A 72,089-nucleotide genomic window follows, 5' to 3' on the forward strand; every position below is an offset into this window, starting at 1 on the left:
ACATGGAGAACTCTGGAGCAGTGGTAGGATAGGAGGAGAGGAACATGGGGATTACTGTAGGATAGGAGGGAGGAGAGGAACATGGAGAACACTGGAGGAGAGGTAGGATAGGAGGGATGAGAGGAACATAGGGAACACTGGAGGAGAGGTATGATAGGAGGGAGGAGAGGAACATGGGGAACACTGGATGAGAGGTAGGATAGGATGGAGGAGAGGGACATGGGAATCGCTGGAGGAGAGGTAGGATAGGATGGAGGAGAGGAACATGGAGAACACTGAAGGAGAGATAGAATAGGAAGAAGGAGAGGAACATGGGGATCACTGGAGGAGAGGTAGGATAGGAGGGAGGAGAGGAACATGGGGAACACTGGAGAGGTAGGATAGGAGGGAGGAGAGGAACATAGGGATCACTGGAGGAGAGGAAGGATAGGAGGGAGGAGAGGAACACTGGAGGGCAGGTAGGATAGGATGGAGGAGAGGGACATGGGAATCACTGGAGGAGAGGTAGGATAGGAGGGAGGAGAGGAACATGGGGCTCACTGGAGGAGAGGTAGGATAGGAGGGAGGAGAGAAACATGGAGAACACTGCAGGAGTGGTAGGATAGTAAGGAGGGACGAGAGGAACATAGGGAACACTGTAGGAGAGGTAGATTAGGAGGGAGGAGAGGTACATAGGGATCCCTGGAAGAGAGGTAGGATAGGAGGGAGGAGAGGAACATGGGGAACACTGGAGAGGTAGGATAGGAGGGAAGAGAGGAACATAGGGATCACTGGAGGAGAGGTAGGATAGGAGGGAGGAGAGGTACATAGGGATCACTGGAGGAGAGGTAGGATAGGAGGGAGGAGAGGAACATGGGGAACACTGGAGGAGAGGTAGGATAGGATGGAGGAGAGGGACATGGGAATCGCTGGAGGAGAGGTAGGATAGGAGGGAGGAGAGGAACATGGGGCTCACTGGAGGAGAGGTAGGATAGGAGGGAGGAGAGAAACATGGAGAACACTGCAGGAGTGGTAGGATAGTAAGGAGGGACGAGAGGAACATAGGGAACATTGGAGGAGAGGTAGATTAGGAGGGAGGAGAGGAACATAGGGTTCCCTGGAAGAGAGGTAGGATAGGAGGGAGGAGAGGAACATGGGGAACACTGGAGAGGTAGGATAGGAGGGAGGAGAGGAACATAGGGATCACTGGAGAGGTAGGATAGAAAGAAGGAGAGGAACATGGGGATCACTGGAGGAGAGGTAGGATAGGAGGGACGAGAGAAACATGGAGAACACTGGAGGAGTGGTAGGATAGTAAGGAGGAGAGGAATATAGGGATCACTGGAGGAGAGGTAGAATAGGAGGGAGGAGAGGAACATAGGGATCCCTGGAAGAGAGGTAGGATAGGAGGGCAGAGATGAACATGGGGAACACTGGAGGAGAGATAGGATAGGAGGGAGGAGAGGAACATGGGGATCACTGGAGGAGAGGTAGGATAGGAAGGAGGAGCAGAACATGGGGATCACTGGAGGAGAGGTAGAATAGGAGGGAGGAGAGAAACATAGGGATCCCTGGAAGAGAGGTAGGATAGGAGGGAGGATATGAACATGGGGAACACTGCAGGAGAGATAGGATAGGAGGGAGGAGAGGAACATGGAGATCACTGGAGGAGAGGTAGGATAGGAGGGAGGAGAAATACATTGGGAACACTGGAGGAGAGGAACATGGGGATCACTGGAGGAGAGGTAGGATAAAAGGGAGGAGAGCAACATTGGGATCACTGGAGGAGAGTTAGGATAGGAGGGAGGAGAGGAACATTGGGATCACTGGAGGATAGGAGAGAGGAGAGGAACATGGAGAACACTGGAGGTAGGATAGGAGGAAAGAGAGGAACATGGGGCAATGTGGAGAGACATAGAAATCAGTTGGTGTAGTGCAGGTAGAAGTATGTGGAAATACAGATGAATAACAGTGGACATACTGCAAGATGATATAGGACTGTGTTCTAGGTTTCCAGGGCTATTTGGATCTGCGATGATTGGCTCTAGAAGTCCCCCTCCCCCAAACTCCACTGGTTTGAGGCAATCACGGTGGCTCTACAGGGGCCCCTAAGAGAACCGCTGTGCAAAGGCTGTGAATCAGTGCTGCGTCAGCTGACAGCACAAATTTATAGGAGGTCATGTAAAAGCCAACACGATAAAGTAATCTGAAGGTGGAAAGTCTCTTGAAGCCAGTTTAAACACCAGCATTTACCAGTAACTATACATTTGGTAGCACCTATTTATTTCAGGACAGAAAAAAGGAAGTTTCCCCATGGATTAGGCAAAGAACATCATGGCAATTGAAGGATTTTGGTTTGTTTATTTTTATACTGTTAGGCATTGTTGTGGAACTACATGTTCTATAAGCTCCTGCATGCTCTGGATCTGCTGGTGTTTGTAGTTCCACAAAAGTACTAGTGTTAGGATGAGCCGCAGCGCTATTCAGCATTAGGCTGCTTTTCCCCAGGGGGAGGGGAGGGTGTGCACATCATTGCATACCTGATCCGCCATCTACTAGCTGGGATAGGGCTTGTTTCACATTATGACATGGGGGCTCGTTAGTCTACTGTCCCACCGCCTTACCCCAGGGTATAGAACTAGTGTCTACTGTTCCACCGTTTAGACCAGGCTATAGAACTAGTGTCTACTGTCCCACCGCTTTAGCCCAGGCTATAGAACTAGTGTCTACTGTCCCACCGCTTTACCCCAGGCTATAGAACTAGTGTCTACTGTTCCACCGTTTAGCCCAGGCTATAGAACTAGTGTCTACTGTCCCACCGCTTTAGCCCAGGCTATAGAACTAGTGTCTACTGTCCCACCGCTTTAGCCCAGGCTATAGAACTAGTGTCTACTGTCCCACCGCTTTAGCCCAAGCTATAGAACTAGTGTCTACTGTCCCACTGCTTTAGCCCATGCTATAGAACTAGTGTCTACTGTTCCACCGTTTAGCCCAGGCTATAGAACTAGTGTCTACTGTCCCACCGCTTTAGCCCAGGCTATAGAACTAGTGTCTACTGTCCCACCGCTTTAGCCCAGGCTATAGAACTAGTGTCTACTGTCCCACCGCTTTAGCCCAAGCTATAGAACTAGTGTCTACTGTCCCACTGCTTTAGCCCATGCTATAGAACTAGTGTCTACTGTCCCACCGCTTTAGCCCAGGCTATAGAACTAGTGTCTACTGTCCCACCGCTTTAGCCCAGGCTATAGAACTAGTGTCTACTGTCCCACCGCTTCACCCCAGGCTATAGAACTAGTGTCTACTGTCCCACCGCTTTAGCCCATGCTTTAGAACTAGTGTCTACTGTCCCACCGCTTTAGCCCATGCTATAGAACTAGTGTCTACTGTCCCACCGCTTTACCCCAGGCTATAGAACTAGTGTCTACTGTTCCACCGCTTTACCCCAGGCTATAAAACTAGTGTCTACTGTCCCATCGCTTTAGCCCATGCTTTAGAACTAGTGTCTACTGTCCCACCGCTTTAGCCCATGCTATAGAACTAGTGTCTACTGTCCCATCGCTTTACCCCAGGCTATAGAACGAGTGTCTACTGCTCCACCGCTTTACCCCAGGCTATAGAACTAGTGTCTACTGTCCCACTGCTTTACCCCAGGCTATAGAACTAGTGTCTACTGTCCCACCGCTTTACCCCAGGCTATAGAACTAGTGTCTACTGTCCCACCGCTTTAGCCCAGGCTATAGAACTAGTGTCTACTGTCCCACCGCTTTAGCCCAGGCTATAGAACTAGTGTCTACTGTCCCACCGCTTTAGCCCAAGCTATAGAACTAGTGTCTACTGTCCCATCGCTTTACCCCAGGCTATAGAACGAGTGTCTACTGCTCCACCGCTTTACCCCAGGCTATAGAACTAGTGTCTACTGTCCCACTGCTTTACCCCAGGCTATAGAACTAGTGTCTACTGTCCCACCGCTTTACCCCAGGCTATAGAACTAGTGTCTACTGTCCCACCGCTTTACCCCAGGCTATAGAACTAGTGTCTACTGTCCCACCGCTTTACCCCAGGCTATAGAACTAGTGTCTACTGTCCCACCGCTTTACCCCAGGCTATAGAACTAGTGCTAGTTATTAATTTTAGACAATTTTATTGTTTTTTTTAAGTATTTATTATTTTCACCCACAAAAATAATATATTTTATGCTCCTTTATTGTCAACAAAACTGAAAACCAAACACATTTCCGAAAGACTCTCTATGGGTGGTTATAATGACAAGAAAATATACTTCTAAGAAATATTGTCTAATAAACAGCTGAAGGCAGAAAGCCGTCACAGTAGATTTTTCCGCAAACAACACATCCAGCAAATGTAGTTCTTACTGTCGTCGTGTCTCAGAAATGACACTGCGAGGACCTTTCTCAGAATCCAGAATTTTAAGTAAAAAGGAAAACTGTCACTTTTTATGTACAGAATTACAGACCAAGGAAGATTGTCTGCGGATACATCACACTCACCAGTTTGGAGTTTCCAAGGTCGACCACAAGAAACAAAAGCTTGGTCTGTGTTATGAATGCATATAGTCTACTGTAATAGCCGAAGATACTTCTGAGTGACGGAAGCTACACCTGGGGGTATATGTATCAAGCAGCGATTTCTTTTCAGCTTCCCCTTGAGATCGCTGCCGATTTTATGTGCAAAGTCGCCTTATGTATTAACCTGCGATTTTGACATTCCAAAATCCAATCTCCGGCGATGTGTGTCGATTTTAAAACACCCGTCCCATCGGCGGTTTAGTCAAACTCTGCCGCAGATTCAACAGGGACTTTCTAGCATGCTGCTAGAGCTATCTGGTCACACTTAACAAAACAGGAGACACAATACAAGTTTTAATTATGAGGGTAATAATGATTTCTTGTTTAGAGGGGCAAAAATTATTATTACTTCTGCCAGCGTGCATCTGGCAATATTAAGTGTTGCCACATCAGAAAAAAATAATTATTGCTCCATTGGCAATGAAATAGTATGCCGTTATAGTAAATAAAATAAAATAAAAACCCTTTATTCAAAAAATAATATGGCCCCCATAAGATAATTAATAATATTTTTTGCCCCTCTAAACTAGAAGTCCTTACTACCCTCATAATTAGAACTTGTATCGTGTCTCCTGTTATATTATCATTGGCCAGCAGAGGAAATCTGATGTGTTTGCTAATCTCGCCTATCCAAAGCAGCCTGTTGATCCTGGCGATTTTCACAGTAATCTCGGGTGAGTTTGCCAAATCTCAGCTTCATCCCTTAGGGGAAATAGTCAAAAAAGACACTCCAAACAGAGAGAGATTTCTGGGTAATGCTATTTACAGTCATGGCCAAAAGTTTTGAGAATGACACAAGTATTGGTTTTCACAAAGTTTGCTGCGTCAGTGTTTTTTACACCTTTTTGTCAGATGTTGCTATGGTATACTGAAGTAACTTTACAAGCATTTCATAAGTGTCAAAGGCTTTTATTGACAATTACATTACGTTTATGGAAAGAGTCAATATTTGCAGTGATGACCCTTCTTTTGAAGATCTCTACAATTCGCCCTGGCATGCTGTCAATCAAGTTCTGGGCCACATACTGACTGATGGCCGCTCATTCTTGCCTAATAAATGCTTGGAGTGTGTCAGAATTTGTGGGTTTTTGTTTGTCCACCCGCCTCTTGTAGATTGACCACAAGTTCTCAATGGGATTCAACTTTAGGAGACAGTCCTGGCACTTGCTGGACTTCTTGGGCGCCCTGAAGCCTTCTTCACAACTATTGAACCTCTCCAAGTTCTTGATGATCTGATAAATGGTTGATTTATGTGCAATCTCACTATCAGCAATATCCTTGCCTGTGAAGCCCTTTTTGTGCAAAGCCATGATGACTGCACGTGTTTCCTTGCATCTAACCAAGGTTAACAGTGGAAGAACAATGATTTTAAGCACCACCCTCCTTTTGAAGCTTCCAGTCTGTTATTCTAACTCAATCAGCATGACAGAGTGATCTCCAGCCTTGTCCTCGCCAACACTCTCATCTGTGTTAACGAGAGAATCATTGACCTGATGTCAGTTGGTCCTTTTGTGGCAGGGCTGAAATGCAATGGAAATGTTGTTTTTGGGTTAAAGTTCATTGTCATAGCAAAGAGGGACTTTGAAATGAATTGCAATTCATCTGATCACTCTTCATGGCATTCTGGAGTATATGCAAATTGCCATCATAAAAACTGAGGCTGCAGACTTTAATATTTGTGTCATTCTCAAAACTTTTGACCATGACTGTAAATCAAACTTGCTTACTCTTTATCAATATCTGGGTAGGTCTCCCGGATAAGCAGGAGAGCAGCCATTCTCCCACAACCTGTACCCTAGTGATAATAGCCTTCGAGCTGTAAGTGTTAACTAACCCCTTTGCCACACTCTGCAGCTGTGCGCTTGCACAGTGGAACTGAGAGCTCACATTTGAAAAAAAGCTTAAAAAAAAAAAAAAAAGAATGCTAAAAAGTAGACAAAAAAAATATTAATGACAATAATAGGTAAAAAAAACAAAACATTTGAAAATGCTTAAATGATTTTCAAACAAATTCAGGGGCGGGGGGACAAGATTGCAGGGTACATTCCCACGTACCCCACATTTCTTAGAGAACATTCAGGGCCTGACTCAAGTTTGAACACAACCAGCACAAACGTTGCCTTTTAATAAAAGAGCGCGGACCTTGCGCGTATTTACGACGATATTGAAATCCAAGCAGATCTCAAGACACTTTTCACTTTGAATCTGGGTATAAGTACAAGCTGCCTAAACGTTACAGACAGACAGAACAGACTGCGGAATACGCACAAACGTCTGTTCAATTCAAGGTTATGTCTTCAATTTAGAACACATAACAAAAAGAAATTAAATAAAGGAACTATTCTTAACAGAATAACCATTTACAGAAATATTTATTTAAGAAAAAAAAACGTTTTACATTTTTTTTTACCTTACATAAATAAAGAAGATTTCAATGCGTACTGTACATACAATGTTTTATAATATAATATCTTGGTTACATACTGTTCTGTGCTATCTAGTAGCACGCGGACGTGTACTTCAAATCGAAGACTATGCACTGTTAGTCATCACTATCAGTTGGCACTTACACTTGCCCTGTAGCAGATGCAAAGGCTATGGCTGAAAACACAGGGGCAAACACAGGATTTGCAGAGGGGGGATCCCACACCACTCCGCCAGTGGGCGTGACCAACATGCATGGGGGCGTGGCTATAATTTTAGACAGTGCTTGGCTGCTCTGCCACTCTCCCTATCCCCATAATATACATGGGCAATGCTGTGTGCACTACTGTTAGGTGCATGCATCTCTCTCTCTTTTCCAGCAGAGCCGTGTGAAGTGGGGGCAGTGTCCAGCCACTTCAATTATACAGTGCCCCAGGCTTGGCGGAGGGTTTCCAGGCACTGGGAAACCCCCCTCTCGGTTTGTCTATGAAACAAGCATACTTACGAGAAACCCAAGACTTGAATTGGCCGCATCTGGGTCGGATAGTCCATACTGTACATAGACTACGTTAGTCTGCCCATCCCCTCCCCTGTTCCACGACTCAAGTCGAAAACATTCATAAGTGTCATTTGTGTTCCGACACGTACTGCATGGAATTGCCTTCGCCGGCGTAAGGGCCAATCGATTTCTCGCAAGATATATACGCAAACGGGCTTACGTCCGAACCCTGAGCATGTGACCCGGTCTTCCGGCACGGCAGCGGAGAACAGCGTACAGAAAGTATCCCGAGAACGACAATCTCAGGGGCAGTTTGACAGATTAGGAAGAGAGGCTTCCTCTTAAATCATTAATCTTTCTAGAATTCTGCTGTAAAGTGCTCGTTCTCCATTCTTAGTTGTTAAAAAGTCATTTAGAAGTCGATAGTCCATAAAAACGGTTACTGCTAATGTCAGGTTAACCTAAATTTCACCAGAGCGCAAGAGCAATGTCTTCTCCTTTTTCCAGATGAAATTTCCTCTTATTGACGATAAGATGATTTGCAGAGATAGTTATTAATTTTCTGCTGGTTTACGGCTGTAAACAAGATCTGTTACTACACGGAATTGTACGTGGAAACTGAAACCTCCGCAAGCAGATAGGAGTCAGGGAAAAAAGACTTTAATATGTGCTGATTTTTCTACAAGTTGGCAACAAATAAGTTACTAGACTATAATTTAAGAATCATGGGCCTGATTCATTAAGGATCTTAACTTAAGAAACTTCTTATTTCAGTCTCCTGGACAAAACCATGTTACAATGCAAGGGGTGCAAATTAGTTTTCTGTTTTGCACATAAGTTAAATACTGACTGTTTTTTCATGTAGCACGCAAATACTTGATAGGTTATTTGTACACTGAAATGTAAAGTTGATATTTGTGTGCTACATGAAAAAACAGTCAGTATTTAACTTATGTGCAAAACAGAAAACTAATTTGCAGCCCTTGCATTGTAACATGGTTTTGTCCAGGAGACTGAAATAAGAAGTTTCTTAAGTTAAGATCCTTAATGAATCAGGCCCCATCTTTTCAAACGGGCTTCTGATTTAAAATAACCGAAAGGTATGGAATATATAATTTTGTGCTTTTATTCTCCCCATAAAGAAACCCATTGAGTGAACATACGAGTTGAATTGGTCACCATACTACATCTTCTCAAATAAACAATATATAATTAGCGTTTTTGGACGTCAGTCGTTCCTCTGGAGTCTAATCTTGAAGAAATGCCGTAGATAATACTTATTTTTACACTTTGTTAGATGAACTGCTGCACTACGGAACAATCTCACAGGGTTTCACTGGCGCGATTTCTAATGTGAATTTCTCTGAGTAACCATATGTTCGAGGCTCCCAGAATCCAGATGAGGCATAGACAAGTGTGAACACGACCACAATGTGCTTCCTGTGTACCACAAAAGCTGTGAAATCACACCGCAGAGTAGCAGAATCACTTTCAGATATGCAAATTCTTTGTTGGACATTAATTAATTAATTTATATTTCTGTGAATCTATAGGTACCCTTTGCTGATAGCTGCCGTGTTTTAAATAGCTACTTGGAAAACAGGGGGCTTCTCATTCTTGCATCACTCTGGTAAAGGGAGAGTGGTTTTGGCTAGAGTGATTGGTATGAAGTATGACATATGCAGAGTCATATCTGGTGTAAGGACTAATATACAGAGTCATATCTGGTGTAAGGACTAATATGCAGAGTCATATCTGGTGTAAGGACTAATATGCAGAGTCATATCTGGTGTAAGGACTAATATACAGTCATATCTGGTGTAAGGACTTATATACAGAGTCATATCTGGTGTAAGGACTAATATGCAGAGCCATATCTGGTGTAAAGACTAATATGCAGAGTCATATCTGGTGTAAGGACTAATATACAGAGTCATATCTGGTGTAAGGACTAATATGCAGAGTCATATGTGGTGTAAGGACTAATATGCAGAGTCATATCTGGTGTAAGGACTAATAAGCAGAGCCATATCTGGTGTAAAGACTAATATGCAGAGTCATATCTGGTGTAAGGACTAATATACAGAGTCATATCTGGTGTAAGGACTAATATACAGAGTCATATCTGGTGTAAAGACTAATATACAGAGTCATATCTGGTGTATGGACTAATATACAGAGTCATATCTGGTGTAAGGACTAATATACAGAGTCATATCTGGTGTAAAGACTAATATGCAGAGTCATATCTGGTGTAAGGACTAATATACAGAGTCATATCTGGTGTATGGACTAATATACAGAGTCATATCTGGTGTAAGGACTAATATACAGAGTCATATCTGGTGTATGGACTAATATACAGAGTCATATCTGGTGTAAGGACTAATATACAGAGTCATATCTGGTGTAAGGACTAATATACAGAGTCATATCTGGTGTAAAGACTAATATACAGAGTCATATCTGGTGTAAGGACTAATATACAGAGTCATATCTGGTGTATGGACTAATATGCAGAGTCATATCTGGTGTAAGGACTAATATACAGAGTCATATCTGGTGTAAAGACTAATATACAGAGTCATATCTGGTGTAAGGACTAATATACAGAGTCATATCTGGTGTATGGACTAATATACAGAGTCATATCTGGTGTAAGGACTAATATACAGAGTCATATCTGGTGTAAGGACTAATATGCAGAGTCATATCTGGTGTATGGACTAATATACAGAGTCATATCTGGTGTAAGGACTAATATGCAGAGTCATATCTGGTGTATGGACTAATATACAGAGTCATATCTGGTGTAAAGACTAATATGCAGAGTCATATCTGGTGTAAGGACTAATATACAGTCATATCTGGTGTAAGGACTAATATACAGAGTCATATCTGGTGTAAAGACTAATATGCAGAGTCATATCTGGTGTAAGGACTAATATACAGAGTCATATCTGGTATAAAGACTAATATACAGAGTCATATCTGGTGTAAAGACTAATATGCAGAGTCATATCTGGAGTAAAGACTAATATGCAGAGTCATATCTGGAGTAAAGACTAATATACAGAGCCATATCTGGAGTAAAGACTAATATACAGAGCCATATCTGGTGTAAAGACTAATATACAGAGTCATATCTGATGTAAAGACTAATATGCAGAGTCATATCTGGTGTAAAGACTAATATACAGAGTCATATCTGATGTAAAGACTAATATACAGAGTCATATCTGATGTAAAGACTAATATGCAGAGTCATATCTGGAGTAAAGACTAATATACAGAATTGTATCTGGTGTAAGGACTAATATACAGAGTCATATCTGGAGTAAAGAATAATATACAGAGTCATATCTGATGTAAAGACTAATATGCAGAGTCATATCTGGAGTAAAGACTAATATACAGAGCCATATCTGGAGTAAAGACTAATATACAGAGCCATATCTGGTGTAAAGACTAATATGCAGAGTCATATCTGAAGTAAAGACTAATATACAGAGCCATATCTGATGTAAAGACTAATATGCAGAGTCATATCTGGAGTAAAGACTAATATACAGAGCCATATCTGGAGTAAAGACTAATATACTGAGCCATATCTGGAGTAAAGACTAATATACAGAGCCATATCTGATGTAAAGACTAATATGCAGAGTCATATCTGGAGTAAAGACTAATATGCAGAGTCATATCTGGAGTAAAGACTAATATACAGAGCCATATCTGATGTAAAGACTAATATGCAGAGTCATATCTGGAGTAAAGACTAATATACAGAGTCATATCTGGAGTAAAGACTAATATACAGAGTCATATCTGGAGTAAAGACTAATATACAGAATTGTATCTGGTGCAGTCTCAGATTTGCAGAACTGTCACCACAGCAGCATTTTGAAGACAAAAAAAATATCTTGTGGTTGATCGGAAGGAAAAACATCTTCGGTCTCCTGTTTGTGGCGCTTTGCGTCGCTCATGGAATTCGTCATATTTGCATCAAGATGTAGATGTAGTAGCCAATGAATTAAAGTTGCCTGGAGGTGGAATTGATGGTCCTGTTGCTTAAGTTTTTGACAGATGATAAATGCAGACTTTACCCCAAAAACCACTCATTGGAATCTCCCAGACTGTGGCTTGATGGACACCTCCCATGACACGTTTGATAGCATTAGTTATAAATATGCAATGTTATCAGCTACTCACGCTTGTAATGTCTTATGGTGAAATATTCAATATTGAGTGGGATCAGACAGCGCCACATTGCAAAATCTATTTTTCTTGTCTCGCAGCCCCACGTCTGGGCCGTCAGAATGTGTAAGGAACACAGTGACAGCTGCGATCCCATCAGGCAGCCGAAATCAAATCAAGATCAGCAAAAATAGATTTTACACTCAAAACAAAAGTTAGCAAATGCCATGTAGGAAGGTGTTTCATACCGGAATTGTCTGTTTCTGTTCAGCATCAGAGCTAGATCTGGATTCAGTGACTGATTCTTATACTCAGTTACTTAGAAGGGACAGACACAGTGGGAGGCAGTTTAGCTGGGTTGCCAAGCATAATAAAACTACCACTACACACAGCGGGCATCACACCCTCACAATCCAGGGACAATCCCAGGTTTGAAAGATTTCTCCCAGCAAATGTCCCTGTTTTTCAAAATTGATCAATTGTAGAATCTAATCCTTATTTTTCTGCATGTTAGATACGATATTACCATCTATTCTTACACTCTCTTTGGTGGGGGCCAGGGCCGAACTCTCCGTTCCTGAGTTCCGTGCTTTCCCTTGTTGACAACAGGTGTATAAAACATACTAGCTGCTTAATTGGTTTATGAGCCTGTAGCAGGGACATTAGATTGCAAGCTCCACTGGGACAGTCGATAATGTGCATGAATAACCATTCTCTATACAGCACAGATAAATGGTGCTTTATAAATAAAGAATAATAATAATAATAATAATAATAAGTTGAAGTCCCTACCACTGGAGGCTACTATCTGCTTAAAAGGGACATTGGGAATGGAGAAAGTTGAAGCAGTCCAGCTAGGGGTTGAACGTGGCATTGCTGGGCACCATAGTAAAATTTTGGAGAGGGTCTGGGATGCTGCTCCACAATTCGAGGCTTCGACTCTGCTCTTCAGGGGCCCCGGGCGTTGCAGAGTTCCCCTCAACTCTAGGCCCCATAGTGACCACAGGGGGTGGGCTCTAAAAGTGAGAAGTCAAAGGGTAACATGAAAAACGATCAGTCGACCTACATGATGTCTGTATAACAGGTGCTGGTCCATTACAGGTGCACCAGGTAATGGACCACATGAAGGGTAGGCCTTATGCGTTGCTTATCTCATTCCAGTAACACATGGAAACCCTTCTGGAGACACAGCAAGAGTCCAATAAGGACCCGCTGTCACCACAACCCCACCCTTAACACACAACATAGTCACAACATTGGTCATCGTACTCCGAGTGAGGTGGTATAGACACAACGTTGGTCATTGTACTATCGGTGAGGCGGTATAGACACAATGTTGTTCATCATAGTTCCGATGAGGTGGTATAGATACATCATTGGTCATCGTACTCCCAGTGAGGTGGTATAGACACAGTGTTGGTCACCGTAATACGCGTGAGGAGGTATAGACACAACGTTGGTCATCGTACTCCCGGAGAGGTGGTATAGACACAGTGTTGGTCACTGTAATCCGTGTGAGGGGGTATAGACACAACGTTGGTCATTGTACTCCCGGTGAGGGGTTATAGACACAACGTTGGTCATCATACTCCCGGTGAGTTGGTATAGACACAACATTGGTCATCGTACTCTGAGTGAGGTGGTATAGACACAACGTTGGTCATCATACTCCCGGTGAGTTGGTATAGACACAACGTTGGTCATCGTACTCCGAGTGAGGTGGTATAAACACAGTGTTGGTCATCATACCCCCGGTGAGGTGCTATAGACACAACGTTGGTCATTGTACTCCCGGGGGGTTGATTAGACACAACGTTGGTCATCGTACTCTGAGTGAGGTGGTATAGACACAACTTTGGTCATTGTACTCCCGGTGAGGGGGTATAGACACAACGTTGGTCATTGTACTCTGAGTGAGGTGGTATAGACACAACATTGGTCATTGTACTCCGAGTGAGGTGGTATAGACACGTTAGTCATTGTACTCCGAGTGAGGTTTTATAGACACAAGGTTGGTCATTGTACTCCCGGTGAGGTGGTATAGACACAACGTTGGTCATTGTACTCCCGGTGAGGTCGCCAAGTGTACATTACCTACTATACCTGACCCCATTCAGGACTGTGAGCCTCTCTTACTATCTCTCACTGCCGGGCATGGATTTGAGTGTACTGGAGACAAAATAAAGGTCAGCCTTGCCAGGGACAGCCTCACAGGCGGGGAACCACCAATGTAAATCATAATAGGTCTTATCTAGATTTATAAGGAAATCCAACTAGAAGGTGCAATTTTGAACCACCCAGTCGGCTCCTGTGTTAGGAGATGACGCAATGCTAACTGGCCAATTCATTCCTGTGTTAGGAAATAAGGCAATGCTGACCGCCCAATCAGCTCCTGTGTTAGGAAATAAGGCAACACTGACCGCCCAATCTGCTCCAGTATTTGGAAATAACACAATGCTGACTCCCTAATCTGCTCCTGTGTTAGGAAATGATGCAATGCTGACCGCCCAATCGGCTCCTGTGTTAGGAAATGACGCATTGCTGACCGCCCAATCGGCTCCTGTACTAGGAAATGACGCAATGCTGACTGCCCAATCGGCTCCTGTGTTAGTAAATGACGCAATGCTGACCACCCAATCGGCTCCTGTGTTAGGAAATGACGCATTGCTGACCGCCTAATCGGCTCCTGTGTTAAGAAATGCCACAATGCTGACCGCCCAATCGGCTCCTGTGTTAGGAAATGTTGCAATGCTGACTGCCCAATCGGCTCCTGTGTTAAGAAATGCCGCAATGCTGACCGCCCAATCGGCTCCTGTGTTAGGAAATGACGGATTGCTGACCGCCCAATCGGCTCCTGTGTTAGGAAATGACGCAATGCTGACCGCCAAATTGGCTCCTGTGTTAAGAAATGACGCAATGCTGACCATACAATTGGCTCCTGTGTTAAGAAATGACGCAATGCTGACCATACAATTGGCTCCTGTGTTAAGAAATGACGCAATGCTGACCATACAATTGGCTCCTGTGTTAAGAAATGACGCAATACTGCTTCAGGTTTGAACTGCTCCCAGCTGTCAACCTGATACCAAGGGGTATATTTACTAAACTGCGGGTTTGAAAAAGTATAGATATTGCCTATAACAACCAATCAGATTCTAGCTGTCAGTTATTTAGTGCATTCTACAAAAAGACAGCTAGAATCTGTTTGGTTGCTATAGGCAACATCTCCACGTTTTCAAACCCAGAGTTTAGTAAAGATACCCCTAGGTGTTTTCGGCAGGGGCGAGTTCTGTAGACCTGTTGTTTGGGTAAAAATCAGATTTTAGCTGTCACCACTGAAGGTGACAATACAACACTGTTGATGTCAATTTTGAGAAAAATTATTCCACCATTAAATGTATGTAGAGTAATTTGCATCGTCCCATTGTCAATATTGTAACATTCCATATTGAAGTGAACATATCGCTCATACTACAGAATGCTAATTACACATCCTGTCACCGGCTCGCAAAAGGCCTCCTAAACTTGACACTACCATATCCCGCCTGCGTAGTGCTGTGAATTTTGGTGCTTTGTGTTAACGTGTCATAGTTTGTGTGTGTGTGATTGCTGTATTAGCACAGTAGTTGCTTTTGATATATGACATTCTTTAAGCAGTAAATTTAACATTTAAATTTGTAATATTTAAATGGGTGTGATACTGGGATGTTTGAATATTTTGAAGCAGTTTTTTTCTGGTCTTCATATCTGTTATATTTTTGTGCTATTAATATTATAGGGTTCATGTCCATTTTTGAAGGCCAAATATTGGTGAGGAGACAACTTTAGCTTCAAATAGCCAACGTGCCCATCATCATCATCACCATTTATTTATACAGCGCCACTAATTCCGCAGCGCTGTACAGAGAACTCGCTCACATCAGTCCCTGCCCCATTGGAGCTTACAGTCTAAATTTCCTAACATAGCCCATAGCCCATAACCAATAAAGTTGAAAAATAAAAGGAACCTAAACTATATTATTTATTTATAAAGCCCCGATATAATTGGGCAGTACTCTATATTACAGAAAAGAGTAAAGAAATACATATAGGTAAGCGATAACAACTACCAGAGCACAGGAGCTAACAATCTAAGGCAGGCTTCAGCAAACTGTGGATCTCCTCCTATGACGTAGGAGACGACAACTGTTAGGCAGCAGTGTGTGGCGTCGGGAATTTAGACTGTAAGCTCCCGTGTGTCAGGGACTGATGTGAATGACTACATATCCTCTGTATAGCGCTGGGTAATATGATCGGCGCTATATAAATAAAATAGTTTATATATATAATAATCCTATAGATTGTAAGCTTGCGAGCAGGGTTCTCTTACCTCTCTGTCTGTATGTATTACCCAGTATTGTCTTATTAATGTTTGTTCCCAATTGTAAAGCGCTACGGAATTTGCTGGCGCTATATAAATAAATGTTGATGATGATGATGATATAAATATATAGGTAATAAATAGTAATAAAGGCAGTTCGTGGATCCTCAGCTGTCCTAGAACTACAAGTCCCAGCACCACCACCTGGTATATGTGATTTAACCTGGGTATGTACATGTTGTGTTTGTACAGTGCTGCAGACAATGTTGGTGCTACATGCATAACCCTGGCACCTATACACATGTGAGTTTTGTGTTGTTACAATTAGTACATTTTGTACCAAATCTGCTTATTAAAGTCAGTAAATCCCCCCCCCCCCCCCCAGTTTATCTCCCTATGAGGGGGCATTATCCTATATATAGGGTGTGTATATTGTGTGTATGTGTGTGTCTGGATGTGCACAGCCCCACATCTTCCTAGAAATCGCTGTTGTTGTGTGATTTACATCCCCCCACCCCTGCTCTCTCCCTCTCCCCTCCCTTTCTCTCTCTCTCCTCCCTCCACCCCACTCCCCACCACCTACCCTTTCTTCTGTACAAGGCAGCCTGCCTTATAGCAGATCCTGCTGCAAGCTCCTCACACACACACACACACTCAGAGGGGGATATAGGGACAAGGAGACACACACACACACACACAAAAAAAAGGAGCCCCACTCTCATCCTCAATGCCTGCACCCCTCCCCCAGCAGCCCTGCTCAAAATGACCCCAATCCCCTTAAATTGGGCTATAGACCCAAAACCCCACTCATTCCTCACATGCATTCTGCAGATATGGCCAAACTTTTTATCTTAAACTTTACCCCATTCCCCTGAAACCAAAACCAACAAAGAAGAACTGGGCTTCTCTACCCCCCACCTCCCTCTTCCTGCAGCCAGAAACTCTGCATTTTAACCAAAATCCCAGCATTTCAGCCTCAACAAAGAACCAGCATTGGGGGAAAGAATCATGTATTTCCGAGAGCTCCTCTCTGCCTTGTATATAAGGATGCTGATCACCTTGTGGAAATGTTGCATTATTTCAGCCCTCAGCCTAGATCCCATCTACTGGAACAGCTCAAACAAAAGGTTAGTCGTTTTAATTTCAGGGGGCACCCTCACCCCCTTTTAATATTTTGCTAAAATTTGTTTACAAGCTGCATTTGCAGAACAGGAGTCAATGTGCAGGGAATGAGAAAAAGTTCCTTGTGTGATGATATTAATATTTTATATATTTTGTGGACATGGTGCCTGGCACTTTTTTGCAATTACTTGGTTCCCAGTTTTCATACATTGCCTGCTCCATACACACAGCTGGAGCCCATATACCAGTATTTTATATTCTACCAGAGCGCCAGTTTTACGTGAAACCTTATTTTCTTCTTCCCCGCCACTGAATTTTAACGTCAGTGGAAGGATGCAAAGTCTTAAGATGTACTAAAATCCATGTGTTATTATCTGCACTTAATGTCTTTCTAGCTGGTCACTTTCTAGAGATTGGGAATCATCTTAATATTCATTTATAATAGATGGTTGTAGTGACATTTGGCAAGAGATTGTGTGATATTTGGAAAGGGTAATGCTATATTAACATTTATGTATATCAAGTCAGCGGATTATTTGTGTTTGTATATGTATGTGTGTGTGTATGTATGTGTATATATATATATATATATATATATATATATATATATATATATATTATTATTGTCTGCAGACACAACTATGTGAAAGTAGACATGTCTTGTCAAACTGGTTTATGGAGGCTGTGTGTGGCCCTGTACTTCTTACTTTGTGGCCCTCAGGTAGTTTTCTGATTTTAAAGTCAATGTAGCTCCCCGCCCCTTCCAAGCTATTAAAACTATTCTATATAATTTTAGATCATTTCTATGTGACACAATTCTGATAACATTTCCTGATGGGTTGTATATAACTTGTTGGTTGCAAATGGATCCATGATTTGGTCCATTATAAACTCTACGGATGAGGATAGAGGTACAACGTATTTGTTTTTTTGCCTGGAATGTACACGGGGCCCCCCTAGAATCAATGTTGCGATAAATGAAATCTACCAAGTGGAATCAGCCCTCTGTGCCATTGGATTTTGATCTACCTGACAAGGCATTTTATGTACTGTATTACCTTTGTTTTTAATATACACGCCTTTCCCTATAATAATCATAGCGTGACTCCGAGGGATGGGGGGAAGGTGCATCACAACTAATGTAACATTGAAAGAGCTCCTGGCCTGCAGAGCTTACTATCTGGCATTTTAGGCAGCAGGTTGCTTCCAAAACCAGCCAGCACTTTAATTATGAGATGGGAATATGGGGGTGCCCGTAATGTGTCAGGAGAAGAAATTGGAACGAAAAGCTTGCAATTGGCACTGGCGATGAGAGGCTGTGACTTACTTCTCTGCAGATCGATGTATTTATATAAATTTACTGACACGTGGACGTAAAAGAGCATATTAAGGTGTTTTAGTTATATAATGAAGACTTCTGTATGTAATTGTATGTATAAATCAAGGAAATACAGAATGGAGGTATATAGTGGCGGGCGGGGGGGGGGGGTGACATGTGAGGGAATAGAGGGCTGTGTATGAAGGTGATATCACTCTGAGTCATACTGTCACATGAAGTGTGTGCATATGTTTATATATAGATATATATATATATAGAGATATATATATAGAGATATATATATATATATATATATATACTTAAACACACGCTGCCACTATCACAGAAGGGTGTGTTCCTGTTACTGTCAGTCCATGGGGATACACGCTCACCCGTGTATCCCCATGACAGTACATGGCGTCTGATAGGGCCACACATGTAAACATATAAAATGTGAGGTAACGACTAGGGAACAGACTGCTGGGGGGGGGCGCACCGGCTCCTCTGTGTCACGGTGTGTGTGCAAAAAGCTGTGTATATGACAGGTCTACGCACTATAGAGACATAGGATGTTATTTACTAACCGGTGAAGAAAGCCATAGCAACTAATCAGCAATCACCTATTATCGGTGTAGTGCGATGTAGATGAGGATAGAACATATCCCCTGTATGCTGATAATATGGAGAGCATGCATCTGGGAGAATGAGAGGAGTCTGACCAGGGAGAATGAAAGAGAGATCTCAGAAGGGGCAGATGAGAAATGAGAGTTCTCAGAGGGTAGTACTGGGAGAGGGGACTACTGGGGAAGGGAGAGTTCTCAGAGGGGACAACTGGGGAATGGAGAGTTCTCAGAGGGGACAACTTGGGGAATGGAGAGTTCTCATTGGGGACAACTTGGGGAATGGAGAGTTCTCAGAGGGGACAACTGGGGAATGGAGAGTTCTCAGAGGGGACAACTGGGGAATGGAGAGCTCTCAGAGGGGACAACTAGGGAACGGAGAGTTCTCAGAGGGGACAACTGGGCAACGAAGAGTTCTCAGAGGGGACAACTGGGCAACGAAGAGTTCTCAGAGGGGACAACTGGGCAACGAAGAGTTCTCAGAGGGGACAACTGGGGAATGGAGAGTTCTCAGAGGGGACAACTTGGGGAATGGAGAGTTCTCAGAGGGGACAACTTGGGGAATGGAGAGTTCTCAGAGGGGACAACTTGGGGAATGGAGAGTTCTCAGAGGGGACAACTTGGGGAACGGAGAACTCTCAGAGGGGACAACTTGGGGAACGGAGAGCTCTCAGAGGGGACAACTTGGGGAACCGAGAGCTCTCAGAGGGGACAACTTGGGGAACGGAGAGCTCTCAGAGGGGACAACAAGGGAACGGAGAGTTCTCAGAGGGGACAACTGGGGAACGGAGAGTTCTCAGAGGGGACAACTGGGGAACGGAGAGTTCTCAGAGGGGACAACTGGGGAACGGAGAGTTCTCAGAGGGGACGACTGGGGAACGGAGAGTTCTCAGAGGGGACGACTGGGGAACGGAGAGGTCTCAGAGGGAACGACTGGGGAACGGAGAGTTCTCAGAGAGGACAACTGGTGAATGGAGAGTTCTCAGAGGGGACAACTGGGGAATGGAGAGTTCTCAGAGGGGACAACTTGGGGAATGGAGAGCTCTCAGAGGGGACAACTTGGGGAATGGAGAGCTCTCATAGGGGACAACTAGGGAATGGAGAGTTCTCAGAGGGGACAACTGGGGAATGGAGAGTTCTCAGAGGGGACAACTGGGGAATGGAGAGTTCTCAGAGGGGACAACTTGGGGAATGGAGAGTTCTCGGAGGGGACAACTTGGGGAATGGAGAGTTCTCAGAGGGGACAACTTGGGGAATGGAGAGTTCTCAGAGAGGACGACTGGGGAATGGAGAGTTCTCAGAGAGGACGACTGGGGATTGGAGAAGTCTCAGAGGGGACGACTGGGGAATGGAGAGCTCTCAGAGGGGACGACTGGGGAATGGAGAGTTCTCAGAGGGGACAACTGGGGATTGGAGAGTTCTCAGAGGGGACAACTGAGGAATGGAGAGATGACTCCGTATTCATATCTAGTCCCAGTATTCAATTCCTCTGTGGCAGATACTTTTTTTTTTTTTTTTCTGAAACTCTTTAATCAATTGGTTGAGGAAAAAAAAGAAAGAAATAATTGCGCAAAAAGAAACATAGTAAATACTTGTTTAACAACCATGTTTTTCTTTTTAGAGTACGTCATTGCACGGTATAAAACACAGTGGGAAATTCAATTCCCTGTGATGAGCCGCTGGACATCGCCACGGGGTGCGAGGAAAACTCTGCGACGTGTGGAGACACCCCGCGGAAGATTGCGGGGGACTGAATTTCCCCCCTAAAATGACTTGAACAGTACTGATCATCCCGCTTTTTTGTGCTTGAAAACTAAGAGTGACAACGAGCCGAAGAAATTGGGGCTCCAGTGTTGTTAATGAGGTGGAGGTAGGAAGGTCAGGGGAGGTGGCACCCATAGAGAATGTGAGAACACCCCGGGGAATATGAGAACTGCTGTCTGCAAAAAGTGGTGCTGTAACCCATAGCAACCAGGTGTCGCTGTCTCTCTAGTGTTCTGTTGTGTCTGTAGAGAACGGAGGAAGCCCTAAGCTGGGGTGTAATTAGCCTTAAGTGCATCTTCTCCCCTGTACCTCTCCTTTGCTGGAACCCCGGATCTAACTAACCATCTACGACGTAGCTGCTGGATAGTGCAGACTTTATATCCCGTCCTCTAGACAAATGACAGCGAGAGTAGAGTACAAGCTTAGAGCGAAATCTAAAGCTGGTCTGTTCTTCCCTTCTGTCTGATTAGTAACTGGGAATTCCCTGTATGTTTGTGCAGTCTTCTTCCCATAGTGCATCCTGGTGCCATCTCTTACCCAGGTAAAGGAAGCACACGCACCCGGCCGTCCGCATGATGTAAAAGAAAACGTGATCCGTCAGACCGGGCCACCTTCTTCCAGTGCCCGGTTCTGGCGCTCACGTGCCCATTGTAGGTGTTTTCTGAGGTGGACAGGGGTCAGCATGGGCACTCTGACCGGTTTTGCGGCTACGCAGCCCCATCATCCTCACCATCTATTTATTTATATAGCGCCACTAATTCCGCAGCGCTGTACAGAGAACTCATTCAGCCGGCTGCCATGCACTGTGTGCTCTGACACCTTTCTATCATCGACCAGCATTAACTCTTTCAGTAATTTGTACTAGCATAGCTCTTATGTGGGATTGGACCAGACGGGGTAGACTTCACTCCCCACGCGCATCGGTGAGCTTTGGGTGGCCATGTCCTTATCATTGGTTCACCGGTTGTCCTTCCTCGGTCCATTTTTGGTAGGTACTAGGGAATGGAGAGTTCTCAGAAGCCGTTTTGGAGGTGCTCTGACTGGTGCCATTGTAACAAGATAATCAATGTTATTCACTTCACTAGTCGGTGGTTTTAAAGTTGTGGCCGCTCGGGGTTTGTGTGTGTGTGTATATATATATATATATTTTGATAGAGGCTGGGCAGGGACACAGACATACACACACAGACGTAGGCCGTGACCCTCGCACATGTACCCTGACATGAATATAATGACAGAGGCTCGGATGGGGAAACTCGCTTACATAGACTGGCAGTGACATACACATTGTGACATATCTAGGCTACAGATTTAGGCCAGGCTCCAATTAAAGTCTATTGTCATTTTTTTTTTAAGGTGAAATAAGTAAAATGATTGTAAAATGTCAGGTATTTCTATTCTGAAGAGTTGCATGAATAACTTCCTGTGTCACTGAAGTGTTGGCTCGGTGGAAACATCAACTAGACGTAAACGGTGGACGGCTGCCGCACGCGCAGGCGGCGATGCCGCCTCTGCTTGTTTTGTGAGAAGGTGCCCCTCATTTCTGGCAGTCACACAGGTCGTTATAAAGGCAGGCTCCAGTCGGCGGGACAAAATGGCGTTTAAGGACGGACGAGCAAAGTTTTGAGCAGGGTGACAGATGGGGCGTATTCGCTGAAACTCGCCTGAATTACGGGGGACGGTGCAGAATATGATTAACAAATACGCAATTTTGTACCTGTGTCAGATTAGGCAGGTGCCAGCAGTGCGTCTAAAACGCTGGCAGAACGATCACCATCTTGGAGGTGGCGGTAATGGATACCGGACTAACACCTTCAATAGGTTGGACATTATAGCGGGGGCGGTGTAGTATTAAGCTAGTTCAACATCATGAAGGAACGATACACATGTGATCTATAGGAAGCCATGTGAGGCGAGGACTTGTACATTGCTGGTCAGGGACCAAGTAGCCGTCAGTTGTACAGTAAACCATCTGCTGAGATGGACCATGAAAAATCAGAATAGTCCTATTTAACCCGTTGTAAGGACCGTCTCATGTTGTTTATTAACCTCAAAGTGGCCAAGTTGTTGTGTACATTGGAGTAATGTCACTGCCCCAGTTGCCCTGAGAGGAGACTGAAGTCATTAGGGTATCTGGGTATTATCAGACATGTTGGATGATGATTAGTATCTCACAGTTTGTGCTCAGCTTCCAGCCACAATAATAATCTACTGTCACTCTCTGTCAGTGTGTAATGTAATACTGAGTATACACTGATAATGATCACACTGTATAATAATACTGAGTATACACTGATAATGATCACACTGTATAATAATACTGAGTATACACTGATAATGATCACACTGTATAATAATACTGAGTATACACTGATAATGATCACACTGTATAATAATACTGAGTATACACTGATAATGATCACACTGTATAATAATACTGAGTATACACTGATAATGATCACACTGTATAATAATACTGAGTATACACTGATAATGATCACACTGTATAATAATACTGAGTATACACTGATAATGATCACACTGCTCTGTATAATAATACTGAGTATACACTGATAATGATCCCACTGCTCTGTATGATAATACTGAGTATACGCTGATAATGGTCACACTGCTCTGTATAATAATACTGAGTATACACTGATAATGATCACACTGTATAATAATACTGAGTATACACTGATAATGATCACACTGTATAATAATACTGAGTATACACTGATAATGATCACACTTTATAATAATACTGAGTATACACTGATAATGATCACACTGTATAATAATACTGAGTATACACTGATAATGATCACACTGTATAATAATACTGAGTATACACTGATAATGATCACACTGCAATGTATAATAATACTGAGTATACACTGATAATGATCACACTGCTCTGTATAATAATACTGAGTATACACTGATAATGATCACACTGTATAATACTGAGTATACACTGATAATGATCACACTGTATAATAATACTGAGTATACACTGGTAATGGTCACACTGCTCTGTATAATAATACTGAGTATACACTGATAATGATCACACTGCTCTGTATAATAACACAGAGTATACACTGATAATGATCACACTATATAATAATACTGAGTATACACTGATAATGGTCACACTATATAATAATACTGAGTATACACTGATAATGATCACACTGTGTAATAATACTGAGTATACACTGATAATGATCACACTGCTCTGTATAATAATACTGAGTATACACTGATAATGATCACACTGTGTAATAATACTGAGTATACACTGATAATGATCACACTGCTCTGTATAATAATACTGAGTATACACTGATAATGGTCACACTATATAATAATACTGAGTATACACTGATAATGATCACACTTTATAATAATACTGAGTATACACTGATAATGATCACACTGTATAATAATACTGAGTATACACTGATAATGATCACACTGCTCTGTATAATAATACTGAGTATACACTGATAATGATCACACTGCTCTGTATAATAATACTGAGTATACACTGATAATGATCACACTGTATAATAATACTGAGTATACACTGATAATGATCACACTGTATAATACTGAGTATACACTGATAATGATCACACTGTATAATAATACTGAGTATACACTGATAATGGTCACACTGCTCTGTATAATAATACTGAGTATACACTGATAATGATCACACTGCTGTGTATAATAATACTGAGTATACACTGATAATGATCACACTGCTCTGTATAATACTGTGTATATACATGGACAGTGATAATTGAGCATGCATACACTAATAATTATGTGCTGTAATCTATAATAACATGAATATGAATGTTATTGGATCTTTTATCACTCTAATTACTCCTTCAGCTTGTTTCACATAGTATATTTTCTTCAACCAATTCTCTGTAATTGGTTCGTATTAATTAGATGTACTGGCGCACACAGTTGAATTAGGGATTTGTTAATTATGATGATAACAATTAGTCTATACATTGTTTATGTATCTATACAAATACTCTGCATATAATAATGTATTCACTGTGTGACTGCTGCGCTCTCTCTCTGTACGCTGTGTGACTGCTGCGCTCTCTCTGTACGCTGTGTGACTGCTGTGCTCTCTCTCTGTACGCTGTGTGACTGCTGCGCTCTCTCTACGCTGTGTGACTGCTGCGCTCTCTACGCTGTGTGACTGCTGTGCTCTCTCTCTGTACACTGTGTGACTGCTGCGCTCTCTCTCTGTACGCTGTGTGACTGCTGCGCTCTCTCTCTGTACGCTGTGTGACTGCTGCGCTCTCTCTGTACGCTGTGTGACTGCTGCGCTCTCTCTCTGTACGCTGTGTGACTGCTGTGCTCTCTCTCTGTACACTGTGTGACTGCTGCGCTCTCTCTCTGTACGCTGTGTGACTGCTGCGCTCTCTCTGTACGCTGTGTGACTGCTGCGCTCTCTCTGTACGCTGTGTGACTGCTGCGCTCTCTCTCTGTACGCTGTCTGACTGCTGCGCTCTCTGTACACTGTGCTCTCTGCACGCTGTGTGACTGCTGCGCTCTCCCTCTACACGCTGTGTGACTGCTGCGCTCTCTCTGTGTTCGCTGTCTGACTGCTGCGGTCTCATTGTGACAGGCAAGGAGAGTACATGTGAGTACACTTGTGTACACAGGCGTCAGCTTTGTAAAGGACTGGGAGTGCCTCTGTTGCCCCCACACATGTGACTGCTGCGCTCTCTCTGCACGCTGTCTGACTGCTGCGCTCTCTCTCTGTACACTGTGACTGCTGCACTCTCTGTACACTGTCTGACTGCTGCACTCTCTGTACACTGTCTGACTGCTGCACTCTCTGTACACTGTCTGATTGCTGCTCTCTCTGTACACTGTCTGACTGCTGCTCTCCCTGTGCACTGTCTGATTGCTGCTCTCCCTGTGCACTGTCTGACTGCTGCTCTCCCTGTGCACTGTCTGACTGCTGCACTCTCTGTGCACTGTCTGACTGCTGCTCTCCCTGTGCATTGTCTGACTGCTGCTCTCTCTGTGCACTGTCTGACTCTGACTGTTGCGCTCTCTCTCCGTTCGCTGTCTGACTGCTGCGCTCTCTCCGTACGCTGTCTGACTGCTGCGCTCTCTCTCTGTACGCTGTCTGACTGCTGCGCTCTCTCTCTGTACGCTGTCTGACTGCTGCGCTCTCTGTACACTGTCTGACTGCTGCGCTCTCTGTACACTGTCTGACTCTGACTGTTGCGCTCTCTCTCCGTTCGCTGTCTGACTGCTGCGCTCTCTCCGTACGCTGTCTGACTGCTGCGCTCTCTCCGTACGCTGTCTGACTGCTGCGCTCTCTCTGTACGCTGTCTGACTGCTGCGCTCTCTGTACACTGTCTGACTGCTGCGCTCTCTGTACACTGTGCTCTCTGCACGCTGTGTGACTGCTGCGCTCTCCCTCTACACGCTGTGTGACTGCTGCGCTCTCTCTGTGTTCGCTGTCTGACTGCTGCGGTCTCATTGTGACAGGCAAGGAGAGTACATGTGAGTACACTTGTGTACATAGGAGTCAGGACTGGGAGTGCCTCTGTTGCCCCCACACATGTGACTGATGGATGCACAGCTGACATGTTGTGGTGCTCGGTGACCTCAGAGCTGGCTTCTGTCTGTACATATCTGTATATATGGAATATGTACGTCCTGCTCCTCACACTTGTTTGTATCAGTCACACACAGCACCTTCCCCCTCCCAGGCTGTAGCCCTCTCCCAGTTGTGTGGGCAGTCATGCCAGGGGTATAATGCCAGTCTCTGTGCCAGTGTTCCCACATCACTGCCCATCAACCAGGTGTGTGGGTGAAGTAGAATCACCTCACTTCCTCTGTGAAGGCCTAAATATACATTTATCATCATTGTACACCTCTACTACCATACCATCATTATATATATACTATTATTATACAGAGCAGTGTGATCATTATCAGTGTGTACTCAGTATTATTATACAGTGTGATCATTATCAGTGTATACTCAGTATTATTATACAGAGCAGTGTGATCATTATCAGTGTATACTCGGTATAAGTATACAGAGCAGTGTGATCATTATCAGTGTATACTCAGTATTATTATACATTGCAGTGGGATCATTATCAGTGTATACTCTGTATTATTATACAGAGCAGTGTGATCATTATCAGTGTATACTCAGTATTAATATACAGTGTGATCATTATCAGTGTATACTCAGTATTATTATACAGAGCAGTGTGAGCATTATCAGTGTATACTCGGTATAAGTATACAGAGCAGTGTGATCATTATCAGTGTATACTCTGTATTATTATACAGAGCAGTGTGACCATTATCAGTGTATACTCAGTATTATTATACAGAGCAGTGGGATCATTATCAGTGTATACTCAGTATTATTATACAGAGCAGTGTGATCATTATCAGTGTATACTCAGTATTATTATACATTGCAGTGTGATCATTATCAGTGTATACTCAGTATTATTATACAGAGCAGTGGGATCATTATCAGTGTATACTCAGTATTATTATACAGTGTGATCATTATCAGTGTATACTCAGTATTATTATACAGTGTGATCATTATCAGTGTATACTCAGTATTATTATACAGTGTGATCATTATCAGTGTATACTCAGTATTATTATACATTGCAGTGGGATCATTATCAGTGTATACTCTGTATTATTATACAGAGCAGTGTGATCATTATCAGTGTATACTCAGTATTAATATACAGTGTGATCATTATCAGTGTATACTCAGTATTATTATACAGAGCAGTGTGATCATTATCAGTGTATACTCAATATTATTATACAGAGCAGTGTGACCATTATCAGTGTATACTCTGTATTATTATACAGAGCAGTGGGATCATTATCAGCGTATACTCAGTATTATTATACAGAGCAGTGGGATCATTATCAGTGTATACTCAGTATTATTATACAGAACAGTGTGATCATTATCAGTGTATACTCAGTATTATTATACAGAGCAGTGTGATCATTATCAGCGTATACTCATTATTATACAGTGTGATCATTATCAGTGTATACTCAGTATTATTATACTGAGCAGTGTGATCATTATCAGTGTATACTCAGTATTATTATACAGAGCAGTGTGATCATTATCAGAGTATACTCAGTATTATTATACAGAGCAGTGGGATCATTATCAGTGTATACTCAGTATTATTATACAGAGCAGTGTGATCATTATCAGCGTATACTCAGTATTATTATTATACATTACATTGTTATCAGCATTATAATATAGTTGAAATGTAACTTTACAGGAATTTTGTTCCCTTGGCCTCCCCTAACCTCTGCATTGTCATGTTCCTTTGTCCCATCTATAGGCTGGGCTAGTCCATTTGGCATAACAATAGAGGGGTGTGTGCGTAATTGTGGGGGAAGGGATGTGTTTGATTTAGTTCTGTCAGAGCAGTATAAACATTTGTCCTTCTTGGATAATGACAGTATGTATAGTAAGGTGCTTCTTCTGCAGGGAGAGTGAGGATGATCAGGAGGGGTCATGGGGAAGTTCTAGGCTATATAAATTGTTATGCACCATAATGGTCATTGTGCTGTTCGCAGGTTGAACATGGTCTGTCAAGGTTTTTTTCACCCCATTAACCATAAGAATGTGATCCGGACACCCAGGAGCTTCCAGTATGGACTAAGGAACTATGTGAGGAAATACACTGATTAAAGAGGGTTGTGTGGTTATATCTTTATTTAGAATACATTCATTTTTTTTTTCGTGGAGGATTTTTTTTTTAACCATTATTTCAAGGTGTACTACAGTTCCAGGTTATGGCTGCTCCTGTAGTACTACAAGTGCCAGCATACACATTAAGGAGGCCAGGATATGCTGGGATCAGTAGTGCAGCCTACAAAATGATGCAATTTTTCTTTTTACGTTTACTCCCACTCTTCAGGACATAATCGCAATAGCCCTAGCAAGAAGCTGGTTTTTGCTTTTTTTATTGAAAGATCTTTGTGCTTACTTGTGCTGTGTCAGAGTAAGACAATATTCTCAATAATCTTTTTTCGGTAAGAGGGAGTATTCCTATTCAGCACGCTGCAGATCGCTGGCTTGTTGCCGTATGAAACAAGGGTATCAGGGCTTCCATTAAAGGGCACTTGTCCTGCATGGGATGTTCCCACTCTCATTAATACTTAAGTCTATTCATATCTGCTTAGAACATGCTGGCATGTAATATGGTTATAGAAGACACTCTGCAGGTGTATGTTTAATGTCTAGGGGACAGCTCTGGTTCAATTTGACTTTATTTTCTGATTTTGCCTAAATTTACACATAAAGGGATGAACGTATAACAATATTCTTGTTTCATGATAGTGCCTAATGCCTGTGATGGTGCTAGTAAGCCTAGTTACAGAGCAGGTACAATTCAGTACAGTTGCCGTTGTTTCTCTTCTCTCTCCCTTTCTCTCCTTCCAGAGCACTCCTGTCAATCTTATTGATGGTTTGAATAACATAACGGTCCCAGTTTTTGCAGGACAGTCCAGATTTCCCACAGTCAAAAGTCACATGGCCTTTCAGAAAATGGGCCTGTGGTTTGTGTGCATTGGAAAATGTGTGTGTGGGGGGGTTGCATATATCTCAACATTTATTAAGGCAAAATCGTGACAAAATAAGCCCTTTCCATAGTCGCCCAAATAACCCCTGGTCTGTCACTTCTTAGTAAAGCTCCTCCCACTCCCGCTTCTTAGTGAAGCTCCTCCCACTCCCGCTACTTTTGAGGTCCATTAGTAGTAGGTCTTGTCCCGCAGAATTTGGGACAGTTGGGGGATATGGAGGTGTAAGGACGGGGAAATATCAGAAGTGTAGGGTAATTATATACAGTACTAATCCTCCTCCTCTCTCTCATCCCAGGTTCCAGGATTCCGAGGGGTACGTGCTATATCCTCAGATCGGGGACCGATTGGACTTGTTGTGCCCTCGCTCTGAGCCCCGCGGGCCCTTTTCCTCATCACCCTATGAATACTACAAGCTTTATTTGGTGGGCACGGAAGAAGAGGTCCTAAAGTGCACTGTCCTACGGACGCCGAACCTCCTCCTGACCTGCGATCGGCCCGGGCAAGACCTTCGCTTCACCATCAAGTTCCAGGAGTACAGTCCCAATCTGTGGGGCCACGAGTTCAAATCCCACCGGGACTATTACATTATTGGTGAGCAGACCTGTTATTGTCCTTAAGGATGAATCGCTGGCGTGGAGGATGGGAATCCTGTCATCCGCAGCATCACGCTCTCGCTTCATCATTCCCCGCTTTTCTCGCTCCTGATTTTTATCCGTGCCGCTCTGCCCCTCCTTGTATCTCCGAATCCTGCCCCCTCACAGTGCTTCTATTTCCCATTAACTGCTTTTCCCACTAGCTGTGGATTCTCATTTCAATATTCCGATTTTTCAAATCATCACCTCCTCATACCACCCATTCTACTGTGTAATTCCTGCTCGTTCCGCATTTTTATTCATTTAACTCCTCACGAAATTCCCAGCCAGCCCTTGTTGATTGGATTCCCTTCTGCAGGTTTGTAGATCTATGAACTTGGATCCCTCCCCTCAAGTCCTGATTATTAAGAGTTATTATTGTTATATACAGGCGTGGTCACGATTGATCTGGGGCACGGCTTAATGAGAAACTAATATAATTTACATAGTGCAGTGGGCTCTATGGGAAAGACGATTCTCTTATAAAGCCTCATTCAGGTATCTGAGTAAAGTGGTCAGTCATGGGGGAGGCCTGTTGTCCTACGCACTCCAGAAGTCCTCTCTGTAAAGCTAGGTACACACTACAGAATTTTCCACCAACTTTTTATGCCGATCGATTTTACATGCGATCGATGTTCCGATCGCTCAGTCCATGGACTGCATACACACACTAGCCTTGTTTAGGACGATAAAGGGAAGAGCGGACGTCCCTTTAGCGACTTATTACAGCCATGTTGTCGTGAGCAATGACTGTAATTTCGTACTCACTGTTGTGGATCGGTCGGAAGTTTATACACACTACACAGCGGAAACGAGATTGAAACGAAAATATTAAACAGTACGACCAACCAAATGAGGCGACAATCGTCCACTTGGGCAGACTTTCGACCATCGTGTCACTGCACACACTGAACCGACTATTGAACGAGCGGTCGTATGTCGGCTGATTGAGCCGATTATTGGATGAAAACCGTGTAGTGTGTACCCAGCTTAAGGCATGGAACCTAGAATGGCTGCTAACAGAGGACAATATCTTTCCTATTAAGGCAGCTAATGAGGTTACACACAGATTAAATCCTCTTTATTCTTGAAACTAATGCATCGTGATTTTTCTATATACATTGTCAATGCTACAACAGATTTTTTTGCAATTTATTTTGTTTGTTATTAATTCCATAGATTATTTGTATATAATGCTTTTAACTGTACAATGAAAAACTTATAACAGGATATGGCATTCATATTGCAATATTTGAAAAGGAAAACTTGGGACAGGTTAAGCCATGCCCTCAATCTGAAACCACTCCCTCCTTCCACCCACCTAACCACGCCCACTTTTTTTTGACAAAAACAATTTCACTTCCAGAAGGTCCTCAACATGGAAGCTACTGGGGGTATGATAAAGATCCTGTATTCCCGAGTAGACCCCCGCTTCATTGTCTACTCTCAGGTCATTTGCGGGGTGTCGTTATTAATAGTGATTGGAGAGTCGCACCAGCCCCCCCCCCACCCTAATTTTAGAAAACTTTTCTGGGCATTGACCGTTTCTGTAGAGAACTTCGGGTCCCTGTAAACAACATGCACTGATATGTTGAGTTCTGCGGGGATCTGTTCCAGTGACCCTGGCAGAGGGTCCAAATTTTGGACCCACCTTGGGGTCTCTGCTATGGCGTCTGTATCATTACATAGTTACTAGCTGAGGCCCACAGTTTAGGTCACTGCACATAGAGGTGGGCTTTCTATGACGACATGCGGTTTATTCAGGAGCGATTGTGACGGGAACCATCCTGTGGGTGGAAAACATCAGGTGAATCGTAAAATGAACGGATAGAGCTACATTTATCCGAATAAGTACTATATATTATAAAGTAGACACAAATTACGAACACTCAGTGCCCACCCAAAAACAAACTACTTTCAGGGTGGGAAAGCCCGCTTTAAAATGTCCCTGTCACCTGCAGACATGGAGGCAGACATTTTCTGGGTTGAACTGGTATTGGGCCTATCAGTTCTCCAGGTACCAGAGTGACAGTCCCTAACTGATCCCCCTCTTTTCCTCCTTCCCATCTTGTGTCACCGTTCCCTCCCCACACGTCTCTCCCTCCACATCCTGGTCTGCCCCCCGGGGTACTTTTCTCTCCTCTGTCAGTGAGTGGAATTAACGCGCTCCGACATGTAGTTCAGGAATACAGGGTGGGTGTGTGGGGGGTGACTGGGTGAGAAGACCAGACAGGAGCGCTACGTACTACCTCGGACGCGTCATCAGTCTCCTACCTGATGTTACTTAGAGGAAGAGAGGAGGAATCAGATATAACAGAGTACTGGCATTGTTCCTAGCACTGTACGGACAGGTATCTTTCCTTCCCATAGCCGGACATGGCTGCACCTGGGCTTGGATATTCCTGATAAATGTCCTGTAAGGGTGTTCTTCAGCAGATTGCTGGGTGTTCTGCTTAATTTACCTATAGACCTGTATCAGCTTCATTCCTCTCTCTCATATCTATCTATACTATATATGTCTCTTCTTACATATAGTACATCTGTACTCTATATAATATATATCTGTATTATATATGTCTCTTCCACACTGTACATTTGTACACCTCTATATAATATATATCTGTATTATATATGTCTCGTCTTCTAGACTGTACATCTGTACTCCTCTATATAACATCTCTATACTATGTATGACTTTTCTTCCATACTGTACATCTTTACTCCTCTATATAATATCTTTGTATACTATATATGTCTATTCCATACTGTACATATTTATTCCTCTATATAATATCTCTCTATACTATATCTGTCTTCTTCCATACTGTACATCTTTACTCCTCTATATAATATCTCTATACTATATATGTCTATTCCATACTGTACATATTTATTCCTCTATATAATATCTTTATATACTATATCTGTCTTCTTCCATACTATACATCTTTATTACTCTATATAATATCTCTGAATACTATATCTATCTCTTCTTCCATACTGTACATATTTATTCCTCTATATAATATCTTTATATACTATATATGTCTCCTTCCATACTGTACATATTTATTCCTCTAACATCTCTCTATACTATATGTCTCTTCTATACTGTACATCTTTACTCCTCTATATAACATATCTATACTATATATGTCTCTTCTTCCATACTGTACATCTTTACTCCTCTATATAACATATCTATACTATATATGTCTCTTCTTCCATACTGTACATCTTTACTCCTCTATATAACATATCTATACTATATATGTCTCTTCTATACTGTACATCTTTACTCCTCTATATAACATATCTATACTATATATGTCTCCTATACTGTACATCTTTACTCCTCTATATAACACCTCTCTATACTATATATGTCTCTTCTTCCATACTGTACATCTTTACTCCTCTAACATCTCTGTATACTATATATGTCTCTTCTTCCATACTGTACATCTTTACTCCTCTATATAACATCTCTGTATACTATATATGTCTCCTTCCATACTGTACATATTTATTCCTCTTTATAATATCTCTCAATACTATATATGTCTCTTTTTCCATACTGTACATCTTTACTCCTCTATATAATCTCTATATAACATCTCTATACTATATATGTCTCTTCTATACTGTACATCTTTACTCCTCTATATAACATCTCTATACTATATATGTCTCTTCTTCCATACTGTACATCTTTACTCCTCTATATAACATCTCTATACTATATATGTCTCTTCTTCCATACTGTACTTCTTTACTCCTCTATATAACATATCTATAGTATATATGTCTCCCATACTGTACTTCTTTACTCCTCTATATAACATATCTATAGTATATATGTCTCCTATACTGTACATCTTTACTCCTCTATATAACATATCTATACTATATATGTCTCTTCTTCCATACTGAACATCTTTACTCCTCTAACATCTCTGTATACTATATATGTTTCTTCTTCCATACTGTACATCTTTACTCCTCTATATAACATATCTATACTATATATGTCTCTTCTTCCATACTGTACATCTTTACTCCTCTATATAATATCTCTCAATACTATATATATGTCTCTTCTTCCATACTATACATCTTTACTCCTCTATATAACATATCTATACTATATATGTCTCTCCTTCCATACTGTACATCTTTACTCCTCTATATAACATATCTATACTATATATGTCTCTTCTTCCATACTGTACATCTTTACTCCTCTATATAACATATCTATACTATATATGTCTCTTCTATACTGTACATCTTTACTCCTCTATATAACATATCTATACTATATATGTCTCTTCTATACTGTACATCTTTACTCCTCTATATAACATATCTATACTATATATGTCTCCTATACTGTACATATTTACTCCTCTATATAACATATCTATACTATATATGTCTCTTCTTCCATACTGTACATCTTTACTCCTCTATAAACGATATCTATACTATATATGTCTCTTCTTCCATACTGTACATCTTTACTCCTCTATATAACATATCTATACTATATATGTCTCTTCTATACTGTACATCTTTACTCCTCTATATAACATATCTATACTATATATGTCTCTTCTATACTGTACATCTTTACTCCTCTATATAACATATCTATACTATATATGTCTCCTATACTGTACATCTTTACTCCTCTATATAACACCTCTCTATACTATATATGTCTCTTCTTCCATACTGTACATCTTTACTCCTCTATATAACATCTCTGTATACTATATATGTCTCCTTCCATACTGTACATATTTATTCCTCTATATAATATCTCTCAATACTATATATGTCTCTTCTTCCATACTGTACATCTTTACTCCTCTATATAATCTCTATATAACATCTCTATACTATATATGTCTCCTATACTGTAAATCTTTAATCCTCTATATAACATATCTATACTATATATGTCTCCTATACTGTACATCTTTACTCCTCTATATAACATATCTATACTATATATGTCTCTTCTTCCATACTGAACATCTTTACTCCTCTAACATCTCTGTATACTATATATGTTTCTTCTTCCATACTGTACATCTTTACTCCTCTATATAACATATCTATACTATATATGTCTCTTCTTCCATACTGTACATCTTTACTCCTCTATATAACATCTCTCTATACTATATATGTCTCTTCTTCCATACTGTACATCTTTACTCCTCTATATAACATATCTATACTATATATGTCTCTTCTTCCATACTGTACATCTTTACTCCTCTATATAACATCTCTCTATACTATATATGTCTCTTCTTCCATACTGTACATCTTTACTCCTCTATATAACATATCTATACTATATATGTCTCTTCTTCCATACTGTACATCTTTACTCCTCTATATAATATCTCTCAATACTATATATGTCTCTTCTTCCATACTGTACATCTTTACTCCTCTATATGACATATCTATATTATATATGTCTCTTCCATACTGTACATCTTTACTCCTCTATATAACATATCTATACTATATATGTCTCCTATACTGTACATCTTTACTCCTCTATATAACACCTCTCTATACTATATATGTCTCTTCTTCCATACTGTACATCTTTACTCCTCTAACATCTCTGTATACTATATATGTCTCTTCTTCCATACTGTACATCTTTACTCCTCTATATAACATCTCTGTATACTATATATGTCTCCTTCCATACTGTACATATTTATTCCTCTATATAATATCTCTCAATACTATATATGTCTCTTCTTCCATACCGTACATCTTTACTCCTCTATAATCTCTATATAATATCTCTCTATACTATATATGTCTCTTCTTCCATACTGTACATCTTTACTCCTCTATATAACATATCTATACTATATATGTCTCTTCTTCCATACTGTACATCTTTACTCCTCTATATAATATCTCTCAATACTATATATGTCTCTTCTTCCATACTGTACATCTTTACTCCTCTATATAACATATCTATACTATATATGTCTCTTCTATACTGTACATCTTTACTCCTCTATATAACATATCTATACTATATATGTCTCTTCTTCCATACTGAACATCTTTACTCCTCTAACATCTCTCTATACTATATATGTCTCTTCTTCGATACTGTACATCTTTACTCCTCTATATAACATTTCTGTATACTATATATGTCTCCTTCCATACTGTACATATTTATTCCTCTATATAATCTCTCAATACTATATATGTCTCTTCTTCCATACTGTACATCTTTACTCCTCTATATAATATCTCTCTATACTATATATATATGTATCTTCCATACTGTACATATTTACTCCTATATAAAATATCTCTATACTATATATGTCTCTTCCATACTGTACATCTTTACTCCTCTATATAACATATCTATACTATATATGTCTCTTCTATACTGTACATCTTTACTCCTCTATATAACACCTCTTTATACTATATATGTCTCTTCTTCCATACTGTACATCTTTACTCCTCTAACATCTCTGTATACTATATATGTCTCTTCTTCCATACTGTACATCTTTACTCCTCTATTCAACATATCTGTATACTATATATGTCTCTTCTTCCATACTGTACATCTTTACTCCTCTAACATCTCTGTATACTATATATGTCTCTTCTTCCATACTGTACATCTTTACTCCTCTATATAACATCTCTGTATACTATATATGTCTCCTTCCATACTGTACATATTTATTCCTCTATATAATATCTCTCAATACTATATATGTCTCTTCTTCCATACTGTACATCTTTACTCCTCTATATAATCTCTATATAACATCTCTATACTATATATGTCTCCTATACTGTACATCTTTACTCCTCTATATAACATCTCTATACTATATGTCTCTTCTTCCATACTGTACATCTTTACTCCTCTATATAATATCTCTCGATACTCTATATGTCTCTTCTTCCATACTGTACATCTTTACTCCTCTATATAACATATCTATACTATATATGTCTCCTATACTGTACATCTTTACTCCTCTATATAACATATCTATACTATATATGTCTCTTCTTCCATACTGAACATCTTTACTCCTCTAACATCTCTGTATACTATATATGTTTCTTCTTCCATACTGTACATCTTTACGCCTCTATATAATATCTCTCAATACTATATATGTCTCTTCTTCCATACTGTACATCTTTACTCCTCTATATAACATATCTATACTATATATGTCTCTTCTATACTGTACATCTTTACTCCTCTATATGACATATCTATATTATATATGTCTCTTCCATACTGTACATCTTTACTCCTCTATATAACATATCTATTCTATATATGTCTCCTATACTGTACATCTTTACTCCTCTATATAACAACTCTCTATACTATATATGTCTCTTCTTCCATACTGTACATCTTTACTCCTCTAACATCTCTGTATACTATATATGTCTCTTCTTCCATACTGTACATCTTTACTCCTCTATATAACATCTCTGTATACTATATATGTCTCCTTCCATACTGTACATATTTATTCCTCTATATAATATCTCTCAATACTATATATGTCTCTTCTTCCATACCGTACATCTTTACTCCTCTATAATCTCTATATAATATCTCTCTATACTATATATGTCTCTTCTTCCATACTGTACATCTTTACTCCTCTATATAACATATCTATACTATATATGTCTCTTCTTCCATACTGTACATCTTTACTCCTCTATATAATATCTCTCAATACTATATATGTCTCTTCTTCCATACTGTACATCTTTACTCCTCTATATAACATATCTATACTATATATGTCTCTTCTATACTGTACATCTTTACTCCTCTATATAACATATCTATACTATATATGTCTCTTCTTCCATACTGAACATCTTTACTCCTCTAACATCTCTCTATACTATATATGTCTCTTCTTCGATACTGTACATCTTTACTCCTTTATATAACATTTCTGTATACTATATATGTCTCTTCTTCCATACTGTACATCTTTACTCCTCTATATAATATCTCTCTATACTATATATATGTATCTTCCATACTGTACATATTTACTCCTATATAAAATATCTCTATACTATATATGTCTCTTCCATACTGTACATCTTTACTCCTCTATATAATATCTCTATCTAATATATATAAGCCTAGCGGCGTGTGTGTGTGTGTGTGTGTGTGTGTGTGGAAAACACTATTTTCTCAGAAAGGGCTCATCCAATTGACCTGAAATTTGGTATACTGACATTATTTGACAAAAAAATTATAATAGTGAAGTCAGTTAACTTCCATCATCCCCCCTTCCCCCCATGGGAGGGGTAGTAAAGGCTAAATTTACGAGTTGAGGGCTCAAACTCTTGACTCCTTCCGGAATGCCAAGGCACAGATTAAGATTGAAAGTTGGAAGCATTATTATGCTATTGAGAAATCTGAATGTTAAGAGAGGACTGTGCAATGGCACTCGATTAGTAGTGACAGCACTGAAAACGAATGTGATACAAGCAGAAGTTTTGACTGGCTCTGCTGAAGGAGAGAAGGTGATGATACCTCGGATTGACTTATGTCCATCCGAAACAGGACTGCCATTTAAGCTAAGACGGCGGCAGTTCCCTTTGAAGGCGGCATTTGCTATGACCATTAACAAGTCACAGGGTCAAACACTTGACCGTGTGGGTATTTATTTACCAGAGCCTGTCTTTGGTCATGGACAATTGTATGTCGCATTTTCACGAGTACGGAGAAGCAGTGATGTGAAAGTGCAGGTTATGAATACTGCCCTTCAAGGAAGACTGATTGAGCACAGCGATAAGGTGTTTAGCAGAAACGTTGTGTATCGAGAGGTTTTAGAACAGTAAGACGATGGAGATTAAGGGATGGGGATGGGATGAGATGAGATGGGGGCACTTCTACCTTCTCATCCTCCTTGACCTCTCTGCAGCCTTTGACACCGTTGACCACTCCCTCCTCCTTCACACCCTCCAGTCTTTCGGCCTCTCCGGCCCAGTCCTGTCCTGGTTCACCTCTTACCTTACTCACCGATCCTTCTCTGTCACCACCTCTGGGTCTCTCTCCCCCCCATCCACCCTCCCAGTCGGGGTCCCTCAGGGCTCTGTTCTGGGATCCTTACTCTTCTCTCTATACACCTCCTCCCTGGGTGAACTCATCAGCTCCTTCGGCTTCAGCTATCACCTTTACGCTGACAACACTCAACTATACCTCTCCTCTCCTGATCTCTCTCCCTCCCTCCTCTCTAGGGTGTCCGCCTGCCTCTCTGCCATCTCCTCCTGGATGTCCTCTCGATTCCTCAAACTTAACCTCGCCAAAACTGAGCTCATAGTTTTTCCTCCCTCTCATACCTCATCCCCCTCTGACCTCTCCATCACTATCGACAACACCCCTATCTCCCCTGTCCCCCAACTTCGCTGCCTTGGTGTCACCCTCGACTCCTCTCTCTCCTTTGGCCCCCACATTCTCTCTCTTGCTAAATCCTGCCGCTTCCAGCTGCGTAACATCGCTCGCATCCGGCCCTTCCTCTCCCAAGATGCCACCAAATGTCTTATTCACTCTCTGATCATCTCCCGCTTGGACTACTGCAACCTCCTCCTTACTGGCCTCCCCCACTCTCATCTCGCTCCCTTTCGATCTGTTCTTAACGCTGCCGCTAGGCTTATTTTCCTTTCTCGCCGCTCCTCTTCTGTCTCCCACCTCTACCTAGCCCTTCACTGGCTCCCATTCCCCTTCAGAATCCTCTTTAAGCTCCTCACACTCACCTACAAGGCCCTCGCCAACTCCACTGCGCCCTACATCTCCACCCTCCTCTCTATTCATGCTCCATCCCGCCCCCTCTCCGTTCTGCCTCTGACCGTCGCCTCTCTTCCCCCCTTATAACCTCCTCCCACGCGCGTATCCAAGACTTCGCCCGCGCTGCCCCCCTCCACTGGAACAAGCTCCCTCCCTCCATCAGAACTTCCCCTAATCTGTCCAGTTTCAAAAGGGCCCTAAAAACCCACCTTTTTCTTAAAGCCTTTCTGTCTCCCACTTAACTTCCTACCTTATCTTCTGCCTCTGTCCCCCTACTCTCCCTCTCTCCCCTGCGTCTCTCTGTCTGTCCACCCCTCCCCTTAGATTGTACGCTCCTCTGAGCAGGGCCATCTCTCCTGTTTCCACCACTTCTAACTCTGCTCTCCAGCTACTAAGCCCTCCTCCTCGAGGGTCCTCCCTCGCTCCCTCCTTCCCCCTGGGGGTCTCCCTGTCTTCCGCGCTCTCCTTCTTGGGCCCCGTCGTTTCCGGATCCTCCCTTCCCCTTCTCCACCCTCTCTAGCTGTGCATATATAATATCTCTATACTATATATGTCTCTTCCACACTGTACATATTTACTCCTCTATATAACATCTCTCTATACTATACAGTGGGGTAGAAAGTTTTTAAACCCTTTAGAATTTACAGAATTTCTGCATATATTTGACCTTAAATGTGTTCAGATCTTCATCTAAGCCATGAAAATAGATATAAATCTTTATAACACACAAAAGGATATATACTCTTCATTCAGTTACTGATCGAAATGATCCAGAAAAATCAGAAAAAAATATGTGATCCTCCAGGACAGACTTGGACATCCTGTGGCTCTCCATGTTTATTGAAACTACAAGTCCCAGTATACCTTGTCATTTATCAGCTGTCAAATTATGCTGGGACTTGTAGTGTCACCCGGAGGGCCACAGGTTCTTGGATTGTCAGTTCAGTTAAGTGGATAATTATAGTCAGGAGTATCACGTTTATGGGAGGACAATCAGGGGCTGATTCATTAAGGCGCATAGCTGGCGTTGTTTTGTATCTAATGCGCACAGTTAGACATCTCACTGGTACTTGTATTTCTGTCGTATATCTTTCTCCAGCCACAGGTCTGGTGTAAGTGCTGATTACTAGTGATGATGGCTGATATGCTAGACCAATGGACCTCGAACATCCTAATAAATGTTTGTCATGGGGGGGAAAAAACACTACAAAAATCCACCTTTTTATTTTTGAATGTTTTGTCATTAATGACTATATTAATAACAGGTGCCAGTAATAGCACAATATTATTTTTCTCTGCGTTCTCTTGTGAGGTTCTCTTCCACGTATGTTTTGGACGTATCCTCTAGTAGAGCGGAACAGATCTAGACCCGTATCCATCACTGCACATATCTTCACATGAGCTCCTTGTTAAACACAGTATTGTGTATACCCGTTTCATGTACGTTACTGAGATCTCTGAGGACCTCGGAGAAAGCGTAGTCGATGCTAATCAGGATAGACAAGGTTCCAAAGTGATTTCTGTAGACTTTGGACTTCACCAATCCACTCGGGCAGATAGTGTGCAAGGACTGGTCGTCCTACAACTATCACTCCGAGGGGGGAATTCAATTGACTGCATAGTTCGTGAGAATAACGCGTCCCGCGCATTATTACTATTAGTACGGTAATGATTATTGCTCACGTGTCTTCCATACTGTACATCTTTACTGCTCTATATAATCTTATCTATACTGTAATGTCCCCCTCTATATAATATTGTGCCCTTATTAATGCCCGGCTCCGGCTGTATCCTCGCAGACCAGACCTTAGACAGGAGATTGTGGATTGTACACATCACCTATAGAAGATGTAATATGTCTGAGCTTCCTCTCTCATTATATCCATGTCCTCCCTCTCTCCCACCTTCCACCCTTCCTAACCCTGTCCCCCAAAGGCATGTCATTATACACCCTCCGTCCTGCCTGCTCCCCGCTCTACTTCTCCCTGATTGGCTGCAGTCTCTCTCTTCCGTGACAAGGGACAGTGGGGGACATGATTCAATAAAACAGGACCCAAGATGGCTGTCACAACTCATTAACTAGTGAGCTCGTAGAGCGCACAATGCTGCCTAACAAAGGCTGCTAGACACACACAGCCCGACATAGACTGACCTCACATGTAACATGCTTCATAGTCATACTATACACTGCTCCGTATAATAATACTGAGTATACACTGATAATGGTCACACTGCTCTGTATAATAATAATAATGAGTATACACTGATAATGATCACACTGCTCTGTATAATAATACTGGGTATACACTGATAATGATCACACTGCTCTGTATAATAATACTGAGTATACACTGATAATGATCACACTGCTCTGTATAATAATACTGAGTATACACTGATAATGATCACATTGCTCTGTATAATAATACTGAGTATACACTGATAATGATCACACTGCTCTGTATAATAATACTGAGTATACACTGATAATGATCACATTGCTCTGTATAATAATACTGAGTATACACTGATAATGATCACACTGCTCTGTATAATAATACTGAGTATACACTGATAATGGTCACACTGCTCTGTATAATAATACTGAGTATACACTGATAATGATCACACTGCTCTGTATAACAATACTGAGTATACACTGATAATGATCACACTGCTCTGTATAATAATACTGAGTATACACTGATAATGATCACACTGCTCTGTATAATAATACTGAGTATACACTGATAATGGTCACACTGCTCGGTATAATAATACTGATGTTGATGTGTCTAGTAATAATAATATGTATATGTTTTTTATTGGGGTTTGAGTTGATAACATATTTTTAAAGCTATTTCTATCAATTCATGGTTTTGGTTAATCAACAATGTATGATTTTAATCTCCTTCTAGCAACCTCGGATGGCACCCTAGAGGGGTTGGAGAATCTTAACGGTGGTGTGTGTCAGACCAAAGGCATGAAGGTCACTTTAAAGGTCGGACAGAGTAAGTATTGAACATCAACAGCTGGCGTGTCCAGCTTTATGCTGAGCTAGAGAAATTAATTGCAGAACTGGAGAGAGGAAGGGAGAAGTGACTGTAGGTGATGGAGTTATGCAGAGAGGAAGGGAGGAGTGACTGGAGATGATGGCAGTAGGCAGAGAGGAAGGGAGGAGTGACTGGAGATGGTGAAGGTATGACAGAGGAAGGGAGGAGTGACTGGAGATGGTGAAGGTATGACAGGAAGAGAGGAGTGACTGGAGATGGTGAAGGTATGACAGGAAGAGAGGAGTGACTGGAGATGGTGAAGGTATGACAGGAAGAGAGGAGTGACTGGAGATGGTGAAGGTATGACAGAGGAAGAGAGGAGTGACTGGAGATGGTGAAGGTATGACAGGAAGAGAGGAGTGACTGGAGATGGTGAAGGTATGACAGAGGAAGAGAGGAGTGACTGGAGGTGATGGAGTTATGCAGAGAGGAAGGGAGGAGTGACTGGAGATGGTGAAGGTATGACAGGAAGAGAGGAGTGACTGGAGATGGTGAAGGTATGACAGGAAGAGAGGAGTGACTGGAGATGGTGAAGGTATGACAGGAAGAGAGGAGTGACTGGAGATGGTGAAGGTATGACAGGAAGAGAGGAGTGACTGGAGATGGTGAAGGTATGACAGAGGAAGAGAGGAGTGACTGGAGGTGATGGAGTTATGCAGAGAGGAAGGGAGGAGTGACTGGAGATGGTGAAGGTATGACAGGAAGAGAGGAATGACTGGAGATGGTGAAGGTATGACAGGAAGAGAGGAGTGACTGGAGATGGTGAAGGTATGACAGAGGAAGAGAGGAGTGACTGGAGGTGATGGAGTTATGCAGAGAGGAAGGGAGGAGTGACTGGAGATGGTGAAGGTATGACAGGAAGAGAAGAGTGACTGGAGATGGTGAAGGTATGACAGAGGAAGAGAGGAGTGACTGGAGGTGATGGAGTTATGCAGAGAGGAAGGGAGGAGTGACTGGAGATGAGGGCAGTAGGCAGAGAGGAAGGGAAGGGTGATTGGAGATGATTGCAGTAAGTAGAGAAGAAGGGAATTTTGGTTGTGCTTAGGCAGAGGTGAAGGGGAGAATGAATGGATATATTAGGTATCCTAGAGAGGAAGGGAAGAGTGATTGGAGAAGATAGTAGAGTGACCGGTGGTATGAAAGAGAGGAAGGGAAGAGTGACTGGAGGTATGGCAGAGGAAGGAAGGAGTGGCGGGAGATAGTAGAGGTATGGCAAAGGTAGGAAGGAGTAACGGGAGATGGTGGAGGTATGGCAGAGGAAGGAAGGAGTGGCGGGAGATAGTGGAGGTATGGCAGATGAAGAGGGGAGTAACGGGAGTTAGTGGAGGTATGGCGGAGGAGTAACGGGAGATGGTGGAGGTATGGCAGAGGAAGAGAGAAGTGACGGGAGATGGTGGAGGTATGGCAGAGGATGAGAGGAGTGACGGGAGATGGTGGAGGTATGGCAGAGGAAGGGAGGAGTGATGGGAGGGGGTGGAGGTATGGCAGAGGAAGGGAGGAGTGATGGGAGATGGTGGAGGTATGGCAGAGGTAGGGAGGAGTGACTGGTGGTGGTGGAGGTATGGCAGAGGCAGGGAGGAGTGACGGGAGATGGTGGTGTTATGGCAGAGGTAGGGAGGAGTGATGGGAGATGGTGGAGGAAGGGAGGAGTGACTGGAGGTATGGCAGAGGAAGGGAGGAGTGACGGGAGATGGTGGAGGTATGGCAGTGAGGAGTGACGGGAGATGGTGGAGGTATGGCAGAGGCAGGGAGGTGTGACGGACGGGAGATGGTAGAGGTATGGCAGAGGAAGGGAGGAGTGACGGGAGGTGGTGGAGGCAGGGAGGAGTGACTGGAGATGGTGGAGGTATGGCAGAGGTAGAGAGGAGTGACTGAATATGGTGGAGGTATGGCAGAGTAAGGTAAGAGTGATTGGCGATGATGGAGGTAAGCAGAGAGGAAAGGATGAGCGACTGTTGATTATGATCATGACTGGATTATGGTTATGTAGAGAGGAAGGAAAGAGTGACTGGAGGTGATGGAGTTATGCAGAGAGTTGATAAGAATGATGGGAGATGGTTTAGGTATGGCAGAGGAAGGGAAGAGTGACTGTAGATGAAGAAGGAGTTACAAGAAAAGAAAAGAAGGGAGGAGTGATGGGAGATGGTGGAGGTATGGCAGAGAAAGGGAGGAGTGACGGGAGATGGTTTAGGTGTGGCAGAGGAAGGGAGGGGTGACTGGAGATGGTGCAGGTATGGCAGAGGAATGGAAGAGTGACTGTAGATGAAGGAGTTACAAGAAAAGAAGTGAGGAGTGGCATGGGATACAACAAAGCAGGGAAGAGTGGCAGGGTGTGGTGGTAGTAAGGCAGGGAGGAAGGGAAGAGTGACTGAAGATGACGGGTACGATACGACAGAAGAAGGGAAGAGTGGCAGGGTGTGGTGGTAGTAAGGCAGACAGGAAGGAAAGAAAGACTGAAGATGACGGGGGTACGACAAAGAAGAAGGGAAGAGTGGCAGGGTGTGGTGGTAGTAAGGCAGAGAGGAAGGGAAGAATGAAGATGACAGGGGTACGATAGGGAAGAAGGGAAGAGTGGCAGGGTGTGGTGGTAGTAAGGCAGACAGGAAGGGAAGAAAGACTGAAGATGACGGGGGTACGACAAAGAAGAAGGGAAGAATGGCATGGTGTGGTGGTGGTAGTAAGGCAGAGAGGAAGGGAAGAATGAAGATGACAGGGGTACGATAGAGAAGAAGGGAAGAGTGGCAGGGTGTGGTGGTGGTGGTGGTAAGGCAGAGATGAAGGGAAGAGTGACTGAAGATGATGGAAGTGCGACAGAGAAGAGAAGAGCATCTTTGATGATCGAGATAAAGGATTATGGTGGTACAGCAGAGAGGAGATTTGTTAAGAAACTGGAAAGAGAAAGGGTTGGAAAGCACTGGTTTAATGAACATAAACTAATATATTACCTATTACAGAACGAAAGAGGGGAAAGAAAACGATAAGACAATCGACAATGGCCTGGCTCCTATGTTTGTGTAGTTCAATTATTAGCCACTGGGTGGGGACTTTGTTGATGAATGTCTATTATACTACCGATTTCAAACTCTCTCCTATAGTACTATCAACATGCCAGTATGTCAGGATTCCCCAGTCTAAGCATAACTGTTTTGTGTGTACTTAAATGTTGTCATGGTGTGGATACTTGAGGAGAGGTTGAGAATGTCCTCATAATGTTTTATAAAGGTGTGAATGTGAAATATTAAGTTTGAAAGATATGGACCCATTATCTTAAACTGAAACAGTTAATATATATACTGCCATAACTTGGGACCTTCATTGTCTTACATCTCTGTTTACTCCCAAATTCATTTATTTCTTACTGTATCCTATTCCACATCCCAAGTCACTGACTTGGATCAATACACCTGTCACTAGCTGCAATGTATAACTGCACCAGTCTTTCTTTGATCTGTGTACGTATGGCAGTGAATTAGACACAGGGAACGAACCATGCAGAAATTCTGTCTATACCGCACGTTTTCCACCTGCTGTTTTTTTAACCCCCTTCTCCCAATTCTTCACTCTCCTAGGTCCTGATGGAGGTAGCTCTCCTCGCAGACCTTCTGGGAGAGATAAAGATTCAGGACTCTCTCCCTCTGTACCAAACCCAGAGTCCCCGGTCTTTGCAGGTACGTTGAATTGATTTCATCACAGTATTCTCTGACCGACTGACCAGAGGCTCTGCAGATTGCAGTGAAGATATACAAGGTCCTTCAGAACAGCAGACTAGGGTGGAGTACGGAGAGTTAACTGTAGACTCTGTAGAAGTGTGGGGTAGACTGGAGTGGGTGAGATTACTGCGTGGTTCTCTCACCACGGGACAGGGAGTTACTGAGCTGTCAGTTTGAAAGATATCCTTTAATAAAGCCAGCAGTGTAGACAGAAGGGAGACAGCGGGGCTGAAAGAGGAGAGATGAGATGAACATATTATGTCTGGATCCTCTAGGACGGTGCAACCTCTCCACCCCATCCTCTCGCCACCCTCAGCGTCGCTCTGATTTAATGCGTTCCGCCAGTTAAAGTGCAGATTCTATCGTTTAATTAGATTTAATTAAAGCTGTTTTTCTTTTCCTTTTTTTTTTTTGATCCAAGCTAATATAGCCTACAGGCAAAAGAGATAGCCAGAACAAGACCACCATAAGGCTTTAGTATCGCCCTGCAGGGGGAGGGACAGACTCATAGCTCCCTTCTGTCTGTGTCACTGTGTCACTCTGCAGGGGGAGGGACAGACTCATAGCTCCCTTCTGTCTGTGTCACTGTGTCACCCTGCAGGGGGAGGGACAGACTCATAGCTCCCTTCTGTCTGTGTCATCCTGCAGGGGGAGGGAGAGACTCATAGCTCCCTTCTACCTGTGTCACCCTGCAGGGGGAGGGACAGACTCATAGCTCCCTTCTGCCTGTGTCACCCTGCAGGGGGAGGGACAGACTCATAGCTCCCTTCTGCCTGTGTCACCCTGCAGGGGGAGGGACAGACTCAGAGCTCCCTTCTGCCTGTGTCACCCTGCAGGGGGAGGGACAGACTCATAGCTCCCTTCTGCCTGTGTCACCCTGCAGGGGGAGGGACAGACTCATAGCTCCCTTCTGTCTGTGTCACCCTGCAGGGGGAGGGACAGACTCATAGCTCCCTTCTACCTGTGTCACCCTGCAGGGGGAGGGACAGACTCATAGCTCCCTTCTGCCTGTGTCACTGTGTCACTCTGCAGGGGGAGGGAGAGACTCAGAGCTCCCTTCTGCCTGTGTCACTGTGTCACCCTGCAGGGGGAGGGACAGACTCAGAGCTCCCTTCTGCCTGTGTCACCCTGCAGGGGGAGGGACAGACTCATAGCTCCCTTCTGTCTGTGTCACCCTGCAGGGGGAGGGACAGACTCATAGCTCCCTTCTACCTGTGTCACCCTGCAGGGGGAGGGAGAGACTCATAGCTCCCTTCTGCCTGTGTCACTGTGTCACCCTGCAGGGGGAGGGACAGACTCAGAGCTCCCTTCTGCCTGTGTCACCCTGCAGGGGGAGGGACAGACTCATAGCTCCCTTCTGCCTGTGTCACCCTGCAGGGGGAGGGACAGACTCATAGCTCCCTTCTGTCTGTGTCACCCTGCAGGGGGAGGGACAGACTCATAGCTCCCTTCTGTCTGTATCACCCTGCAGGGGGAGGGACAGACTCATAGCTCCCTTCTGTCTGTGTCACCCTGCAGGGGGAGGGACAGACCGATTGCCTCTGCCTTGTCGTGTGGGCACCTGAATGTGACGTAACCAGTTATTAGCTATTATTGAACATCACCCACAAGAAATGATTCATATTTACACTTGATTTGTGTTGCATATTTTGCATTTTTTTACAGTAAATCATAACTCTTGTTTTTTTGTTTTTTTTTTAGGAGATACATCCGGCAATGCCACCAAGACTGGAGAGAACGGCCCCCTCCCTAATTCCCATGTCCCCCTGGTGGCCGGGGCGGCTGGCGGCGCCGTCCTGCTCCTGCTGGTGTTCGGCGTGGTGGGATGGGCCTGCCACAGACGCCGGCAAGCCAAGCACAGTGACACCAGACACCCCCCCCTGTCGTTGGGCTCCATTACCTCCCCGAAACGAGGAGGGGGCAACAACAACGGGCACGAGCCCAGCGACATTATCATGCCACTGAGGCCTTCAGAAGGCGGCGCGTTCTGCCCCCATTACGAGAAGGTCAGCGGGGACTACGGACACCCGGTGTACATTGTACAAGACATGGCCAGCCAGAGCCCCGCCAATATCTACTACAAAGTATGAAAGAGCCGCCGCCTTCGGCTTCTCCTTTATAGTTTTATTTTTTTGTTCTTTTTGGAGGGTGGGGGCTTCTTGTAGGATATTTAAAAGATTGGGTGGAGGACATTATGAAAGTGAAGGTTTCATTGCAAAGCCCCCCTTGTGTGTGCCCCTCTCGCCCGCACGCCCTCCATGAACTCCCCCCCCCCCCCCACCCCCCACCCACCCTACGATGGGAGGTGAGCCCAACAGTCGTTTTCCGAGACGGCGAGAGGGGACGGAGAGCAGATAGATTCGAGCTCCCGTCTCCAAGATGAGAACCCATCCATCCCTGAATTATACAGGATTAACCTGGCCGGCACATATTTGTCGCAAAGGCTCTCTTCACCGGAGGCCAGAGATGGTCGACCAGAGAAGATACAGAGGGTGAATTGTCTCCGCGGCGGTTGCGGTGCAGGTAACAAGCGAGCGGGATTAGCCATTCTGAAGATATATTGCTTTGCAACGCTCGCTGGAGGCTACTTGTGTTCTAGAGAGGAGCTAAGCTGTCGTTGAGCAACATGGCAGCAATCCTGATATATAAATATATATATATATATATATATATATATACATATATATTTATATATACATATATATATATTTTCTTTTCTTTTTACTCTCCAGCCCAAAGCCTTAAATAATAGCCTATACCATCTCTGTCCCTTCCTCCTACTGATATTTGCACAAAAGTTAAGTCACCTCCTTTTGAAATATGATTTCCAGCTAAGATTTAGCCCCGCACAGCAGACTGTTTGATGTCATTCTCTCCGGTTTTTTTTTTGCCTTTTTGAATATAGGCAAAGAAATGTCCCGCTGCTCGTACCTCTAATTTTGTATTGTCGTGCTTTACGTCTTGTGCCGCCATAACGCGCCGTGAGTCCTTTCTGCCTTTTGTTTCCCCTGTGAGTAAAATCCCAAATAAAATAACCAGCTTCTATGGAGAAGGGGAATAAAGTACCCCAGCCGCACATAGTCTGCTCCCACTGTGTCCCGCACGCTGGGACATGTTGAAATATTGCACCTCGGCTGGGAGCATGGGAGAGGAAAACGGAGTGGGGGGGAGATGGAGGGGAGAGAAAACGGAGCGTAATTAAGCTAGGCCTCGTATCCATGGTGACGGATTGGGACTACTTGCTCCTTGGAGCCCCCCTTACTCTTTCTTCCCCGTGTCTCACTCTCTCTCTCTCTCTCCGCTATGGCATTAAAATGTCGGTCGCCAGGGAGACAGGGAACGAAAATGAGCGATAAAAAAAAAAGAGAGGGAGGGGGGGGAATGTAGTTTTACGGCTCAACATTAGAAGGATATTTGAAGATGTCAGCTTCACAAGTAAATACACTTGATAAAAGATGGGCCCGGCAGGGCGGGGGGTCCATTTTTAGACTTGACGACGGTCTCCCCTCCCCAGACTCTCAAAATCATAGCCTGTGAAAATGAAGCAGACTTCATCTCCCATGCCAACCTGAGAACCTCACGCTATTGTTGGAGATGTATTAAAGAGATGTTACATTTACCCAATAAAGGGTCCTTTTGTCTGGGATCGTATGTACTGTTCTGATAGGAAGTGACAGGTTTGGTTCAGGTTGGGATATTGCTGCACAGTTCTCGTTACCAGGGGTAGGATGTCACGCTCGGCTTTAAATCCCGTTAATGAATCCCACTTTATAATATATATATATGGGAAAATCCGCCTGACATTTGATTATTTACAGGACCGCGCCTCTCCTGACATTTATGTGATCTGATTTTTATACATTTCTATTGTACTTTTAATATTATATTAGTAAGGGAACGTCCTGTTATTTTCTTTTTAAGTTGCTATATACCTAGTATATAATTACCTTCAAATGTAAAAATAAAAGAGCGAATTAAAGTGCGGTCTTGTATGCACACGCTCCTTTTCAGTAGGAGCGCAAAGAGCATTGAGGTCATGTGACCCATACCAACCAATCAGACATTTTTTCTGATGTGACTGGCTGACGTGGGTTATGACGCATTATTGCCCTTAAAGCCATATTATTAAATAAGCCGCCTGGTCTTTACTGTAATATTCTTCATTCCCTCATGACAGCGCTTTGTGTATTTAGTAGAATATAACATTTGAGCTCAGAGCGGAAAATATATCCTATTTATAAATAGGGTTTATTTTGCCTTTATTTTTCACTGAATAATCGTAAAATATTTGAGTGTCTTATTCTGGAGAGAGACTATTTCTTAGCATATTGGAATTGGTTACCGTGGGTGTGAAAACTAGTGTATTTGTTCCTGTGTGCTGAGGTAAAATTATCATTTACAGACTCTAAATAATCCGCGCCATACAGTAGGGCCATTACCTGACAAAATGGCGGACCTCTTGCTTGCCATTACCAAGCAGTGTCTTTCAAATACCCGTTTCCTATATATTGTTTTAATGTAGCATAATGTCATTAATGTACAGCCAACACCCAGACAGAATGGAGGCAGCCATCTTGTAGACTGAACCTATAGCCACGGTAATGCATCTTATTATTCCACTTACCATGGCCGCCCATCGATTTGCTAGGAACTAGAGTCTTCGCTAAGGTATAAATTGCCTCACAGATGTCACTAGTTCCTAGTGAATTGATAGGCTGCTCGTGTATATTGGTTTATCCCACAAAATGGCGGCCTTCACTGTGTTTTTGGTTGGGGTATACGTTAAAGAAATGTCTTATTTTGTGCAAATAATCAGTGCAATGCCAAATGTGGCTGGCTATCTCCCTTTCTATTTTTGTAATCTCAGGCTTTCACATAATTATATTGGGCTTTCGTCCATATATAATGTCCCTTTTGCCTTATCCCCCCTCAAGAGCCTACATGTTATATAAGGCTGACATGTCTCCGTTTTGTAACATGCATCAGAAGCTCAGGTCTTTCTGCCGGGAAATCACCTAGCTTGGCGGAGGTTCCACCAGTGTCCAATAAGATGATTGTCAACCCTGTTTCCATTATTTCCAAAATGGCTGCCCTCACGTCAAGTGTCATTAACTTCATTTTTCTAGCTAATGAAATCGTCAGGAGGTCTGTGATGTGTTTTATTAAAGTGAAAGTTGGATTCCATGATTCCTAATTAAATATTGTGATCATTTGAAAACCGTGTTCTCGTTGCCTTGACACCCGTACCAATCCCCCCTCCCCCCCTTCGCAAAAGAGAAATTAAAAAAAAAAAACCCTGTAAATATTTTACACATTCGTTTTTTTGTAGAGGTTTTTTTTAAAAAAAAACGAAAATAGTTTTGTTTTTTTTTGTATAATTTTTAATTTAGGATGGCGATCATTTTTTTAAAGAGAAAAAGTTGTCATTAGAGATAATTTATGAACTAATTAGAATATGGTTAGCGCCTTGAAAATGTAATTAGCACATTGCTCCTTTTGAAGGGGAAATTTTTATTTTGCTTCTTTGTGTAAAATGAATTAAAAGTTTTATAAAAAATAATGTGTCTTGTCTATTATTAAGAGAGTGTAAACGGAGTGTAAATTTAGCCAATGTCCAATTAAATTCTTTTTGTGTGTGTCAAATTTCAGGTCAGACATCGAAAATGTCTTTTTATTCACGGAAAATTTCCCCCGGCTCTTCTGGGCAACTATGTCTATTTTTGGGTAAAATTCTGGAGACGTTTTAGACTATGAACAGCTATTTTAATGGTTAACAGATTATAAACCGCATTGGTGACAGCGACCATTGATCCCCGTGGACAATAGGCCCGCAAACAAATGTTATTTGAGTTTCTGTCCTGTTAAGAATTTTGCCAGAGTTCCAATTCTTACCGGGCAGGTAAGACATGAACACCGAAGTATTGCAGATCTGTTCTCCGTAGCCGTCCACGGCCCCTATCGCAAATGGCTTTTATTAATCCGCTCACCAAGCACTTACGAGTTGTGTACAAATAGTGCACCAAAATGCGTACAATCCTTAACACGTCTCCAGATGTTTGCCACAAAAATAATAACAGGAAGCAATGGTTGCGAGTGTTATTTTTATCATACTGATGGCTGTTTAGAATCGGGAACGCAAATAATTTAGAACTTGACAGCCTTATATTAAATAATTGTTCAATTTATTAAAAAAAAAGATTTGTAAAAAAAAATTATTCAGTGTCTATTTACACGATCTATTTTCTGTCCCATCGTGGCACAATATTTGTGTTTCTTCAGCTCCAGAACTATAATTGCACAGTGCGACACTGAGCTGGTACTCTGCACCTGTGTGGTTCGTGCATTGTTGTGCACCTGCGGATCTTTTGTGTACCTCTCCCGCTGTGTCGGTTTCATGGCAAAAAAGGCCGCTGAGGTTATTTTTAACGCAATATTTTGCTCGTGACATTTTTTTTAAAATAAAATAAAATATATATATATATATATAAAAAAAATTCTTTTTTTTCATTAACAATGTTGTGTGACCGGAGTCTCCGCTGGCCGTTTGGCAGGAGAGAATGACACAATGTTGTGTGTGCGCGCTAATAACACAATGCCGCAGTGATTAATGGCTGCTGTGTTATCTGAGGGGTAGCGATGGCAACCTGTTTCCATGGAAACCCAACAATAGGCTCTGAGCGGCCACGTAGGCCCGAGCGTGTGTGTCCCTGTGTTTGTGTATTTTGAGGGGGGGGGGGATGACAGAAGGGTCAAGTACAGCTACTAAACACACATGCTGGGGGCCCCTCTGCTGACCCCCGGTGTTAGTAACGAGAGCTGAGGGGGGAAGGGGGTGGACGTAGTCATGTAATCAAGTATAAGGAGAGTCAAGAGAGCAGCTTGTTGGAAATAAATAGAACAAGGACCAAAGGGAAAAGATATCATTGGAACATCGGGGCGAAAAGCCGAATAAATTAACGTGCAAATATGGACGCAGCTATGCAGTCATTATGAGAGCCGGGATTAGAGTTTATCTTACAGGGTCAGTAAATATTAGAAAAGTCCCATTATCTGGTATGCTCAATTGTCCGCGTTTTTTATTTTATTTTTTTCCTTGAGAACTGCTGCCACTTTCTGCCGTATTAGTACACACACATTCATGGTGAAGTAATATATATAGTATTTATATGGCCCAAGGAAGCAAAATGGAGACGCACAGGATGCAAGCTGACAGTATTAACTTGTATATATGCATTTGGTGGTATCTTGGGTCTGATTTCACTGGATCTCTAATTATTGTAAATTTGTGGGGCAGAGAGACACAGGGCCTGATTCATTAAGGATCTTAAATTAAGAAGTTTCTTATTTCAGTCTCCTGGACAAAACCATGTCACAATGCAAGGGGTGCAAATTAGTTTTCTGTTTTGCACATAAGTTAAATACTGACTGTTTTTTCATGTAGCACACAAATACTTGATGGCTTATTTGTACACTGAAATTGAATTTTAAGATCCTTAATGAATCAGGCCCACAGACTTAACAGCCATATATAAAGTGTATCTGATTTTCCTCTAATATTCTACAAATGTCATTGCTCTCGGACGCGTGCTTGTGTATACACGATCTTTATGACCTAGCTGGTCCTAATACTCTGCTAGTTTTACTGCATTGAAGAACACGAAGACTGACGAGTGCTGCAAGTATATGGAACAGAAACACTCAGTGGACCAATCAGATTTTAGTTTTTAGAGTACAAGATTATAGACACCCATATGGTACATTTGCATATTTCTTACAACTGCCCAGGAATCTGCACTACCCCACATACAAAGACTTACATGTACTGTGCTCTACCACACTGGTTTACTCTATAGTGGCTCCCATCACTATCCAGTTTCTGCCTGGTGAGTCTATCGGGGTCTGATAGCTGCTATTGCCTGCGGTGTACTTGTCTTTATAAACTGTGCAGGTGAGACTCAGCCCGGCTACAAAGCAGAGCACTGATTAGGCTATAATTCAGATTGAGTCCTTGTTTATATTTAATGTAGGACTGACCAGAAGGGGAGATTGGTATGAGTTGGTCAACACAACATACACTGCTGTATGTGGAACTAACATTCACGTATTTCTTTTAATACAGAGTACAGCTTGAAGTAGCTAGAATAGCATTAATAACTGTGAGTACAGAGAATCAATTTCTCCAGACAGACAGTTAGAATTTATATAGACAGACATGAAATAGATAGACATGAGACAGACAGACAGACTGACATGAGATAGATAGGTTGTTAGATGTCGCTGTATTGAGGAAAGCATTGGGATTAGGAGAGGCAGCTGGGACAATAATGACCACACTGGATAAAATTAAATTAATGCAGATTCTGTCCTAAAATAACCATGAATTTGGAAATAAGACGTAGAATATGAAAGATCTGCACAACATCCTGCTGGGTCCTGATTGGCTCCTGCTGGTGCGCAGGCAAGAAGCTGCGATAGAAGAGTGCGCAGAAGGGCGGGAAGTGGGTAGAAGAGAACGAGGACTGAATGTACAATAAAGCTTCCCGAAATCAGAAATCTAAACAGCTGAATTATACTGCACCTGAGCTGTGTGTGTGTGTGTGTGTGTGTGTATATATATACATGGCATGGTGTAGTAATGTCTGTACTGGGCTGTGTGTGTGTGTATACATGGCATGGTGTAGTAATGTCTGTACTGGGCTGTGTGTGTGTATACATGGCATGGTGTAGTAATGTCTACTGGGCTGTGTGTGTGTATACATGGCATGGTGTAGTAATGTCTGTACTGGGCTGTGTGTGTGTATACATGGCATGGTGTAGTAATGTCTGTACTGGGCTGTGTGTGTATACATGGCATGGTGTAGTAATGTCTGTACTGGGCTGTGTGTGTATACATGTCATGGTGTAGTAGTGTCTGTACTGGGCTGTGTGTGTGTATACATGGCATGGTGTAGTAGTGTCTGTACTGGGCTGTGTGTGTATACATGGCATGGTGTAGTAATGTCTGTACTGGGCTGTGTGTGTATACATGTCATGGTGTAGTAGTGTCTGTACTGGGCTGTGTGTGTGTATACATGGCATGGTGTAGTAGTGTATGTACTGGGCTATGTGTGTGTATACATGTCATGGTGTAGTAGTGTCTGTGCTGGGCTGTGTGTGTATACATGTCATGGTGTAGTAATGTCTGTACTGGGCTGTGTGTGTGTATACATGGCATGGTGTAGTAGTGTCTGTACTGGGCTGTGTGTGTGTATACATGGCATGGTGTAGTAGTGTCTGTACTGGGCTGTGTGTGTGTATACATGTCATGGTGTAGTAGTGTCTGTACTGGGCTGTGTGTGTGTATACATGTCATGGTGTAGTAGTGTCTGTACTGGGCTGTGTGTGTGTACATGTCATGGTGTAGTAGTGTCTGTACTGGGCTGTGTGTGTGTATACATGTCATGGTGTAGTAGTGTGTGTGTGTGTGTGTGTGTGTGTATACATGTCATGGTGTAGTAGTGTCTGTACTGGGCTGTGTGTGTGTATACATGTCATGGTGTAGTAGTGTGTGTGTGTGTGTGTGTGTGTGTGTGTGTGTGTGTGTGTGTGTGTATGACATGGTGCAATAGTGTGTGTGTGTGTGTGTGTGTGTGTGTGTGTGTGTGTATATATGACATGGTGTAGTACAACTTTAGACTGAATCAATTTCAATCGAAAGCTCAGTAAGTACCAATTGCCATATCCTATAATGTGGATCCAGATTTGATTGGGTATGACGGGAAACAGTGTTGTGAGTGCCTATTCCGAACGGTCTCCATACAACAGAAGTGCAGTCTGGGCATCATTATTCGGCTCCACAATGTTTACAACAGAATTCTATAACAATCAGTTTCAAACATCTAGGACTATGCTCCTGCCAGTACTCTGGAATTACAAGTTACATGTTGTCCTTGTCCTAGAGGTGTCGTGCTTGATCAGATAATATCTCTGGGTCGGATGCTGCTGTAATTAGCTCTGATTAGCTGCTTGTCACCTCATTCTTATGCATGAGGCGCTAACGAGGCTCTGATCCCGCCGTCTATATATAAATGTCTATACTGGCTCTATACAAGGGGAGAGGGAATGAGGAACAGAGAGGGGAGTGGGGAGAGAAATCCGAGCTACATAGCAGGTGGAGATATGTATTTACTGTATACACACACACACTATGTGTATATATATATATATATATATATATATATATATAAACACATGAGGCTGAGTAGTAAGTGAACGCAGGTACTCCCATAGGCCAGAGAGTACAGAATAAGGTCCCAGGCAAGAGCACGCAGACCCAAGTAAAACAAGATGACTCCACTTATCACCGGCAGCGCAGAATGCGGCTACGTGTACTGTAAAGCATAGGCGACCAATCAGAATGCTCCTAAAGAGCCAAGTCCCCATGCTCTGATTCGCTGCACTGCTATCACATGATCACACTGCACTACTTGCTTGGCCGCTCACAGGCGGGTCCCCTCTGATCATGATTTTGAACGACCTTTAAAATGGGGTTTCACTGAAAATTGCTTATTAAATAGCCCATGTAACCTCTCAGCGTGAACACCTATAGAAGGAACCCCAGACCTATCCTCAGGGCCATATTCCTTCCAATGAACAAGGTAATGAAGACGACCACTAACCCAAAAAGAATATAGTATCTTTTCAAACTCGTAGTCTGGTTGTCCATCAACAGAGCAAACTCAACTCAGCTCCCAGGCTATTTTTCTGATGACCTTAACTTGGAACCCCAATCTGGGAAGCTCATAGGGCATTTAGGAGCGATTATAAGTTCTGCCACCCATCGTAAAAGACAATGTGTCCCTATTAACACATTATCACCTTAAATCCAAAATTCAGCAGAAACACCTAAGCAGATGCAAGCCAAACAAATATATAAAACATGAATTAAACTTGGATGGGGACCTCCAGGTGACAAAGAACTATGAACATCTGCCAGGACTTGTCCTCATGTGGACACCCGAGCCTGGAAGCGACCACCCTCTCGATTCCAACTTTACATAAGAACTTAGCGTAGCGTTAAAACCACAAACACCATTGAGGGCTCCTGGAACCAATGACCTCTCAATGTTCTAGTATAAAACTTTCTCAGGGATCCTCATTCCTCACTTAGTACAGGTTTATAATATTGCTAGGAGAGCGCTTTCATCCGGACACAACACAATCTAAATTTATTATAAATCCAAAGCCTACAAAGGCCCCCTCAAGCTGTTCTAATCATTTGTCTTGAACATCAACCTTAAACTTTGTGCCAAAGTACCAGTCAACAGACTTAATCCTCTAATGTCTGGCACGATCGGCCCAGATCAAGAGGGCTTTGTCCCTTCAAGACAAGCGTCCCAGACACTGGCAGAACTATAAACCTTATCCATCACATGAATAATCAGAACTTGCCTTCTGTGATTCCAGAATTAGGAGAAGTCATTTGATAGATTATCTTAGGCTTTCAATGCTAAAGGCACTTAGGGTTTATGGCCTTAAAGGAGAATTCCTATGAGCTATGTAGGCATTATATTTAAACCCCTCGGTTATGGCAAATGGAATAATCCAGGACCCAACCATTATCATCATCATTTATTATATATTACCAACATATGCCATAGAGCTTTACAATTGAGAACAAATACAGTAATAAAACAATACTGGGTAATACAGACAGACAGAGAGGTGAGGAATATTATAAGCTTGCCCGAAGAGGTGGGTTTTCAGAGAACACTTGAAGGTGTAAAGACTAGAGGAAAGTCTTATAGTGCAACTAGAGAAGCAATAGGCCAATATGCTCTTTGCAAACAATGTACTTCTGATCCTCAGCCTCAGCCCACCTTGTTAGTAAGTCAATGGACACCTTATATGATCTGGTTGTCCTACGTTTCTGACTCCTTTATGGAGACAACCTATTTTTCCCCAGGAAACTCCATTACATTTTCACTTCCATGGTCTGGGATGAGTTTCTGGTCATTTCTTCATTTATTAGCAAATTTTGCTCCAATAGTTCCTCAATCCTTATACTATCAGTATATGCAAATAAATGTTTTATTCAGTCCCACCAGAAAACATCCAAACTTAGGAATTTAATGTGGTTCTCTGCACGCACCCTGCTAACAAGAGAAGAGTAATATCTCTCTCGTACAATACAGTCTTATCTTCAGACCACCAAAATCCTGAACATCATGAAGCCTCCTCAGAGTGAGATCTGGCAATGTTACTGGACATTGAGGATTGGACAGACATTAGAAGAAGAACACAAAGTATAGACTAAATGGTACTTGGTTCTATGTAAATTTCACAACATATTCCCACAGGCCTCCAACCTTTGATGGTACATGTATATATTTATGGTGGGGATAGCTCACTACAGGGAAACGATATTAGCTCTGTCTGATGTATCAATCCTTTTATTGGACAAACCTATATTTATAGATGGTTAGCTAACACTAGACCTGCTCTCCACAAATCTGGGATATCCTGGTTCCAATATAATAAGGCTCTCCTCCCGGAGCAGGTTCCAAACCTGGATTCTCCTCTGTCGGATGCCCTTGGCTCCCCTCCCTCTCCATACCCCTCCTATTTAAATAATAAACCAGACAGGATCAGATACTAGTCCCCCCACCACCCATGGCTCTTTCCTTTCTGGATTTATTTATTTTCCTTTATTTTTATTTTTTTAAAACATATTTTTATTACAATATACTACTTGTCTTGAATGAGGTGGTGATTACGTCTGTATTAGAAATGTGCTGCTTAATTATGCCTATGTATTCTGACCTTACTGTCACCATGAATAAAGACATGTTAATGAGAGGTGTTGTGGGATTGCACCTTGAAGACCTTGTATGGACTACAGAGGTTTGAAGAACATCTTCTTCCACTCATCGTTGAACTCATGGATCCAATTCATGGAGCCAAAGTGCATGATGCTGAGTTGACCTCAAATTGTAATTTATGCTCAAAAAAGCCGCCTGTAAAAAGAGCGTATTTAGGCCCATATGAAATGTAGGCATCTCAACATTCGCCCAGCTCTGCCCCTCTAGCATATACACCAGGTTTATGTCAGACATACATACATACATCCACATACACAACCAGGTCATAAGCACAATAAAAGTTTGTTTTAATAGTGAAAAACAGATTCACTATAAGGCTTGATATAATACAAGAGATACATTACTCCTATTCGCAGATTAATGAAAGTTGTAAAAAAAAAAATATATATATATTTTTTTAAATGCACTCACAAAATTCTATAATATATGTTTCATCAATGCAGAAAGCAGCTCAGCTTCAGAAGTGAATTTACAATCAGCCAATCAGAGTAGCTAGCTAGTGCCTGCTAGTGTACCTGCCCTCTACGGAAGTGCTCTGCAACCTTTTCTCACCTTCGGCGCACCTAAGCCCTTCCTAGAATTCCACGGCGCACCATTGCACAATATGAATCGTTCTGTAGGAAGTGACTGCAGGCATCTCTGTGCCGAAGAGCTAGCACTTTAAGCCCGGGGACAGAGAGAGCTGCTGCTTGCCGATGTTGTTGTGCTGTCGGTTTACAGTGGGAGAGAAAGGAAGAGACTGCTAGAGGGACGAGTCGGCGGAGATCAGTGGTTAAGAGAGAGAAAGTTATATGAACTCACCAAAACTGGATAACCACAGCAAGTAACAGGAAAGGGGCACTATACCCAAGGAATGGATAAGTAGGGAGGGGGGCAGAACTTCTGGGTACAGTGGGAGAGGAAGTTAGGAAAGGAACATACCTTGGAGAGAGGAGGGGCAGAAATTTAGGAGTGTCTCAGACTCTCAGGCAGTACCTAAAGCAAGGGCGAGAGAGACATGAGCTGGACACACGTGTAACCTGCCCAATAACCCGCAAATTGCAAAAAAAACCTCGCAACTTGAAAAGAAAACCAAGCCTAATTCCACTTGTTATAAGCGGAATTGCCAACTGTGGCAGCGAAAGCTTTTTCTCCTGTTGGAGGCACTGCGCCCCAGCACACTTAGCAACATCCCGTGGCACACCGGTCGCGGAGCACTGCTCTACGGCTCCTGATGTAGATGAATCTCGCCCTGGTCTGCCTCCGCCAATTATGTGTGAACATGCCCTTAGTGTACTCTGCATGTGCTCATTAACGTCTACTCTCTTTGTAGACATGCGCAATACAAGTGTTTAGAATTTACGTTATCCAAATAGGTATATGTTCAATTCAGCATCGAGCCCATACTCTTTTCTGAACTTTTATTCATGTGGTGTATACAATTTCATCTGTGTCACAGAAGGAGATAAGTGGAAAACCGCCTTCAACACATGAGATGGACACTTCCAATACCTCATCCTCAACAACTCTTTAATTACATTTCCCAACTCTTCAGCTGTACTCTCACACTGTTCCCATATTGAATCTGTTCTCCAGCGGAACAAAGTGTTCTCTACAGCTGCTACATCTTAAGCATCCAGATACACCCTGCATTCTTTCCAGAGGTAGATGCCTCCCCAATCAGTTTAAGGGCATCTGATCTGATGCCTGTGATTCCACCGGACCCAGGTGAGATACCAGAGGGCCAACGCAGTGGCATATGCCACAGACAGAGTGAGCCACTTGACTAAGGGTTGGGGAGCAATGTGATGAAACGAGGGGTTAACTTATACCCATAGTGATGATCCTCGTTTCTCACCTAAGTATGGACATTGATATACTTTTTAGCTCTTTTGTTCTCCCAGATCCCTAGTTTACAGGAGAGGTGGGTTAATCCTGTCAGGACCCATTCTCCTTCAGACACTCCATTCACGTTTTAACCCATGTGTGACAGGATGGACCTCCTACGCCACCCTGTCTGTTGTGTTGCTGGGGACCGGCTGGGCTTGCCTTGCCACCGTCACCTTTCTTTCTCCCAGATGCGCCCTTTAACAGCAGTAGGAGGGGCTTTTTCTGTTGCCACCACTAGGCTCCTTAGCTGCATCTAGAACCATGACCTTCTGTGTTACTCTTGCTGCTAGGATACCCCTTTGCTAGACACCTGGGCTGGTACCCCTGACCTCTTGCCTTCAGATCAGGGTTGCTGTGGATGGTTCCCCCTGGGCTATCACACTGACCAGAGCTGCAGGGAAGTGGGTAGGGCGTTGGTACTGGAATGTTGGGTCCCAACTTCAGAACAGTCGGATAATGGATTAGATTGGGTCTAATCTGTAGGTCACAGGAGTTACAGCAGGTAAGTAGGTGTCAAAGCAGGTTCTTTAAGCAGTGATGTTTATTAGCTCAGAAAGTCCTAAAAAGGACAGTTATACACTCACTAGTATGAGGTGCTAATGATATCCAGAAAGTACGGACGGTATAATAATAATTACATGGTCAAACAGCCCACTTTTTATACAGATTTACACAGATACTCTGGCAGGGGGTAATCCAGCCTCCTGCCCCACTAACCAATCCAGATGCTTCATGCAGCCTGCACATAATTCAGCCTGGAGGGGTTTAACACCTTTTTACATTGCTGCGCCACTATGTCTGAGGTTTTATATAGAATGTTTACCATCATCATTTCTCTAATGTTCCTTTGAACACATTTTAACTTGCAAAACTCACATTCATCTGTGATCACTTGCATACGGAGACTACCAGCAAGTATAATTACCTCCTCCTGTCTTTCAGGCTCAACAGGCGTTTTGGTCACTCGGCGATGAAAAGGTCTAATTAACATGAGTTTACCTGTCTCCACACAGCTGCAAAACCCAAACATGACATACTGTCTCAGAAGTCAGTACATTTCCATACAAAACACATACCAATATAAAAAGATAAGTACATTTGCAATGATATACAGAGGTGCACAGAGGAGTAAAATAAATATCTACAATATCATCTATTTATATATATAATTCCGCAGCGCTGCACAGAGAACTCAATCACATCAGTCCCTGCCCCATTGGAGCTTGCAATCTAAATCCCCTAATATAGACAGACAGAGACAGACTAAGGGCAATTTAATAGCAGCCAATTAACCTACCAGTTTGTTTTTGGAATATGGGAGGAAACCGGAGGAAACCCACGCAAACACGGGGAGAACATACAAACTCCACACGGATAAGGCCATGGTCGGGAATCAAAGTCATGACCCCAGTGCTGTGAGGCAGCAGTGCTAACCACTGAGCCACCATGCTGCCCACAGATGTGTATAACTGCCTGATGTGTATAACTGCCTGATGATAATTTATTACAATAATTTATTCATATGTGATCCAGCCACACCATGCATTTATTAATGTGTGCAGATACTGTGTCTTCATGTTAAACCAACAGCCTGTAAAAGAGCTGCTGCCAACCTGGGTAAGACTGATCCTGCCAACATCAAGCGTTGGCTCATGCACTGGTTGGGAACCAGGATAGTCTCCAGAAGAGTGGCCAGGAAGTGCCAGACAGTCAGAGGGTGATCATCTGCAGATCAGTAACAAAGGCGATAACCCTGGAGAAATGTCCTCACTAATGTTATCACCAGTAATCAGGCTCTTCTCGGGAGATCCATTGTGTGAACCTGGTATCCTCAGCCGCTGGAGCCAAAGGCTGAGAACCATAAGAACCGAGACAGGTAACATGTCAGTGATCGTGAGCTGAATCTCAGGACTGGCAAGGGGATATGGCTCCCACTGGACTGACTGAAGAATTGGACGACCGTAAAGGACTGCAGTGATGAGCAAGTCTTTATCCTTTGTCCGGAATCCCGGCAGGTTTGGCTCTGTGTGCCCGTTGGCACCATCGGAAAAGGACTCTCTGCCGCATAGGTTGAAGCTCAGAGTGGATGGGGTTGGCAAGTTACTAAAAGACCGGTATAGTGCTGATCTTTTATCAGCTGTAGTATGACAAGGTTAAACATTACATAAAAGTGCTGTATCGCTATTGGAGTTTTCTGTGTTAATAAAATGCAGCATTCTTTATCCTGATATTTGCCTGGATATGAACATATATTTCCATATCCACGTTACTGAGGGTGGGTGATAGGCTGAAGGAAGCCTGGTAAGTGCTTAGCTGGTACGGTAGACCTTTGCTGGGTAACCTCACCGACTGCCCAGGGTAAATAGCCTGTGGGTGCCCGGTATCATGACAGCAGGTACCTTTAGGGAAGGTGGTACCCTAACATGTTGCTCGCAGTGACATAACCTTGACCATCGATCCTGTTCCTGGGATCCTGCTTAGACGTATGCCTGCGCTCTGTGTTTTATGCTGTGTTCTGATGCCAGGAGTTGCTGTATTTAAAGGTACATTCACTCATCACTGTGCCTGAGCATCTTTGCTGTTCCAATTGGGCAGGAACTGATGTGAGTGAGTTCTCTGTACAGCGCTGCGGAATTAGTGGCGCTATATAAATAAATGGTGATGAGGATGATGATCTTTGCTATTTCTGTGCTACATTATTGAAGCTGATCTGACCATCAGTTACTGACCTGCCTTGCTCCTGACCTTCTCTGTGCCTGCTTTATGATTGCTGTCCGACAATCCCTTACTGACCTGGCCTTTCTGATGATCCCAGTCTGTTGGATATCTTGACCTTTGGCAAGTATTCTGTCTCCAGACTAGTGTAGCTCGCCCTGACCCTTGCCCTGTTTCAGACAACATCCGTTGGGGGGTGCCACCGGTGCGTGTCCCACAGCACAGTCTGCGTCTTGTAACGAAAACTTACCTTCCTTCGTTCCCCTGCTCCGTCGGACCCGGAAGCCGCACTTCCGGGTTCGGCTGTCACATGACCGCTAACACAGGGCGGGGAGTGTCAGAGCATCTTACCTGTTCCTGGCTCCTGTTCCCCTGTGCCTGCTCCTTGTGAATTGACCTCCTGTGTTCCAGTCCCTGCTTGCTGACCTTTCTGGATCTCCTACACTTGTGTTCTGACCCGGCTAGTCCACTATTCAGTTTGCCTGTGACCATGACCCGGATTGTTGACGTTCCTCTCTCTGCCATACCTGTGTACCGACCCGGCTTGCTGACCACTCTGATTCGTACTGCTTCCGCCAGCCGTGTACCGAACCGGATTCCCTTCACGCTGCATTCCCCTGCTACTTCAGCCGCTACACTACTTCTTGAGGCAAGCCTGAGGACCGTGACCTGCGTCTCCCGGCAGCTAAGCCCATCCCGCCTTGCGGCGGTTATTGGTGAACACCGGGGAGTTCGTTAGACTCTGCACCTCAGGTAAGCCAGCGCTAATCAAGAATAGTACAGAATCCAGCTAATCCATTACACGTCTTCCTTACGGGAGTACCTCCTCTGTGCCCCAGGAGGGCCAGTGCCAAGGTGGGTCCACTAATTGTGTCTGTGATGCTACAACGCTGTGTACGGGAAAGGGACACCAACGTATGGAGACATCATGCAGGAAGGAAAGATGAAATATATAGATAAGTGACATTATTAAGGGTACTACAACTACAGGTCAGAGCATATACAAAGTTATGTTCATCAAAGGAACACAGATCAAAAACGGACGTTCATAAAAAAATGCATCGAGGAAGTAACATATTTCTATATTGGATAGCAAATCAACCAGTAATTCTCCAACATTAGTAGATCAGAACTTGTACAAGTTTGCATGCTACTTATTGGCCAATATTTATAGCATTGAAACTGTGCAGAAATGACTGCAATCTAACCTGTTATATCTATTTGTAACACAATCATATTATGTGTGCAGTGTTTTATAACTTTACATACATGTGCAAAGTGTTGTGTAGCTATTTTATATGTCAACTTTATTATATATTTTAGTTACATTGCCACTATCCTCCTGTGTTCCTTCTAGATTAAAATAAAGAAACATGCATTGTCATAGGTCAAGCCATTTTATTCCACAGACATGTATTTTATTGGTATATAGGTAGAACACATAATAGAACATAACTCCTATCTTGAAAGAAATATATGAAATAGATTCCAGGATTTAGCTCACTATTGCCCTCATGTGATGAAATGTAGAAATGACAGCACAAATATCCCAACACGCCAAGAACTCGATCCCCGTAGGTGGATGGTTTTAAGTGATGTAGCATAAACCAGTGGAAATGATTACAATTTACGTAGGTGAATTAACTAGATGTGTATATATTACTGTTGGTATATGTATCAGAGTGTGTGTTTGAATGCAATGTTCTAAATATAGACATGTATGTAAAATGTGGTTCCTCAGTCTATGAGGTCAGGCTCTAGGTCCCAATTTCGGTTCTCTTTTCGGAACTTTGGTCCTCCACTCTTCTTTGCTACTATCACCTCTCCACAGCCGATGAGAGTAACTGCTACATCCGTGGCCAGCTCCAGGGCTCTTCTCTTTACTATGAGTGGGTCCAGCACTTTAGTTGGTCCTACCCCATCTTCTCCTATCCCCATGTCTGTCTCTCCTCTCTCGTGCCTAACTCTCAGTTCCCCCATTGCCTTCATCTCATCTAGACCCCAGTTATGAGCCAGTGTGCGGGGAAGAGATGCCATAGCCCGGGAGAAGGCCAATAACCCTTGTTGTTCTAGACCTGGATGATGTTGGCCAAGCCTCTCCAGATGTACACTGAGCTCCATCTCAGCAGATCCGGCTCCAACCACCATCTTCGGTTCCTCTCTCAGAGCTCTGTAGCACTGAACTGCTGCTCGTATTACTTCTTTAGACGCCTCCACCACATGTGGAGTAGCTGCCCTCACCACCACTGTAATTTGGCCCCTATTCACTTGGGGGCCTGATTCAAACACTAGCACTTGTTGTTCTCCAATTTCAGTTGGGTAAACTCTTTGGCAATGTCCCATCTCTTCACACTCAGGGGCTCGTTGGTCTGTGGTGAGAACCTGAGCTCCGGTTGCCAGCACCAACTGACGTGCCTGACTACGCCTTTCCAGCTTTACCACTAAGATGCCAGCCTGATTGCAGAAGTGAAGTGCCAGCTCGCTTACTGACCCTGCAACTGCCAACACCGTTACTCCAGCTTGGCACAGTGCCTCAACCCTACATTTCTCCACTTGCTCTTTGCCAGCTCCCAGTTCTACCAGTGCACGTGCCTGCTCAATCAAGAAGGTACCAGTTCCTCCTGTCTTCTGTTCACCAAATGGGCACATGTATAGTGCTAGTCTCGTACTCTCCACCCTTGTAGTTGTCCCTAAGGGCTCCAGTGGCAATACAGCCCCTTTCACTATCCAGGAATTATCCAGATTACCTCCAGGGAAACCCAACACCTGAAGAGACTCAGGATCTTCACCTAATGGTACTGAGCATGCCTGTCCCACCAGATCATTAAATGTCGTGCCCTTCAATAGAGGAGATGTCAGTGCTGTGGAGGCAGCATATGCCAATGTGTATCTCAGTAGGTGATCTTCACGTTGGGCTCCAAATGGCAGTGGGTGGCCCGGAAGTTTATCTTTGGAGAGATTTGATGACAACCATCCAGGACGTGCTGATGAAAAAGGATGGTGAAGGGATTTGGCTGATAATTCATCAACAGATGTCATCTCATGATGGATAGGATGCTTCTCATCTGCTGCCCACGGATAGAAGCTTTGTGCCACTAAGTGCTGGCAGGCATGGGTACATGCTAGCCTATATCCAAAGCATAGCTCAGATGCTGGCATACCAGCTCTTAGCAGGATCTCAGCCTCAGACATGAGTGCCCCGGCTAGCAGTAGCACAGTAGTGGTGCCATCCCCGCATTCCTGGGCTTGGGTTTGACAGCCCTGGCGGACCAGAATCCCAGCGGGATGCTCTATCTCCAGCTCGGAAAGTATAGTCAGGGCATTTCCACTGACCAAGGGATTGCCCAGTCTAGTGACCAGCAACTTGAGGTTTCCTGCAGGTCCATAGCAAGAGCGTAGGCAATCGGCAAGCTTGGCAAGGGCGGGTGCGTGACGGAGGGCACACTCTTCCAGACCACTGAACACCCTTGTGCCGCTTCTCTTAGCCTCTAGAAGGACGGCTGGGTTGGGTACGTGGACGGCCATGAGCTGTTGGATGAACAGACAAAAATCATTCGCTCAAGAGAAGATATTTTGATTGGCTCTAAGATAAATGTGATCTGCCTCCAGGTTGAGATTATAATCTAAGGTTAATAGGTATGTGGATTCTAATGTCAAACTATCATTATGCAAAATGTATAATAGTTGAAGGCTGCACTTCATGTTATTTGAAAAATATGCATAGGTTGACTTATGTTTATAATATTGTTTTGATGATATTATTACTTGTTGTCATAATGTCCTTAAAGGGAAGCTGACATTTTGTGGGCGGGATCACCATTCATAAGGATTATCCAGTCACTATGAACCAGTGCCAGCACTACTGTCAGGTCTACCGTATACTGGTTACAGGGTCTGATGGAACCACAATATGGCTGCCTCCACTGGGTGTCTGTGATGGGGGCAGTTTAAACTAAGACCAAGTTGTATTGAAATAAAATTTTACAAAAGATATTTAGAAGGCATGTTCTAAAATTGGGTAATCCTGTACCTTTATGTGTAGCGTAAAAATTACTATTTAAGGGGAAAACTCACAACTACACAATTGGCTCATGTGAATGTCATATATGTACTTAGCGGGCCTGAGTTCAATGTAAAAATGTATACAATTGTGAGGTGTATAATGAGTTACATGTACCTTAGGATATCGGCATCTTTGAATCTAGCATACAGGTAAGTTACAAAATAAACATCATCAGCTCAGAAACTTGCACAGGCCTGTGAGATCCGTAAAGACACGGCTCCAAACGTATATCTTACAGATATGTGTAAGTCAAAGTAGGACACATCTCTGATTGGGTGACTGACAAGCTGCGCCACTCCCCTACTGTTCTGAATTTACATATGCACAACCCGTGGGTGGACGCAGATCTAAGATACACTCAACTCAAAATAAGAATGCAAGCTGCGAGCAGCCGCTGTGCGTCACACACGGGTCACATTTGTAGGACAAATGACAATGAATGCAATAAATTCATAGCCACCAGCTGCCTCTAATTTCCCAATGCAATTGTCCGCCAGATAAGTCCCGCTATCTTCTAGTTGTTACCCCTGCTGTCTCCCAGGGGTAGTATGTGCACTAGCAGAAAATGAGAGCCCTAAAATAAATTGATTGTTTCATTTAATCTGATGCTTGGTGGCCCTCTGAGGGCTTCTTAGCACCGATTTGTGATGTAACCTATATTCAAACATTCCCAAAATGGACATTTGGCTACCGTAGGTCCCCACCGATCTACTCAGTTCATAGCCCATTCTACCAAGAATACACCCTAAAATTGCAACATAAAATCAGGACTAATTTCTATTATTTACGGGAGAAATCTGCATTTTGAGGCTCATATAGAGTTAAGAGCAAAGCAGAAAAGAAGGAGCAAATTTGCATGTTTGTAAAAACTGTAGGGGTGGGGGGGGGGCAATCTTAAAATGTGCAGACAGATTTAGAGTTGGGAAGGAGCATATCCTAGCTCAACTCTAAATTGCAGTGTGCCTTGTATCTGCATAAACATGCAGCATGCTCTATTTGATCAACTACACCATGACAAGGAACACCAAAGTAGGGCATTGGCCTTGGCAAAGGCATAATTAAAAAGCAATTTCTATAGCCTAGGGCAGTGGCTCGCAAACTGTGTGTCTAGGCTCCCTGGGATGTCTCGGTGATCTCACAAGGATGCCCCGGGCAGGGCCAGTGGTAAGCAAGGCAGGGGACTAGTTGGTAATTATTTTGGAGGGGTGCCTTGAAAGAATTATGGAAGCCCTAAAGGTGCCTTGAACTGAAAAAATGTTGAATCCACTGGGCTAGGGTATGGATCAGCTTAGGAAGGATGAGTACGGTGTTATAATTAGTAATACGGGGCCTGATTCATTAAGGATCTTAAATGAAGAGGATTCTTATTTCAGTCTCCTGAACAAAACCATGTTACAATGCAAGGGGTGCAAATGAGTGTTCTGTTTGGCCCATAAGTTATATACTGACTGTTTTTTCATGTAGCACACAAATACTTGATGGCGTATTTGTACACTGAAATTCAAAGTTGATATTTGTGTCCTACATGAAAAAACAGTCAGTATTTAACTTATGTGCAAATTTGCTCCCCTTGCAATGTAACATGGTTTTGTCCAGGAGACTGAAATAAGAATCCTCTTCATTTAAGATCCTTAATGAATCAGGCCCACTGTTACTTCCGATACAGAGACTGCTGGTAATAGCTGCTCTTAGTTCTATGAAAAGTGAGGTCATCTATCAATATCTTCTGAGTCCTTGATAAAATTCACTGCAGAGTTTCATGGGGAAATGAATCAGTAAGAAGGACGGTGAGGGTGAGACATTCCCACCTACTACCACATATGATGTCCGCCATGTTGTCCCAGCAGTTTTGGTGGTTGCCCCTGGGGTTGTGAAGGTTGATGGTATCCAATTTAAGTTTAGAAATTAGTCTGTATTGCTTCATTGTCTCTGAACCTCTTTCAGTAAAAAGCGTGTGGTTACCAGGAGGGCTCGGTCACTATGGGTAACGTGTGGTTACCAGGAGGGCTCGGTCACTATGGGTAACGTGTGGTTACTACAAGGGCTCGGTCACTATGGGTAACGTGTGGTTATACGAGGGCTCGGTCACTATGGGTAACGTGTGGTTACCAGGAGAGCTCAGTCACTATGGGTAACGTGTGGGTACTACGTTGGCTCGGTCACTATGGGTAACGTGTGGTTACTAGGAGGGCTCGGTCACTATGGGTAACGTGTGGTTATACGAGGGCTCGGTCACTATGGGTAATGTGTGGTTACCAGGAGGGCTCAGTCACTATGGGTAATGTGTGGTTACCAGGAGGGCTCGGTCACTATGGGTAACGTGAGGTTACCAGGAGGGCTCGGTCACTCTGGGTAGAGTGTGGTTACCAGGAGGGCTCGGTCACTATGGGTAACGTGTGGGTACCACGTTGGCGCGGTCACTGTGGGTAACGTGTGGGTACCACGTTGGCGCGGTCACTGTGGGTAACGTGTGGGTACTACGTTGGCTCAGTCACTATGGGTAACGTGTGGGTACCAGGAAGGCTCGGTCACTATGGGTAACGTGTGGGTACTACGTTGGCTCGGTCACTATGGGTAACGTGTGGTTACCAGGAGGGCTCGGTCACTGTGGGTTACGTGTGGTTACCAGGAGGGCTCGGTCACTATGAGTAACGTGTGGTTACTACAAGAGCTCGGTCACTATGGGTAACATGTGGTTACCACGGTGGCTTGGTCACTATAGGTAACGTGTGGTTACCAGGAGGGCTCGGTCACTGTGGGTAACGTGTGGTTACCAGGAGGGCTCGGTCACTGTGGGTTACGTGTGGTTACCAGGAGGGCTCGGTCACTATGAGTAACGTGTGGTTACTACAAGAGCTCGGTCACTATGGGTAACATGTGGTTACCACGGTGGCTTGGTCACTATAGGTAACGTGTGGTTACCAGGAGGGCTCGGTCACTATGGGTAGAGTGTGGTTACAAGGAGGGCTCGGTCACTGTGGGTAACGTGTGGTTACCAGGAGGGCTCGGTCACTATGGGTAACGTGTGGTTACCAGGAGGGCTCGGTCACTATGGGTAACGTGTGGTTACTAGGAGAGCTCGGTCACTGTGGGTAACGTGTGGTTACCAGGAGGGCTCGGTCACTGTGGGTAACGTGTGGTTACCAGGAGGGCTCGGTCACTGTGGGTTACGTGTGGTTACCAGGAGGGCTCGGTCACTATGAGTAACGTGTGGTTACTACAAGAGCTCGGTCACTATGGGTAACGTGTGGTTACCAGGAGGGCTCGGTCACTATGGGTAACGTGTGGTTACCAGGAGGGCTCGATCACTATGGGTAACGTGTGGTTACCAGGAGGGCTCGGTCACTGTGGGTAACCTGTGGTTACCAGGAGGGCTCGGTCACTGTGGGTAACGTGTGGTTACCAGGAGGGCTCGGTCACTATGAGTAACGTGTGGTTACTACAAGAGCTCGGTCACTATGGGTAACGTGTGGTTACCAGGAGGGCTCGGTCACTATGGGTAACGTGTGGTTATCAGGAGGGCTCGGTCACTATGGGTAACGTGTGGTTACCATGGTGGCTCGGTCACTATGGGTAACGTGTGGTTACCAGGAGGGCTCGGTCACTATGGGTAACGTGTGGTTACCAGGAGGGCTCGGTCATTATGGGTAACGTGTGGTTACCAGGAGGGCTCGGTCACTATGGGTAACGTGTGGCTACCAGGAGGGCTCGGTCACTATGGGTAACGTGTGGTTACCAGGAGGGCTCGGTCACTATGGGTAACATGTGGTTACTACAAAAGCTCGGTCACTATGG

At 43.3% G+C, this 72,089-nt stretch overlaps 2 protein-coding genes across 2 annotated transcripts in view; one reads left to right on the plus strand and one right to left on the minus strand.

The window, feature by feature from the left end:
* Window positions 1-16,623: 16,623 nt before the first annotated feature.
* EFNB3 (ephrin B3) lies at window positions 16,624-49,071 on the plus strand. Its single transcript, XM_075206422.1, has 5 exons — window positions 16,624-17,172; window positions 29,820-30,115; window positions 42,943-43,035; window positions 46,647-46,745; window positions 48,489-49,071. Exons 1-5 carry the CDS (start codon window positions 17,054-17,056, stop codon window positions 48,875-48,877), a joined length of 996 nt encoding a protein of 331 aa, XP_075062523.1. The 5' UTR covers window positions 16,624-17,053; the 3' UTR covers window positions 48,878-49,071.
* A 16,538-nt stretch (window positions 49,072-65,609) lies between these two features.
* Window positions 65,610-72,089, minus strand: part of LOC142149700 (T-complex protein 1 subunit theta-like) — a 30,570-nt gene continuing 24,090 nt past the window's right edge. The window contains exon 2 of the mRNA XM_075205006.1: window positions 65,610-67,759. Coding sequence (XP_075061107.1) covers window positions 65,969-67,756 — 1,788 coding nt within the window. The 5' untranslated portion in view covers window positions 67,757-67,759 and the 3' untranslated portion in view covers window positions 65,610-65,968. The remainder of the gene's footprint in view (window positions 67,760-72,089) is intronic.

Source organism: Mixophyes fleayi, chromosome 4, assembly GCF_038048845.1.
Source record: "Mixophyes fleayi isolate aMixFle1 chromosome 4, aMixFle1.hap1, whole genome shotgun sequence".
Taxonomy (NCBI): Eukaryota; Metazoa; Chordata; class Amphibia; order Anura; family Limnodynastidae; genus Mixophyes; species Mixophyes fleayi.

Bases quoted from the DNA above. Each gene is read 5' to 3' on its own strand.
- EFNB3 (XM_075206422.1), top strand. From the start codon at position 17,054: ATGTATTTCCGAGAGCTCCTCTCTGCCTTGTATATAAGGATGCTGATC. The intron at 17,173-29,819 runs GTTAGTCGTTTT...CTCTCATCCCAG, and splicing joins TGGAACAGCTCAAACAAAAG to GTTCCAGGATTCCGAGGGGT. The intron at 46,746-48,488 runs GTACGTTGAATT...TTTTTTTTTTAG, and splicing joins AGAGTCCCCGGTCTTTGCAG to GAGATACATCCGGCAATGCC.